Raw genomic sequence first — 62,301 nt, 5'->3', positions numbered from 1 at the left:
GGAGACTTTTGGGATGCCCAGTGAATCCCCCAGCCCCGGGGCCCCCAGTGTGATGGGGAGCTCGGGTCTCCTTCGGGAGTTCCGGTGCTATGAAGGACTCAGGGTCCTAGGCTTAAATACGGATATTTCCACTTCACAGACAAGTCCACTGAGGCTGGGGGGACCCTGGGGACTCTCCCCAAATCCTGCAGCATTAGAGCCTGGCTGTAAACTCCGATCTCTGTCAGAGCCATGCACTCCCCCATCGGCCACACCTTTCCCACCTCTCTAGATCAGATCTCTGTTTGGGACCAGCCTGCGTCACCACCTCTCCCAGGCAGCCTCTTCTGATGACGCCATGACTTTCTGAGCTCCACAGCCCCTGAGTAGATGCTTGCGTCTGGCTTCATCCTTTAGCACACGACAGAGCTCATCTCCCCACGCGGGCGCAAGTCCCAGGGAGCAGCTTTCATAATGTGCCACTTACTTCCAGGTGCAGGCGATGACAGGGCTCACATGAGCGCTCAGAAAATCTCCTGCTCCCGCCTGATGGTCAGAAACTGGCCCAGAGCTCGTCACACAGGGCCTCGAGCCCGGGGCCTGGCCGAAATCTTTTGGTATCCTCAGCCATGGCCTGGGGTAGGCCCAGGGTCAGTGCTGGTGAATGTGCCCAGGGCGAGGGGACAATGGGTGCATGGTGACCCTTGCCGGGCATGTGAATGCTGCTGGTTCAGGCAAAGAAAGGGCAGATGAGGTGACCTCCCACCCCCTTCCCTGGCCACAGCCTCCACAGGGCCCCTCAGGGACAATATCATCTTGTCGATGTCCACAGCCCTGGGAGGGGCAGCCCTGGTGCCCAGGGGACACTGGAGCTCTGGAGGTGAAGCAGCTTTCCTAGGGGCAGCCCTGGTCCCTGGGGCCCAGGGACTCCATCCTGCATACCCAACCCTTGAGCTCGTGCCTTCCCCGCTGCCCCACAGCACGGATCCGACTCACACACGGGACTGAGCAGCCAGACGGGTCAGGGAGATGAGCACTCAAGCCTGAGGTGTCTCTGTGCCGAGGCACGCCCCTCCTGGCTCATCCTCGGGAGTTTGTGGTGGGATTCCCACTGTCCCCTGGCTGCCTGCTGCGTGACAGTAAACACTGTTTGGATTCAGAGCAAATTGGCTCTAATTAGCCAGCCACCAGATTACAGCTCAGAGGAGCCAGTGGGAAGGGGGTTCTCCCGGGGGAGGGGGCAGGGCCTGATTAGTGCGGCAGCTAGGCAGCTCTCTCTGCTGGCCTCCCTGCTGGCTTCCACGCCAGCACCTCCTCCTCGCCCCCCTGCCTGAGACGGTGGGGCTGAGGAAGTTGGTGGATGCCTGTGGCAGGAGGGTGAGGGTGTGGGTCTGTGTGGGTGCTGCACACCCAGGAAGCATTCGCCCAAACCAAAGACTCCTCTGGGTACATTGTGCAGCTTGGCGTGGAGTGGACCTTCAGCAGGCAGGCTGAGACCCTAAGGGAGGACAGGAGGGGGCTCACTGCTTTGGGCTGTGTTTTGAGGATGGAAGGAAACAGTGTCACTAGCACAATAAAGATCATCAATGTCACCTTGACTGCCTTCATGCCTACAATCAACTCTGGGAGCGTCACTCTCATTGCTGTCACCACCGCTGCGATGGTTAGCTCCCCCACTGTCGCCATGGTTACCACGTCATCACCATAGTTACCACCATCCCACAACTGCTGTCACCACCATCACCATGGTTACCATCACCTCATCACTCTGGTTACCATCACCCCATCATCATGGTTACCATCTTATCACCATGGTTACCTTCACCCCACCACTGCTGTCACCACCATCACTGTGGTTACCACTACCCCTTCACCACGGTTACCTCTTACCTCTTCACCACGGCTACCAACACCACCATCACCATGGTTACCACTACCCCTTCACCATGGTCAGCTCTTCACCATGGCTACCAGCACCACCATCACCATGGTTACCATCACTTTGGTTACCTCTTCATCACCATTGTTACCATCACTCCACTACTGCTGTCACCGCCATCACCATGGTTACCACCACCCACTGCTGCTCTCACCACACCCCCCCTTGGTTCCCACCACCACAGTTACAGTAGCCATCCCCACCCCTGGGTGGGGTCATGTCCAACTGGTGCTCAAGACCTACTCTCCCCAACCCTGGGTCTTGGAAGGTGGCCTTCCCGGCATGTGTCAGTGAGCTAATTCCTTGGTGGATTCTGCCCATAGGAGGCACCTACAGGAGATGAGGGTGAAAGGAAAGTGGGGGTGGGTATTTGCCCCCAGTTCCCTCTCTGACACGCTCAGCTGTGTCCCTCTGTGGAGGCCACAGCTCCCATCAGAAAGCCCTCTCTATGCGGCCACCATCTCTAGGCTTCGGTAGGCTCTCCCAGCCCCAGCCCCTCAGCAGGTGTCTCCCAGCTGCTGCTAGCCTCAGGACACTTCAGCATCTCTTACTGAGCCTCCCTACCCAGCCCTACCGCTGTAAATAGTCTCCCATGGAAACTCTCTGCGATGACCCCGAGAACCTGGATGGGGCACCTGATGTCACCAGTGAGACATTCCCTTCACCAGGTGTCCCTGTCACCCAAGCAAGCCCATCAGAGTCTCCTGTGGGACTTTCTGCTGGAGACTTGAGGGGAGGCTGTCTCTCCCACCGGGGCTCCCAGTTGAAGGAGGTGAGTGGCCGGCAGCCACTCCACACTCCGCAGGAGGACACGTGTGTAACATAACACATGAGAGACAAGGCACGGTGACCACTGCACTCTGGATCCAGCTGTGCCCCAGCAGCCAATGGCAGGGCGAGACATGGCCTCTTGCTGTCTGCAAGTCTGCTTTTTCCTGACTGGGGCAGTCATTGCTTAAGGAAGAAGCGAGAACTGGCAGGATGGATGCCAGAAAGGGCCTGCTTTCTCTCCCATGGCTTTATAGGGGTCCTGCTGCTCGGGCAGAGAGTCTTGGAAGGTGGATGCTCAACTTGTGATTTACCAAAGAAAGCTGCCCATGAGCTATAGGAGGGTGAGCAAGGTGGCATCTTCTCGCTGGGTAAGAGGGTGAGCAAGGTGGCATCTTCTCTCGGGGTAAGAGGGTGAGCAAGGTGGCATCTTCTCACTGGGTAAGAGGGTGAGCAAGGTGGCATCTTCTTGCTGGGTAAGAGGGTGAGCAAGGTGTCGTCTTCTCGCTGGGTAAGAGGGTGAGCAACGTGGCATCTTCTCACTGGGTAAGAGGGTGAGCAAGGTGGCATCTTCTCACTGGGTAAGAGGGTGAGCAAGGTGGCGTCTTCTCTCTGGGTAAGAGGATGAGCAAGGTGGCGTCTTCTCGCTGGGTAAGAGGGTGAGCAAAGTGGCGTCTTCTCTCTGGGTAAGAGGGTGAGCAAGGTGGCGTCTTCTTGCTGGGTAAGAGGGTGAGCAAGATGGCGTCTTCTCACTGGGTAAGAGGGTGAGCAAGGTGGCGTCTTCTCTCTGGGCAAGAGGGTGAGCAAGGTGGCGTCTTCTCTGGGTAAGAGGATGAACAGGGTGGCATCTTCTCACTGGGTAAGAGGGTGAGCAAGGTGGCATCTTCTCGCTGGGGTCCCATCCATGGGGGCCAGGGAGCAGGCTGCAAGGCTCCAGCGTGGGAGTCTGGGGTGTCTCTGGGTTTGTCACCTGTTACCCGCTTCGTTAAAGTCTGATCAGGAGGCTCTGGCCCACGTTCTGCTGCACTCTCCAGATTCATGGACAAGGTCTTGTCTCCTCACCTGGGCCAGAGGGAAGAAAGTCCACATCGAGGAGGAGGCCAGAGCAAGGAGGAAGAGGAAGCAGGAGGGAGAAGGTCGCTTCAGGGAGCAGAAGACTTCCCCCCACCCCACTGTCATCAGCATCTTCTGAGTACTGAAGAAGGACCTGTGTCTCCAAGGCGAGCCCTGGGTACACCAAGGAGGAGCCGTTAGGAAGCAACATGACAGCCAAGACAAGCCAGTCAAAGCAAGGGACGGAGGCTAAAGTTTAGGAAAAAATAAACAGCATGGGAGCAAACCCCAAGAAATAAGAGAATCAGTTAAGGAAGCCCAACTTTCAAGTTCCTGAAAGAAGGTAGGAAATAGGGAGAAGGAAATTATGAAAGAAATCACATGAGAACTTCCCAGAATAGGACACAGAGAGAAAAGGCCTTCAGGGTGCCCCCAAAAGAGTGGGGAAAGACCAAGCCACAGCCCAGAGTGAACCCAGAACTAAAGACATACCTCCTCCTTTTTCTGGAAGTTGCTCCCTGGAGGAGCTGCCTGTCTTTTGCTCAGAGCTTCCCTTCTCCTCCCTTCTTCAGAGATGAATCCCCTGTTTTCTGGAGTACATGTGTTCCTCTGCTGTTGTTTACTCCCTTGTTTTGCTGAAGCACATCCTGTAGGAGCTTCCTGAGAAAGCCTGCATGGAATGCAGTGTCTGAGAGCCAGCATGACCCAAGTGTCTCCATTCAGCTCACGTGTGTTTGACAGCTTGGTTGGTCCTGTATCCAAGTGAAAGCTCCTTTCCCTCTGAATTTGTAAGACATCATTTTCTAGCATCCAGAGTTTCCATTCCTAGTCCAGGAATCCTTTTTCTTGTGATGTGTTTTTCTATCTCTTGAAGTTTCTGGGATTTCTTTACCTGTGGGTCCACTCTGGGCTGTGGTTTGATCTTTTTTTCTGCAAGTCCTTTCTATCTGGAGACCATTCCCCACTGGGAAATTCTCTAGCTCTAGGGCTGCAGGGCTGGGATCTGAACCCTGGGACAAGCGCCAGCCTGTGTCCCCTGCCCTCCCGAATAACCATCTCTGTCCATGAATCTGTCTAAGAAGAGAGCCTCCAGGAATGAAGGGTGGTAGGTCACGCTCCCACCAGTGCTCCCTAGCAGTTATGGTCTCTATCTCCTGCACAGGATAAAACAACGTTCACAAGGCCAGGAACCACATCATCTCCCTGTTGGTTAGGAATCACGTTTAAGAATGTTTCGTCTTGTATCATCTCTGTTGATCTGGGTGGCGGGGGTTCCTTCGTCTCCATCTCTGAGGCAGGTAGGGTGGGGTGGGGAGTGGAGACTGAGGAGGGCGGCTTGCTGTGACCATCAGCTCATTAGCTGATTATTACCTTGAGACTGCGAAGCTATTTCTTGGTTTGTGCCCATTTTACACTGAGGAAACTGAGGCAAGGAGATGCTCACCCTGTAAGCAACAGAGCTGGGTTCTGCTCTGAAACTTCCTTGGACCCTTACAGTGATGGGGACCTCACTGCCTCCGCCGTGTCCCTGTCTCTCTCTCCTAACCTGTCCTCTGTGTCCCCAAAGATCCAAATTGCCTCCTTTTCCAGGTGACGGGGCTCAGATCTTCCTGTCTGCCTTGGTGAGCGGGGCCCAGGCTGCCTCTGCATTTCCCACTCCACGTCCCGGAGGCGAGGTTTTCCCTCTTGAAGATTCCTTAAGGAGCCCACTTAATATGAGTCCCTGCACCCAGCAACCACAGCGCCTCGGCTTGTTTCACTCTGTCCCGCATAATGCATAAACATTTTAAATTTTCTCCTTGGCTATGCATGAGCGTGTCCTAGAGAAGCAAAGAATAAACATGATTGGGACTATGCTGCCACTGAACACTGCTCCAGAGAATTTGAAATCACTGTCACGTCCGGCAGCTGTCTCTTCTCCTGTACGACCCTGAACATGGCCCTGTGTGCATGGACTAGTCTTCAGGGGCCATCCCTGGCCTGGTTTCCAGCCCCCGAGGGAGGTGCTGAGGGGCCCAGGTGTCCTCCCATCAGGCAGTTCCCGGTTCCACCCCTCCTCCTGGTATCTTTGCTGTCTCCCTGTGAATTTGATTTCCTGCATGAAGGGCAAAAAGATCCCAGCTGGGAGTTCTCAGCAGGGTGTTAAACTTTTTCAGGGTGTGTCCAGCATGCAGATTGGCTGGGTGGCCATGGCCCGTTTTGTGTCAGATACCAGACACGTGCACCCGCACACACACCCGTCTCCCTCTGTGTGGACGGGCACGTGCCCCTTCCTGACTATTCACTCATTCAGATCCCTCCTCCTGTGTCCTAGGGGGCCCTTCCATCCTCCTTTCCAGGTTCTGCCCCAGACCCAACCCATGCAGGGCAGGCAAGCCCCCGAATTGAGGCTGAGCCCGGGAGGGTTCTTGGTCTCACCCAGGAAAGAATCTAAGAGCAAGCTGGTGGTGTTAGACAGCAAAGAATCCAAGGGCAAGCTGGTGGTGTTGGGCAGCAATGAATCCAAGAGCAAGCTGGTGGTGTTGGGCAGCACCTTTGATTGAAGTGTCATGTGCCGCCGCAGCAGAGGGACTGCTCCTTGCAGAGCAGGGCTACCACATAGGCCCTGGGCCCAGAGAAGCAGCTCAGAGGCGCTTCTGCAGTCATGGTTATACCTATGCCCAAATTAATGCAAATTAAGGGGCGGTATGCAGAAATTTCTAGAATGAGGATGGTAACTTCTAGGTTGTTGGGTCATCGCCACGGAGAGGGGTGGTAGCCTCTGGGTGTTGCCATGGCAGCGGTAAACTGACATGGCACACTGGTGGGCATGTCTTACGGGGAGGTGCCTCTGCTCCGAAGCTGTTTTAACCATTCCTTGGTTTGGTCCAGCATCCCAGCCCTGCCTCTGCAGTCCACTTCTGCCTCCTACCTCAAATCCAGTCGCAATTTCTAGGGGAAGGCTAGTCTGCGTTCCTTCTAAAAGCTCCCAGGTGGTTCTCCGGGGCAGGGGTGGGAAGCCCTCACACAAGTGAGCTTAGGAACCAAAGCTCAGTCGGTATGGGGACCTGCAGCTTCACAGCCCTGAAGCCAAGTGACCTCAGTCAGAGGCAAGCAGAGCCTCGGGGTCCAGAGCATCTGATCTCGCCCCGAGTGCCACCTCCTGTAGCTGGGCACCAAACTCAGCCCTCCAGTTCCGGATCAGAATGTTCATTTCCGAAAGCATCCAGGGTCAGACGTAAGCAGCAGCAGCAGTAGGGAGCCCTGCCAGCCATGCCCTCTCCACCCCAGGCGTCCTCCTGTGCCCCTGTGGTCTGGCAGTAGCAGCCATGCAGACTCCACCTTGGACCATTTATCCGCCACCCCTTTGCTGCACTGGGCTCCCAGGGTCAGACAGAGAGGGTAGCTGAGGACTGTCAGCCTGGGCTGCCAGCGAGGGCTGGGAAGGTCAAGGGCAGGGAGGGGACAGGACCGGGTGCTATGCAGGTGTTGGGGGACACGCAGCCAGCCTGCCTCTGAAGCCCAGCACTGCATCCCTCCCAGCTGCCACCCCTGTGGGACCTGCAGTGGGTTGAAGGGTGTCCCCCTAAAAGGCATGTGATATGATATGCCTGTGTCCTCACCCAAATCTCATCTTATAGTTCCCATAATTCCCATGTGTCGTGGGAGGGACTGGGTGGGAGGTAATTGAATCATGGGGGCAGTTACCTCCATGCTGCTGTTCTCCTGATGGAGAGTGAGTTCTCACGAGATCTGATGGTTTTCTAAGGGGCTTTCCCCCTTCGTTGGGCACTTCTGCTTCCTGCCGCCCCGTGAAGGAGGACGTGTTTGCTTCCCCTTCCACCATGATTGTAAGTTTCCTGAGGCCTCCCCAGCCATGCAGAACTGTGAGACAATTAAACCTCTTTCCTTTGTAAATTACCCAGTCTCGGGTATGTCTTTATTAGCAGCGTGAGAATGGACTCATACAGCATGTCTACCCGAACCTCAGAACGTGAAGTTATTTGGAATAAGGGCTTTTGCAGATGTTATAAGGTGAGGATCTCAACATGAGATCTTCCTGGTGACCCAGCGATGGGGGTTCTGTGAGACAGAAAAGGAGACTCAGAGCAAAGGCGGCCGTGTGAAGGCAGAGGCTGGGGTTGGGCTGGCTCAGCGGCAGCCAGGGCATCCTTCAAGCATGGCCGGAAGCACAGGAAGGAGGCCGGGAGCAGATTTTCTCCCACAGCCTCTGGGAGGTGCCAGCCCTGCAGACACCTTGATCTTGACTTCCAGCCTCCACACAGTGGGACAGTCTGGGTCAGCCGTTTGGGTCCCAGGCAGGGGTCCTTCGTGATGAGGGCCTCCTGCCCACCCGCCTTATGTTCTCCAGGGAGGTCCTGGCCCTGGTGCTGTGTCCCCCTCTGCTGCTGGAGCCCGGAGCAGTCTCCCCAGCCCTCTGAGTCCTGGGTCCTGGAGTCATAAGTGGGCCCTGAAGTTCCCTCTGGGGGCTCTGTGTGTTACCCGGCCACTTCATGAAGACTGAAACCTTGGGGACTGGGGCCATCCGGGGCTTTGGGGGATACAGACAGCAACACAGCCCGTGGCGAGCTTCGCCTTGGAGGTTGGGGATAGGTGAGGGGCTGTCCCCGGACTGGTGGAACAAAGCCTCGGGGTGAAGGCACCCACAGAGGATGGGGTCCTTGGGTTGAGCCCTTCTGAATTTTGGAAGGACACTGACTGGTGGGAGAGTGAGCAAAGTGCATTCAGGAAGCGAGTCCTGGTGATGTATCCACTCACGTGTTCAGTTATTCACACAGTCAATCAGTCCTTTCACGGTGAGCAAATCGTCGTGGCCCTGGCGAGATGCGACGAGTGCTTCCCTGCTCTTCAAGTGGGAGATGCGGAAGCGGCGCTGGGAAGAGAGCACGGCCTGGCTTCGGAGCTTAGGTTCCGGAGGAGCGGCTGGGTGGATGGAGTGCTGAGGACAGTCGGGCAAGGCCACAGGTGGAAAGCGCCAGCGGGGCGGGGCCCTCCTCAGATGGGTAGCGAGCGGGACACGGCTTTCTGCGGAGGGCACCTGGGCTGAGCGCTGAGTGACAGGAAGTGAGCCGTGCAGAGGTCTGGGGAGAAGGGCTCCAGGAAGCCAGGGCAGCACATGCCAAGGCCCTGGGGCAGGAGGCCCTTGTGTTCATTCAGGACAAGGAGGGAACAGGGCCTAGGTGTGAAAACATCTGTGACGTGGGGGCTGTGGCTGGCCAAGTCCCGGGCCTGGGACCTCGTCATTGACATACAGTCCAGGGCGGGTAGTGCTCACGGGGCCATGGGAGGGCAAGGCAGAGGTGGCCGTGTCCCGTACCGGGGTGGTGCTGGACCAAGCCCAGGATCTGCCATGGGCGCCAAAGGCCTCTCTGGCCAGGCAGCAAGGGCGTCTCAGGGAGGGGCAGGAGGGCCGGCACCCCAGGCCTGAGTGGGAGTGGGGCTCTGGTCAGCGGGCCAGCCCCAGAGGGCCCCAGGTGAAGGCTGCTGTAGGTTTGGGGAGTACAGCAGTGCTGCTGGGACAGCAAAGGGGAGAAGAGGCCACAGGAGGGCCAGGACCCAGGGGAAGCAGGTTCTGATGACCGAGAGGAGGCACTGTCCTTCAGGAGGTCGGGCCACGGGAGGCCGGCCAGCCCTGTGCAGGGGTGGGGGCTGCCCAGTAGCCTTGTCTTTCTCTCCTCTCTCTGTCTCTTTCTCTCTGTCTCTCTCTTGCAGCCTTTGCGCATGGGCTGTTGCTTCTCCCTGATGTCAGGAAGGTGCCGTCCCTTTCCTCCAGGGCTTCCAGTGCCCCTGAGGTCGCCTTGCTGAGAGCGCCCAGGGTTCATGGGTGTGTGCGTGTAATGTGTGCATGTGTGTGTGTGTGTGTGTGTGTCTGCTGCTGGAGTGTGTGTGTGTGGTGTGTGCGTGTCTGTGTCTACTGCTAGAGTGTGTGTGTGTGGTGTGTGCGTGTCTGTGTCTGCTGCTACTTTGGAAGAGTCCACAGTCTGTGCTGCCTGCACAGTTCAAGCTCTAATTATCAGATATGGTTAATTACACAGAGCTGTCATCCATTTGTTTTTAAGGATCCAGAAACCTGGAGCCTTGGCCATGCTGAGCCCTGATCTGCTATCTGCATTGAAAGCGCTTGGGGACCTGTGATTTCTGGCTCACTTTGGCCAGAAAGGGTTAATTCTGGTGAATGCACAAGCTCTTGCCTAGTCATTCTGGGGCCTCCCAGCAGAGCCCGCTACATGGGGCCTCCTCCAGCTCCTCAGAGGCCCGGCCTCGGGGTTCCTGCGCTGGCTGTTCCCTCTGTGGAACGCTCTTCCCTCAGTGTTAAGGGTGAGACCCCAGCTGCCTGGTTGTGGAGTCGGGGCTTCAGATGGAAATCGAGCCCCAGAGCTGGGAGGAGGGGGAATGCCCCATCTAGGAACAGCCACACCTGGAGGTCCCCAATTCTAATAATGATAAATAACTTCTGTGATGTCACCCACAAATGGATGATGACAGATCGGAACTAAAGGTTTATTTTCCTGCTAAAGAGAGACACTGTCACCAAAGCAAGACGTCACAGGTGGCTGAACTGACATGGGAAAGCTGCAGTCCCTTGGGGTTAGAGAATTCCAGGTCCACGGCTCAGACCGGTTCTGTGCAGAGCCAAATGGCCCGTGCACGCGGGTCCTGGTGGCCTTGGGTCTCTTAGCCTGCACCACGGCTCTGACACAGCAGGTGAGCAGAGGGGGCACCCAGGGTGAGAAAGCTTAGAATACTCGCGGCTGGAAGCCACGCCCCACGCCATCCCGCCTTCAGATATGTCCAGTCTGACCACTTCCTCCCAGGCCTCTGTCCCCCCAGGCTGAGTCCCCAGCATACCTCTCCTGGACTGTGGCAGCAGCTTCTGTCTGGGCTCCTTGGCCATCACCTGTCCCCAGCAGCCAGCGTGCTCCAGCCAAGCATCAGGCCAGGGCTCTCCTGCTCCACCCTTGCCATGAGGGCCACCTTCCCTGGCTCCCTGGCTCACAGCCCCTTCCCATGACCCCGAACTTGGCCCCCACTGTTGACCCCTGGGTCCCTCCATATGGGCCTTAACCATACGGAGTCTACTCAGCCATGGCCCCTGCATTTTCTTCCCCAGCTCACGTGGCCAGTGCCTTCTCCACCTCCAATCCTCAAATGTACCCCAGCCCTCCCCAGCCCCCCAGCCCTCCCCAGCCCCCCAGCCCTCTGGGCAGCTCCCTGGCTGTTTTTTCCACACCAGGTGTCCCCTCTGACATATGAGGTGATTTCCCCACATGCTGTGTGTCCTGCACCATCTGACCCTCTGTGGGATGTCACCTGTTTTGGTCTGAGTGTCTGGAAGAGCGCCGTGTGCTACAGAAGTCCACATGTGTGGTCCAGAACAGAGCACCGCCACCTGCAAAGGGTAGACGTTTCCCGTTTCTAGAGAGGGAGGTCTGGAGTGAGTCTCTGAGGCCCCTGCAGGGACTGTTCTAAGTAGGTAGCTGCCAAAGCCACTCCCCTGCTCAAGAACCTTCTATGGCTCCCCTGGACTCACAGAATAAGGCCAGAGCTTTCTTCCCGGCTCAAGGCCCTTCCCGAGCCTTCAAAGGAACTGCTTAGGCTTGCCAAGCCTCAGCTCTCTCATCCATAAAATGGGGACCAACACCACCCACTATTTACTGCCCTGGCCCCACCTGAGCCCCGGCTCTCCAGCTGTCCCCACCCCCACCCGGGGTGCTCCTCAGACTGTCCTGCCGGACTGGCTGTGCCCTCCAAGCTGCAGCCGCAGACATTTCTGCAAACTCCATTCACTTCTCTGGCGTCTCCTGTATCCGTCTGTCTTTTCTGAGCCTCAGCTGGAGCGCTGTCTTTCAGAGGATGCTGCCTGGTTCTCCGGCCATCTGTGGGGCAGCTCTCTCCGCAGCTCTGCACCACGCCTGGGCCCCTCAGCCATTCTGTGCTAAGCCCGACCTCGGGGCACCACACGGGAACCCAGAGGAGCCAGGGTGATGCAGGGTCTGTCCTGACTCCAGGAGCCGAGAGTCCCGTGGATTCGGTCAGGCTGACATTCCTCACGGCTGCGTGCAGCGTGTCCTGGGAGCTTCACAGACATGAACTCACCGAATCCACACCTTGAGCCTCAGGCTGCCAGGCCTGGTGGACGCTGCCAGTCCGCATTTCACAGATGACAGAGCTGAGGCCCGGGGAGACGAAGCAATTCCTTGGAGCGGTGGCTTTCGCTTCCCCAGCCGGGCAGTGCCCTGCCCCCTACTCAACCTGCCTGTCACCAAGCCTCTGCCCAGCATCAGGCACTGCCCCAGGCACTCGGGACTCATCCATGTGGGAAACAGGCAGGAAGCTCTGTCTTCATGCAGCGGACGGTTAAGCCTGCGCTTCCTATCTCTAGAGCCACCATGCCATTGATTGGCCAAATTGGGGTAGTCTGAGACTGAAAGTGTTGCTAGTAATACTTATGCAGGGAACAGATGCTGGTCAGAGCTGCTGCCCTCCTGATCTCCCAAGTAGCTGGGAAGCTCCCGGGGCCAGACTGCAGCTGGCCCTCTCGGTCCCTGTCCCAGTGCTAAAGCCAGCATCAGGCTGTCTCTGCACGTCCCTGGCTGCTTACAGGTGGCCTGGTTCCATCAAACACGGAGCTTTGCAAGGGCTGCTGCGGCCTCAAAGCCCAGTTGCCACAGTTGATCCATTCGCTGTCCCAGCTGCTCCGTGGAGAGAGAGTTACCCTCCAACATGAACTGACTTATGCGATATGTCAACACGCCACCTTGGAGAATAAAGCAACTCCTGCAACGCCACTCTAATTACTCTTCTCAGATGAGGTAATGATTGCTAATGTGGGCTGGATCTCATTAATTAACTCTCTGCCTTTAATTAACTTCTTGCCTATTTCACCTGACATAATATATTATCACAAATGTCAACTTTGCAGAATGTTTCCCTCTTGCAACAAAATAAGACGCGTCACATAAACGTTGCATCTTTGACACCGTACCGGACAGAAGTCTTTGGTAGGAGGTGGACGGGCCACTAGTGCAACACGAAAATGTCTAGATAGAATGTGGAGTTTTCCAAACATCCACTAAGAATTCATAATTGTAATCAAATTTGTTCCTAATCACACTACTGTGACTTTTTTCTATCCTTCAAACACACTGCTAGCAATAAACATAACACCTGAAAACAGCAGTGTGATTTCCTGAAAGAAGAAAAACAATGGGATTCCATCTCCACAGCATGGCCTCCGGAGAGCTGCTGGGCACAGGAGGGAAGGTGGGGGCCGGCCCGGGGGGTTTCCTCTTCTCTTTAGCTTGTTTGGACGACAGCACCCTGTGGCTAGTGGCTTCTGGAGTCTCCAGCCCCAGCTGCCGACACCAACCTCAGCACAGCCCAGGAGATCTGTCCACTCCAGGGTGGAGGGAGGCTCATCACCGTGGTGGCTGCTGGGGACACCCAGAGGTCCCAGCCACTGCCACTACCCCTGCTATGGCCAGCACATCCCTGGGCCCCGTTCTCTCTGCTCTCCTGACCCGGCTCACCCCTGGCTCCCCTGTCACTGCCGGGATTCCTCATCCCTGTCTATCCCTTTCGGCTGCTCAGCCGATGCCCCAGTTACTTGGGAGTGGGCTGAGGTTGTTTTCCCTGACAGCGAGGCCTGGGGCTTCCGCCTCTGCATATCTCAGGACCTAATGAGGCCTGGAGCACCTTTAGGCCCCGGAAAAATATGGGACTGTGGGCCAAGAGCCACGCCCTGTCGTGTCAGGCTTGTCGGCTATGTGGATGCTTCAGCCCGGTGGACTGACAGCCACAGAGCGAGCCGTGGAGGGTCCCCACAATGAATGTAACCTTTTGGGGGTTGGGGCGGCAAATTCAACAAGTCCCTGTCCCTTGCGGCTGGAGCACAGGTAATCAGTTTGGCTGAGTAGCAGCACTGGACTTAATTTCATACCTCAGTGGGCATCAGAGGAGACACAGGGCTGTCACAGAAGCCTTTGTTTAGCTGAGCCCAGCGCTGCTCCCTTACATGATCTCTGCGGGGGAGCTTCTGAGTGTTCCCACATTGACGTGTCCCCTGACTCTTCTCTCTGCACTGCCTACGTGTGTGTGCACACATCACAAACACATACATCTCACACATAAGCACACACAGTACATATGCAGACATGCAGACACACACGCACACATGCACACACAGCACATACACTCCCACACATGCATCCACACGTGCACACGCCTGGCAGGACCTTCACACCTTGGAAATGTGCGAGGACAGGGCCCTGTGAGGAGTCCTGCGGGAGGTGCAGGGCTGCCGGAGCCGGGACAGCTGACCGGCTGCATACATTTGGCCAAAAAGTCCCTTTTCTGGACCTTAGCTTCCTTGTTCTTTATTTGTTTTGCGTCCATTTCTCGAAAACTAAAAGCTTCCCATGTGCAAGAGCGTGTGGGGCCTGGTGAGACCCCCAGTCTACAGGGCTGTGGGGAGCATCAAGTCCACAGCTGGTGGGCAAGCCGCTGCTCCCTCTGTCCTCTCCATGGGCACGTCAGGGCATGACCATGGCTCCCTCTTAGCCCTGGGATGGGACTGCAGGGCTGGGCCGGGAGGATGGCTCGGCCAGAGCCCGGGAGATGAGGAAGAGGGGCCCACATTCCACTGCTGGAGACCTGGGGGGGCACTGGTGGCAGGCGCAGACCTCAGCGTGCTGCTGGCTGCAGGGACTCTTGTGGGGGATGGCAGAGTGCTCCCTGGAAGCTGTGGGGGGTGGCAGAGTGCTCCCTGGAAGCTGTAGGGTGGTGGCAGAGTGCTCCCTGGAAGCTGGGGGGGTGGCAGAGTGCTCCCTGGAAGCTGGGGGTGGGGGTGGCAGAGTGCTCCCTGGAAGCTGTGGGGCAGAGTTCAAGTCTCAGCTCCCCCCCACAAAGGAGAAGCTTTGGTTCAGAGGTGCCTTGGTTCAGAGAAAAACGTGTTCTTGGAGCCAAGTGGATGTGCATCTGGCCCTTGCCTGTGTCCTTACCACGGCTGGGTGGCGTCTGGTCTGCAGCCTGTCGCTCCCTCCCTGCGTCTGGACCGCACTTCACACTCTGCCCATGCTTCCTGCCGGAGGAGGCAGAGCGCTTTTTCCTGAGTCATTGACACTGGGCTCAGCCTGTGAGTGGCTTTGACCCACAGGCTGTCAGGCATGACGGGGTCTGTCCCTCGGCCTGGTTGTCGGGCTTGGCCTCCACACCGTCGTCATGCGCGGAGAGAAGAGCCAGCCTGGCAGCCGCGGGTCCCACGACAGAGACAATGGGGTGGACCTGAGTGCACAGGGGCCTGGAGGGAGGGCCGGGCTCACCTGCAGACCTGGGAGAAAGGAAGCTTGGTCTGTTGTCATCGCAGTTTGTAGGTTACTTGTTACAAAGCGTCGTCATAGTGGAAGCCTGCCCAGCACCCAGCCTTTTCTGACACTGAGCAGATAATTTGACCTTTCTGAGCCTGAGCTTCTGCATTCAGAAAGGGAAGATAACGCGGCCCTTCTGGGAGAATTACCTGTGATTCCACAGGAGCCCGGCCCCAGCCGCAGCTCAGTGCTCCTGGGTTCTCCTGAGAGCCAGTCACTCCCTCCAGCTGCCAGCCCAGCTTAGAGTCCACAAAGGACCCTTCCACGCACGATGCCGCTCTATCCCAGCAGGTACCCGGAGGCAGTCACTACTGCAGACGAGGACGCCGAGGCACAGAGGGCGATGGGGGTCCCCAGGGCCACACGGCTGGTGGGTGGCAGCAATGGGTCACACACACCGGTGTCCCCTGTCCTGAGCCTGTGCGTTGTTTCCTGTTCCGGGTTCCCTCCGACTTTGGGATTCCGTGTTTTTCTCTTGGCTACAATGGATGAAGATGTGTGTGGGGCCCGACAGGTGGACGCAGCCCCCGGAGCGTGTCCCCAGGTGAGATTCCCAAAGGGCTCAGGGCTCCACGTGGGGCCAGGTCCCTCTCCAGCCCCTTCCTGTTTGGGCTCCGAGGTCCGTGTAGTGAGTTCCTGGCCTGCAGCTGCGCTGTGAGTGGACAGGCTTCCGTCTGCAGATGGAGGAGCTGATGGACCCCTGAGGGCCTGAGCTGCTCTGGGTGCTGGGTCTGGGCCTAGGCGTTGGCAACCCAGCTCCTCTTTCTGAAATCCCGCTCTCCTGCTCCCTCTGCGGGTCTGGGTGGGGATTCCCAGCAGGCACCTGCCCGGCATCTGCCCCTCTCGCTGCTTCCAGCAGGCCGTGAGCTGGCTGTGACCGCATCGGAGTCCATCTGCCTGGGGCAGCGGCGTCATTGTGGGAATTAAAGTCTTATGGAACGAGAAGTGACAGGCAGGTGGAGGGAGCTTGTCCAGGTTTTGGGCAGTGGTGCGTTTGGGCTTCATGTGTCACTGGCCAAGACCCTTAGGGACGGTTTGCTTGCCGGAACAAGAGCAAATCCAGCATCTCCCTGCCCTGGTGGCTGGAACAGCTCCTGGGAGGGGTGGGCCGTGCCACTAGGCCTGGCTCCCAAGGGCTCCTCTGCTTGTCCTGTGGCTGCGAGGCCCGACTGTCTGAGCCCACCGGGCCCATCCACCCTCCTGCTCTTTTCCCAGGATGTGTCCTGCCTGCCTGCATCCCACCCAAACACCCCAGGGGCCCTCACTGCTCAGGTACAATGGCCTCGCTCGGCAGCACCGCCTCGAGCCATAGACGCCACCCAGCTTCTGTGGCCTCTGCATGTCCAGCCCTCTCTGCCTGCCTCGTGGCCCTGCTCAAATCGATTGCACGTGGGCTCCACAGCGGGGACAGCCCAGGGTCTCAGCGCACACTGTTTGCTGCGCCCGGCCCTCTCCTGGCCTGCGTCCCCCGCAGCCCTCGGCCCATACACTGGATAGTGTGGGGTGTAGGGTGCAAACGGATTGGCCCTACGGGCTGACTGATTGATTGTGGCTGGCTGCAGAGCTGTGCTGGGAATGACTCTTGAGCCTGCATCTGAGCTCAATGGGGAAGCTCCATGCTCAGCATATGCAGGGGACAGGCCCCACTTCCGGCCATGTCCTCCTCACCTTTTCAGGATTGCCCCATCTTAGTCGGCAGGTAGACTAAGTCTGTTTGCAGACGGCACCATCCCCCACAGGAAGGAGGAGCAGCCTGGGGCTCCCCTTGAGGGACTGAGGCTCTGGGCAGGTGGCTGGGTGTGCCTGGCACACGTACTCAGCACAGGTCCTGGTGTGAGGCAGACTCCTGTCCACTCATTGTGTATCTCAGACCCCTCTGTCGGGGTCTCTGGTCCAAGGGTTCAATGCATTTGGCCACACCTGGAGATCTACAGGAGGGAGAAGAGACCCCTGTCTCCCCTGTCTTAGTGTGGTCTCTTCCTCTCTCACTTTCCCTCTCCCTCTCTCCCTCTCTCTATGTCCCTGTCTCTCTCTCTCTGTGTCCCTCCATCCCTCTCTCTCTCTCTCTTCCTCTCTCTCCCTCTCTTCGTCTCCCCCTCTCTCTCTCCCTCCCTCTCTCCCTCTCCCTCTCTCTCTCTCTTTCTCTCTTTCCCTCTCAGTATCTCTCTCTCTTTCTCTCTTACCCTCAAGGTTGAAGCCTCCTTGTCCACGGGCTGCCTGTGGCCCTCAGACACAGTGTTCCATGTTGCTGCGGTGTGGCTTTCTTAAATTCAGCTTTTTGCACACTCCAGGAACAGACTCGGAGGCCCTCTGAGGTCGTCCTCCCCACTCCCATTCTCCGGGCCCCGGCTGCATCTGTCCAGTCCCCGTGGGTGTTGTTTCCACTCCCCGTGTGCAACTCTCAGGGCGCGGAGACAGGACGGTGCAGCTGACAATGGCGTGGGCTTCACTGGAGGGAACGCGGGGAGCAGAGAGCCAGGGCTCCCACTGGGGATGGGCAGAGCAGGTTCCTGGAGTTGGGGAGAGGTTGCCTGTGCTGGGCCTTAGCAGAGACTGAGGCCAGCTGGAGGAGGAGGCCCAGGAAAGCCCTTCTCACCCTGGGGCCAGCGCCTGGGGCACAGTCAGCGGCTCTCTGCTGTGGGTGGAATTGTGTCCCTCCAAAAATTGATTGGCGTCTGAACCCCCAGAACCTGTGAACAGGACCTGAGTTGGAAGAGTCTTTGCAGATGTCGTCAAACTAGGGAAGCGGTTGTACCCTAATCCAGTGGCTGTGTCTTTATAAGAAGGGGAAATCTGAACAAACGCAGGGAGTGCACCAAGTAGCCACAGATGCTGAGACTGGACAGTGTGTCCAGGAGCCAAGCTGAGGATGGCCGGAAGGCGGGGGTGGCCTGGAACAGATCCCGGCCGGAGCCTCCAGAAGGGCCCACCCTGCTGGCACCTTGCTGTCAGCGTTCTGGCCCCCAGAGCCGGGAGACAGTAAAGACCTCCTGTCAGCTACCCAGTTCGTGGCACTTTGCTGTGGCAGCCCCGTGAGACAAGCCCACCCTCCCGGCCGTGCCGAGCACTCCAGCCCTGCCAGAGCCCAGGACCGTGTGCCTCCTGGCTCCCCGCGCCTGGCCAGTCACCGTGACCCCAGGGACACCTGACTCCACAACACCTGCTCCATGGCTCCCACCGCCGTCCCTCTTCCTCTCCTGCGAGCTGACCACTCGCTCTGTGCCTGCTTCCTGCATATGCTGGGGCTCTTTCTGTCTCACTGAACCCCTGAAGCAGCTTCTGAGAGAGGAGCGGTGCCCAACTCTCTTTGCTCATCTGCCTCCAAGAGGTGCTGTGGGGAGGGTCGAAAGGGTGGCAGAGGCCACCCAGACTGCCGTCTGTCCAGTTCCCCATGTTCCCTATCTGCCCTCTCCCCTCAGGAGATCCCCTGCCCTGGGCTGAGACAGGCGTGGAAGGAGGCACCTGGGGCCGCCTATCTGTATGGGCACCAAGCGTGGCTGCATGCGGGAGGCGGCTCCGCAGAGACGTGGCAGACCATCTGTCATGCTGGTCGCCACCTTTGTTCATGGAGCAGATACATACCCAGATCTGACAGCACAATATCATTGCGCCGGATGGCTCCCTCAGATGCCCAGATAAGCTGTCGATTGGACCGGGCCCCCAGTCTCTCTCTATCTGGCTTTATTTGGCCATAATAGTGGGGAAGATGCCGTTGGTAACGACCCGTGACAGCTGCTATATTGATATTCCCAGTCTTGGGGAGAGAGGGAGGAAAAGAAAAACAAACACTTCATAAAAGTATGATTGAAGATTAATAGTTGTCTGGTGACGATTCACAACGAAATAGGCCATAAAGAGATTACTTGTCTGCAGAGCTGACTCGCTCCCGGCGCCAGGCTGCGGAGACACTCCTGCTCCCGAGTTGCAGAGCTGGGCACCCGGGAGGGCCTGGGTTCCTCTGTGGAGGGCTGAGTGGCACCCAGACAAGCGCAACCATTTCGGGTGCTGTGGGCCAGGGTGCTTGAAAGATTCCCAGCTGGAGGAGGGTAGATGGAAATCGCTTTGGAACTATTTATTTATTTATACTCTGCCGTGTTCCAGGAAGGATTTAAAAAGGCTTAGAAATTGCTTTGTGTCAGAAGCCCCTGTAATCTTCCCGGCTCTTCCCCAGGTGGACACAGGGGATCTTACAGCGTCAGTGTCGGGCCGGGGAGGCCGAGGGAGGGAGGGTCGGGTCCAGGTGGTTGTGCTGACGTTAAGGAACCTGGGTCCCTCTGAGTTTAAGTGACATGCCCCGTGGGTCAGGGGATAATTGAGTGGGAAATTGGGGACTGAAAATCATTCATTCATTTGCTCATAATCTTGCACCTTATGTGAACTTTGTTCATCAGAAGAAAGTGAGGAGACCACTTACGAACTTGGAGAAGATATTTTCTGCAAGCGTAGTGAAGAAGGATCCACGCCCCAGTGCACAGGCAGCGTCACGCAAAGGGCCCCATGGAAGGAAGGGCAGGAAGAGGCTGAGCTGCTCCGCAGGGGAGACGCAGCCGGGAGGGCTGAGACACACTCCCACCACCGGCGGCCAGGGAGGGTGCGTCAAAGTCACGGGAGATGCAATTACATCCCTTTAATTGGCAAAAACGACAAATTGGAAGGCAGATGACCTTGGGTAGGGGAGCAGGAGAGCAGAATACAGGAGCTGGTTCAGTGCGGGCTGCCGGTAGCACACAGCCCCACAGCGCTGGCGGGTTTATGCGAGCTTATTACTTATAAACAACATGCTAAGGATGCGTGTTAGTTCCCTGTGGCTGCCCTAACAAATTATGACAAAATGGGTGGCTTAAAACAACAGAAATGTATTCTGTTATGATTCTGGGGATGAGAAGTCTGAAACCAAGGGGTGGGCCAGGCCTTGCTCCCTCTGAAGCTCCCACGAGGCTCCCTCGTGGCCTCCTCCAGCCTCAGGGGACCCCAGGGGTTTCTGGGCTCTGGCTGTCCCCTCCCCCATCTCTGCCTCTGTCCTTGACCCGGGCGTCTTCCGTCTGTGTGTTTGTGTCGTCTCTGTCTCATCATGACGCCCGTCATTGGATTCAAGGCCATCCTGAATTCAGGATAATCTCCAGATCCTTCTCTTAACTACATCTGAAAAGACCCTTTTTCTCAAGAAGGTCACATTGACAGGTTCCAGGGCTTAGGACATGGCCTTGTCCTTTCGGGGACACCACGCCAGCCACTGCAGTAAGGAGGGAGTGGGTGAATAGAAGTGGGCCTGGTGTGAAGGTCATGAGCATCTGTGCCTACCGAGGCCTGGCATGAGCCTGGGGTCCTCTAGATAAGAACACAGTGGAATGCCGATGGCGCCTAAAGCTGGCCTCCGTGGATGGGCTCCGTGGGCTCACAGGGCCGAGTGAGGAGATGGCCTCCTTCTCCTAAGGGGCTTACGACTGGAACACTGTGCCCAAGACCACCCAACCAGCAAGAGACCCCCAGGCCAGGTGGGCAGGACTCCTAACCATGAGGGTTTCCCAGTCACAGCTGGTGCCTCTGTGCGTTAATAAAACCCAGGCCCCAATGGGGAGGCCCCTTCGTCGGTGGGGTGTGTGGGGGCTGAGCATGCATGTGTATGTCTGTGTGCGTGGGTGTGTGTGCATGGACAACACATTAGAATTCTAAGAAACCAAAGAAGTCCCAGCCTGAGAAACAGAGTCCCCTGGCAGTGAGCTCAGAGAGGCCGAGGGTGGCTCTGAGTCCCCATGGGCATCACGGCTCCCAGGGTGGCTGGGGCCCTGGCCTCTGGGCAGCACCTGCTAGCTGCCTGCCCTTTCCTTGCTGCTCTCATCTTCATCCTCCCACCCCTTCTCATCCATGTTTCTTTGTTCTCCTTTATGTATCTTCATAAGCTGCCTTAAATCCTTTTTGAACAAGGCAGGGAGTAAATAGATAAATAAATAAAAATCCCCTTGCTGCAGATCGTAAACCATCTTTCCGAGGCCCTCCGCTTACTCCAGAAGACACTGCTCATCACTCCTCTGACAGCTCCCATCCAGGCCCCGGCGCTGGACACAGAAAAATCAGCAGGCTGAGGGAGCCGGTGTCATCGTCCACCAACATTTACAGAGTGCCGGCCGGGTCCTCTGTCAACGCAGCTGCAAGGGAGGCAGCACGACCCCGGTCCCTCTCCAGCAGCTGGGGACCGGGGACCCTGGGAGCCCCTGGGGGTGAGGCCGGCGGGGTTATGGGGGCTAACCAGCATCCCTGGACCATGCGCTCTGCACGAACTGATGTGTGGGGAGGCCTTGGAGGCAGTGGCCCCTTGCCCACTTTCCTGTGCAAGAGATTCCAGGTGCCCCCCACCGCCAGCACAACCCACTGATTGAGTCCCTGTGATGTGCATGACGCAAAGCCCGTGTCTTGGAAAACGTTTGTTTTAATTGTGTGCTGTTTTCATGCTCTCACCTGGCCTCACCTTCCCCCAAGCTGGGGTCCTGAAGAGCAGGGACTCCGTGTTGCACGCTGGGGCCCATCGGGTTCCCAGTGCAGAGAAGACATCCATCGGTGCTCACTATTGATTGATTGATTGATGAGAAGCCACAAAAAGGCACACTGCTGAGTAGAGGCTGGACTCAAAGATGGGCAAGTTTGCTTCACCATCAAATGGACCAGGATCGTGGTGTGTGTGTGTGTGTGAGAGAGAGAGAGAGTATGTGTGTGTGAGTGTGTGTGTGCGCACATGGGCTGTGGGTCTGGGTACTTCACCAACAAATGGACCAGGATTGTCGTGTGTGTGTGTGTGCGCACATGTGTGTGTGCACACATGGGGTGTGTGTCTGGGTACTTCACCATCAAATGGACAAGGATTGAGGTGTGTGTGTGCATGGGGGTGTGAGTGTGTGTGTGTGTGTGAATGTGTGTGTGTGTGTGCACATCGGGTGTGGGTCTGGGTACTTCACCAACAAATGGACCAGGATTGTCGTGTGTGTGTGTGTGTGAGAGAGTGTGTGAGTGTGTGTGTGCGTGCACGTGCACATGGGCTGTGGGTCTGCATACTTCATCAGATGGACCAGGATTGTGGCGTGTGAGTGTGTGTGTGTGAGTGTGTGTGCACGCATACATGGGCTGTGGGTCTGGGTACTTCACCATCAGATGGACCAGGATTATAGTGAGTGTGAGTGGGTGTGTGTGCACGTGTGTGTGCACATGGGCTGTGGGTCTGGGGCAGGCAAGGTGGAATCATGTCTTAACATCTGCATTGCATCATTTTTGTTCTTACACAAAGTTTTGCTCTTGTCAGTGACTCAGACACAAATCAATAGCCAGCTCTGAGTGCAAGTGTGCAAGTGTATGTGTGTGCACGCACGTGCGTGTGTGTGTACTGGGGGCGGGTGATACGAAATTATCCAAGTGCTGCCATGACCATAGGGAACTCCGTCTGCCCCGCTCTCTGCCCATCCCGCCGAGGCAGGTCATATTTTAGAGGTAGGAGGAATCTGAAAATAAATCGTGTTGCCCATGGTCCTTTACTGTGATGAATGGCGCCTCTTCTGTACAAGCTCTCACCCCCCTCTGCCTTCCCATCCTGCGTTTTCACAGTTTCGTGTCAGAATTAGGATATTCTTGCTTCAAGTGAGCGATAGAGAGAGGATATCGGGGCACAGGAGTAGCCGGAGCTCGGCTGCCGTATTTCCCATGAAACGACACGATTTATTTCAGGAAACGCCGGTATATTTTATGCGCTGGGGTCACGGCTGTCAGCCACATCATGGCTGGACACATACACACGGGTTGTGCTTGGCTGAAGGTGCCAGGACTGAAGAGATTAGATTCCTGAACATGCGCGGCGTGGCCAGAGCCCAGGTCAGTGGAGGCCCGTGGAAGAAGTCATCGGGAAGATGTATGTGTGGGCGGCCGTGGGTCTGGATTTGGGGCCGGTCCTGCTGCCCGTGGGATTGGCTTTGGTGAGGAAACCCACGGTGCTGTAGGAAGGACAGCGGGTGTGGGGTGGACACTGGCCTCTGCCCCAACCCTGTTGGGACCCTGCTGTTTCCTAGGACAATTTCATCCGTGCCCCTGTCCCTCGGTTTTCTCACCTGTGAAAATGGGATGTCAATGCTGACTCCAGTCTTGTCCACGGAGTGGTGCCGCTGTAGGGACTCAAGGCTCACGTGTTGTAAAGCACAAAACGCTGTGGGAATTCAAGTGATTAACACGAGGTCATTTCCTCCAAAGATATTTTTAATCATTTTTATGCAGAATGAGGAATAATTGATGACAATTTAAAAACCCACACGCATTCATCATATCAGCGCGTGAGATAAATTAATGACGGGAGCGGGAGCCGGGATTCTGAGAACTGGGGTTCCGCTGCTTGCCCTGCTGGTCCTCAAGTGGGCGGCTCTTAAAACACCCGTGAGCCGCAGCTTCCTCGTTTGTGAAACGTGAGTTAAGCCTGCAGTTCGGGCCCATTGGCTTCACGTGGATCGGGGCTTCAGCGTTCGCCTCGGGGGATGGTCTGCAATTCTTCTACTCAAATGGAAAACCCTGGGAGTCAGGCCCCTGACGCTCTTCAGCCTCTGCTCCAATGACTCCCCATTCTCACCTCCCCCACGGGGTCTTCGAGGCTGGTCTCCACCGCTGTGTCCAGACCGGCCCCATTCCTCCCACCTGGAGACAGACAGGACAGTTCCGAGGAGACCCACACGCAGGGAGGATGCCCCGCACAGTGCCTGGCAGGTGAGGGAGGTTTGCTGCTGCAGATGGGGCTCCTGCTTACCTCATCCATCTTGGAAGGACGCCATCCCCTCACTCAGCCCTGTGAGCCCACCCACGGAGGTCAGCTTTAGGCACCATCGGCATTCCACTATGTTCTTATCTAAAGGACCCCAGACTCATGCCAGACTCATCATCAGCCAGGACAGAACGCCAAGCCGTGGAGGACGGTCCAGACGGTGGGTACCCCCAATAAACCAGAAGGAGCACAAGTAAGGTGGGCAGTGGGCAAGGCCAGGATGGGGTCCAGGTGGGGCCGCTGCTGAGTGGCACAGCTCCTGGGAAATCTCCTGGGCTCTGAGCCTTTGTTTCTAAAATCTCTAAAATGCAGGTTGAGGGTTGAACTGTGTTTCCCCAGGAGACGTCCAAGTCCTGGCCCCCGGTTCCTGTGAATGTGACCTATCTTTGTAGATGTAACTAGGTTAAGATGGGGGTCATACTGCATTAGGGTGGCCCCTAGTCCAATGCTGGTGTCTTCACGAAAAGAGGGAGGTGTGGGCACAGGGGCACACAGGGAGAAGGCCTGTGAAGATGGAGGCAGAGATCGGAGCAAGGCGTCTGTCTACAGGCCCAGGGGTGCCAAAGGCGGCCAGCAAGCACCGAAGCCAGGAGAGAGGCCTGGGAGCTCTCAGACCCTCCAGAGGGCCCAGCCCTGCGAACACCGCCATGTGGGACTTCCAGCCTCCAGAGCTGCAAGAGGTTTTAAGCCATCAAATCTGTGGTACTTTGATATGCAGCCCTAGAGGGCTAATACACAGGCTGTGAACCCCAAGCTCACGGGGCTCCCCTGAAGGCTGAATGAGACTGCACAGGTGAAGCACTCACCCAGGGCCCAGCCCACTGTGTTGCTCAATCCGGGTCGCTTTCGGCTGTGAGTAGAGCCAGCAAGACCATCATAGGAAGCTCAGCCTCCCTGAGGGTGGTGATGGAGCATCTCTGGGACCGCAAGCCTGTGGAGACACTGGAGGAAGGGGCTGCTCTGAAGTCCCTCCCCAGTGGGGCTGTCTTCAAAAGGCTGGTAGCGGAGCCCTGTGCTCTAGAAGACTGGACACCAGACCGGGGCCTCCACCTTCCTCTTTCATGTGTCTTATTGGCATTCATCCACAATTACTCATCACTCAAAAATTTACTCTGGGTCAGACATAATACCAGGAACAAGGAGAGAAAAGTGCTACCGGGTGCACGTGCAGTCTAGCGGGGTCACAGAGATGGAAGCAGGCGACCTTTTCATTACATGCCAAGCGCAGTCAATGAAATATACATGAGACTTCACGCAAGCCGGAGCGGCAGGGGAAGTACCTGGAGGAGAGCAGGGACGAGCGGCAGCAAGGCCAGCCTCCTGCGAGCCAGGCCTGATGCAGCAGCTCTGGGCTGAGTGCTGGGTGCAGGTTAGAGGCAGCTCACAAGGGGCTTCCTCACTGCAGCAGGGAGCCAGGCTGCACCCTATCCATCGGTAGGGCTCCAGCTGGCTGCTCACCACAGTCAGTGGGAGTGTGCAGCCTGCAGATCTCCAGCCCCTGCCCTGCAGCCTCCCAACCCATGGCATCTGGCCATCAGCGGGGCGGGAGGGCCACCAGTGGAAGATGGCGGAAGGATGTCAGACTTTGAAGCATTCTACAGGGTGGCGTCGGGGGCTTGGGATGCGGCCCTGTTTGCATTTTAGAAAGAAACATTTGGGGAGTTACGGAGGGTGGAGGAGACAGGAATGGATGCAGCCGCTCTGTTAGGAGGAGTCTCTGGAGTTCCGGAAGCAGCAGGGAGTGAGCATAGCCTGAACGCAGAGTGGCCAGGTGTGGAGGTGACTGGAACAAGAAGGAGAACTGGGAGGAACAGTCATGCCTTAATTCGCTCGCACAGCAGTGCCAGGGAGAGACAGAGAGGTGCTCATCGTCTCCTTCTCCCCAGAATGGCACCAGGAGAGGGTGAGATGACATGCAGTGTCGGTGGGGTTGAGGGGCCATCTCACAGCCAAGGAGCCCACATAGAAGGCTCCTGCCCCTCCATGCCCGGGGATGGGAGGAGAGGGGAGGGCTGGGCCTGGGAAGCACTGTGCCAGCGTCGCAGACAGGGCCCAGCCAAGGCCCTGATGAGGGGGCCTCGGAACGGAGGTGCCTGACCGGGAGTGCAGACACGTGTGAGAGTGTGGCTGGCCTGGGGTCCTTGCTGCAGCTCCCTGCAGAGCCGGCCAGGCACCGGCCTGTGTGAGAAGAGAGGCAGCCCCCATGGTAAGGCCTACTGGGTAGAGCCTGCACAAGTTCCTAGAGGTGGGCCTGGAAAATCACACAGGATTCTGGCCTGGAGCTGAACTCTGCAACTCCTCGGTCAATAGCGATGGTTATTTGGGCCTGTAAATGGCAGCATTGGTGATCGACAGGTGTGGATGAATGGAGATCAGTCACGGAGGAACTGGACAACTCATGTTTCCAGGCTGGGGGGCAGGGGAACCTGGACCACCTCATGTCAGATTCTCTCACCTGGGCTATGGACATGTTCTGAGTGATTGTGCCGGCTGAGCAGGCAGTGGTCAAGGAGACAGGTGAGGGCCGCGCCCATGTGGCGGGCGCGAAGGAGGAGGGCAGGCCGTGAAAGCAGCGTGGCATGAGGGGCCCAGGGACATCAGGGTGGCCATCTGGCATGTGGCCACCTGCTCCGTGAATCGGAGGTTGGACAGGAGATCAATGCTGAGCAGTAGGAACACAGGGACGATGTCTCTCCACCTACGGGTAGATGGAGCCACCCAGGGCCGTCTCACGGGTGGGGATGACCTTTGCTGTGTGTGTCACCCTGTTCCTTTCTGTGGCCGCTGTAATGAATGACCACAAACTCACAGCCACGCGGATGTGCTATTCTGTCTCCCGGCTCTAGAGGTCAGAAGCCCGCACACCGGTGGGGGGTGCAGGGGGGACTCTGCCTGGGCCCCTTCCAGCTTCTGGAGCCTGGCCACTCTCTCTGGCTGTGACCCCTTCCTGCGTCACCCCGACCTCTGTCTTCTACCAACACAGCCCCTACTCCTCTCTCTGCCTGCCCTGCCGCCCTCTTGTAAGGACCCTGGTGATGACACCGGTATAAGTTCTCCATCTCTGGGTCATTCTTTCCTGGGGGCCATCCTGCACATTGTAGAATTTTCAGCAGCAGCCCTGGCTTCTACCCACGGGATTCTCATAGCCCCTCCCTCCAGTCATGACAATCAACATTGTCTCCAGACCTTGCCAACTGTCCCCTGGGGCCAAAATGGACCCTAGGCTGAGAACAACTGACTTAGATCAGTAATTTCAGTGATAGTGGCACTGACGTTGAAGCCACTCTCCTGTGTGAACCGCTCTTTTGTGCTTTAAAGACCCGATGATGAGTGTCCACAGATGCGAGTGCTGCTGCGCTCTGGAGCAGAGGGCCCAGCCCGTCCCATCTCCGCCTACAGGCCTGGGTCCCAACTGCCGTGAGCTGCGGAGTAGCTGTGGCCTCAAGATGTCTCTGTGGGATCTGGAAGGCCCTGAAGGAGACACCTCCTGCCTTCCTCAGCTCCCCTGTGGGGCCTCCCATGTCTTCTGTTAAAGTGTTTCTTCTGTCTGTTTTCTTTATTGCTTTCGAGTTTTAGTTCTGTTACCACGTCTAGTGTCTTCCATCGCTGGACTTTCCTGTCTGTCTGATCTTGGACACATGTCTGGTGGAAACTGGAAAAATGCATAAACTAAGAATAACTAGCATGTGTTTGAGGGCCACCACTCCCATTCTGAGGCTTGGACTTTGTCACCTCCTCCTGGTCCCCAAGTGCGTTTGGCTGGGAGAGGCAGACAAAGGGGTGGCCCCTGGAGAAGGAACTCATAAACAAAATATCCTGATCATCAGTAGTTAAGTCCAAATACTTGACAATAATTCCCTGATACAAAATGTCCATGCCTCCTGAGGGTCCTTTGAAATTCTGGGTGGAACAAAGACATACATAGCTTTCCCTCTTTTCAGGAAGAGGAGCTGGGGGGGACAGTTGGAAGGTTTCTTCCTGTAAGACAGATGCCAGTTCTCCAGTGCTGGGGTGACATTAACAGACTTGGGAATACTGCCATAAGGGAATTCTCTTTTTCTATTCCCTAAGCAGAAGGTAACATTTGCTCATTCTGCTCAGGTTAAATTGCCATATTAATTATTCAAAAGACTTAATGCTATCAAACCAGAATCCGTGTACCGGATCCAAGGGGGAACCAGAAACAAAATCAATGGGTCCAAAGGCCTTGACAGCTCATGAATAATTAACTCTCCACCCCCTTGAAGCTAAACAGAAAAAGAACAAACAGTTTACATGATACAGAGAAAAGATAGATGATAGAGAGAAGGGCAGACAGACACATAGATAGATAGACAGGTAGGTAAATCGATAGATAGGTAAATGGACGGATGGATAGATGGATGGATAGATGGATAGATAGATAGATGGATAGATGGATGGTTAGATAGCTAATTGGATGGATGGATGGATGAATAGATGGATGGATGGATGGATGGATAGAGGAATGGATGGATGGTTAGATAGATGGACAGATGGATGGATAGATAGCTAATTGGATGGATGGATAAATGAATAGATAGATGGACAAATGGTTAGATAGATAGATAGCTGGATGGTTAGATAGATAGATGAATGGATGGATAGATGAATGGATGGATGGTTAGATAGATGGATAGATAGATAGGTGGATAGATAGCTAATTGAATGGATGGATAGATGGATGGATGGATGGATGGATGGATGGACGGATAGATGAATGGATGGATGGTTATATAGATGGATAGATAGATGGATGGATACATAGCTAATTGGATGGATGGATAGATGAATAGATAGATGGATGGTTATATAGATGGATAGATAGATGGATGGATACATAGCTAATTGGATGGATGGATAGATGAATAGATGGATGGATGGGTGGATGGATGGATAGATGGATGGATAGATGAATGGATGGATGGTTAGATAGATGGATAGATAGATGGATGGGTAGATAGCTAATTGGATGGATGGATAGATGAATAAATGGACAGATGGATGGATGAATAGATAAATGAATAAGGGATGGATGGATGGATAGATAGATCTATAGATAGATGGAAGGATAGAAGGATGAATGGATGAATGAATGGATGGATGGATGGGTAGATGAGTGGATAGATGAATATATGGATGGATAGATATAGATAGATCTATAGATAATGGAAGGACAGATGGATGGATAGATGGATAGATATAGATAAATAATAGATAGATAGATAGATAGATAGATAGATAGATAGATAGATAGAGAGATAGATGATAGATAGGCAGACAGGCAGATAGACAGAGAGGACCCTGGCTTGAGTCCAGCTGCATCTCTCTTTGTCCTGAGACCCCCTTAGCTGTGGCCATCTGTGTCAGGAGTCATAGCACTACTTGGGTTAAAAGTGAACATAATTTCATGCGTCTTTCAGCGTGACCCTGAGGGGAGGGACTGGGCCCTGCAGTGTACTGGGATGGGTTTCGTGCCATCTATTTATATCCAAATCAATTCTAAGTTGGTTGCAGAACTGCCTAATCGAATCTGTTGTCCTTCATACATGCAGATGAGACACCTGACCCCTGTCCTCGTCCAGGCCTCCTGGGAGAGCCCAGACCCTTCTTCTTGTGGCCAGAGAGCTGCAGGGAAGGCAGCATGGTGCTCCGGCTTGCTCAGTCTGTGGCGGGCCTGTCGTGGTGCCTCTGTCCCCTTCTGACTGCCCCTGGAGGTCGAGGGGAGCAAGGCAGGGCTGGCCTTGCTGGGAAGGCTTCATCTTGTCTGCTCAGAGACCAGGCGGAAAACCTACTGGGCTCACAGCAACTGACCCTGGGGCCCTCTCAGGGGACTCTCCTCTCTAGGACCCAGGAGCCCCAGGAGGCTCTGTCTCCGGTTCACCCAAACCTCAGGGTGCCCTAGTCCCCTGGGGCTCACCCTGCCCTCTTTCTGCCCTGAAGCTGCCACACCCACCTGGGAAGCAACAGGGTGGGAGGGATGGGGGCACTCAGGGGACAAAACTGTGTCCAGCACAGCCTGTGCAAGGCAGACGTCTCCCTGGCTCAAAGCTGGAGCTGAGAACAGTCCCAGGCACCAGCCCTGCCCAGCTCCCTCCCTCTGTCCTCCTCCTCCTCCCAAGCTGCAGGTGGCGCAGTCAGAGCTGGGTGGTGTTGGGGCTGGAGGCGGGAGGGGCAGCTCCCCATGTGGCCTCAGGCACCTGCCCAGGTTCTCTCTGCTTGGGCTTCCGGTCTTCAAGCTCTGCTTTCGCCCAGTGAGCCTGGGCTTTGGATGTCTGTCTGCTCGTGCTCATTTCCTCTCCTTCCTCTCCCTCTGTCCCTCCCTTCTTCCTTCTTCTCTCAAAGCTGTCTGAGTGTGTGTCAAGCACCAGGCTGGGATGGTCAGTGGGAGGAGATGATGGAATGTCTAGGGCATGGTGGGGACAGGCCCCTAGACCAGTGGCGTGGCCAGGGCAGATGGAGTGCATGCAGGCTGCAGCTCCAGGAAGGCCGAGCTCCCCGCCTCCTCTCTGCCGCTCTCCCTCCATGGCTCCCCCAGCTCTTCCTTCCTCCCTCTCTTCTCATTCCTCCCTGCAGCCCTCCCTGGGGCACTGCCTTGGAGCTGGGAGGACAGACCAGATAGCTATAGCCTGTGGAATTCTTGAGCACGGCTGGAGGATCAGCAAGCAGGGATTTGAATCCTGTGTCTGGCAAGACTGCCCGGGAGACCTCCTGGCTCACCTCCTGTTGCCCCCAGTTTCTGCAGCTGTGAAATGGGAATAATGACTGTGCTCATCTCAGGGAGCTGCTGGGGCCCCAGCAATGACAGCGATAGTAACAACAGCATGATAACAAAGCCCTGCAGCCCTCAGCCCCCGGCCCGGCCAGGAGAACATCCCTGGGAGAGCTGACATTGTCCGGTCCTTATTTTCACAGATAATGCATCATTGACAGCCGTGGATCTGCAGCTTGTCCCCGTGACAGCCCCTGCAGCATCAGCAGACGAGGGACCTTGAGGTGGACAAGGAAACACAGTCCTGAAGAAGCTGGTGGGCCCAGGCCTGAAAAGCAGAGGTGGCTTCTCCTCTTTAGCCTGGTGGCAGCAGGTGTGCCCTGGTAGTCACCGTGAGCCTGGGTTTTCGGCCGCTCCCATCCCCTAGTGAGGTCCTTGTGTGCGGAGGGGAAAGCTTTAGGGAGGGTTTGGCCTCCCCAGGTGATGGGGTGTAGGTGGTGGGGCTGGGAGTTGTCAGACCCCAGACCCTCTTGTTAGCAATAGGCCGTGCTCTTGAATCAGGCCTGATGTGAAGGACCTGGTCACGGTGGGCTGGCAGGATGGCCAAGGCATTTTCTGTTGTTTTCTGTTGGGCTCCCACAGACCAGGGGTCAGACCATGAGCCACACACCCCGAAGATGCTCGGAGATGGTGAAGGTGGCATCGCAGAAGGCCAGGGCTGCCCTGGGGCTGAAGGATGGCAGAGCCTCCCGCTACCCTGTTGGGAGCTGGGAATCGGCCATTCCTTCCCCAATTCTGACCACGGAAAGTAGCCCTCAGCCCGAACTGAGCTGCAGAATTCCCACATCACCCACGGGAAGGTTATGATTTCCATTTTAATTAGAAACACTTGATTACACTCCTCGCCCATCCCTTCTCCTCTCCCCAGCTCAGGGCTTTAGATAGTGTGTTCACTGAACGGGCGCCCTCGGGACCTTGCCGAGTGGGACAGTCCCCTCTCTCCCTCACCCAATGTCTGGGGCTGCCCAACAGTGGTGAAAGGTGCTGGGAAGGCACGGCAGCCCTGGGAAGGAGCAGGAAGCAGGACAGTGGGAGAGTGCACTGTGTGGCCCTGCGAGGGTGGACTGCAGCTCCCACCCCCTCACAGCCCGCAAGTCCTGCGGGGACTGCATGGAAACCCCCCTTATTCTGGGGAGCACGTGCTCTGACTCCCCTGCTTTAGGGTAGGCCCAGTCTGCGCACCTTGGAAGGAAACCTGCTGATCCCATTTTTTCTCTTTTTCCCCAGCACCAGCTGTGAAAAGCCAGTCAAGGACACCCCGTGTGGCAGAGGCTGCTGCACACTCACCGAAACCATTTCCGCTCTCCTGGGCTCACAGCGCAGCCACATCTGCCCATCCTTTGCGGTGGGTGTGGCTGCGCTCAGGGCAGCGGGTGGGAGCGGGAGAGGAGAGGGGCACACACTGAGGTCTGAGAATAGAGAGGCACAGGAACAGGGACCTGGCACACAGGGACAGAAGAGGGGGTGAGAGCGTGGTGGCAGGACGGAGCATGGCAGGCTCACGGGCCCAAAAGGAGGTAGCGTGGCAGGAGGGGCCTCCTCCCCACCATCAGTGCGCTTGTGGAACGAGCCCTCCTCCAGGTCCTCGAGCTCCATGGTCTGAGCTCTGACCTCCCGATGAGGGTCAGGACGGTGGAGTGTGGGGAGAAAGAGCCAGCTCTGGGTGCAGACCTGGACAGCTCCGAGTGGCCCAGGCAGGCACCAGCCCTCCCTGCGGCGAAGTGGCCATTCACCCGCAGGCACGGTGAGCAAGCTCTGAAGTCAGCTGTGCCGTGTGCTGGGCTGCAGAAGCTCTACGTCCTCTAGAGCTGCCCTAGCTTCCCAGCCACCCTGAGGCCTTTCCACCTGCCTGAGGGGGTTTCGTGGGGTCCCCTGGGTGGCATCTGGGAAGCACTCAGCTGGCTGCACTCCTCCGGGCCCTGCCCTTCTCCAGAGAGGTCCTGGGCTTCCAGGGCCCGCGCTCCTGCAGGAGGACAAGCAATGACCCCAATAATTGCTCTCCAGCCCCAGGCAGTGATGAATGGACCCAGAAGCCGTGCAGTGCTGGGAATCGATACTGTAATATCTTTATACCAGCGGCAGAGGATGAGGTGAGGAAATGCCACAGCCTTTGAACCTCCCTGGCAGTCTGTGGAGCCACCACGCTTGGGCCTGGGACTGCCAGGAACTCGTGAACGTAGCCTGGGAGGGAGGGTGCGTGGAGAAATGAAGCCTCCTAGAGCGCAGAGGCTGCCTGGAGGGCAGCACAGCCCCTTCACCCGTCCCTGTGTGTCTCTGAGCCTTGGTCCTCTTCATGGAAGATGTAACAGGCTCTACAGTAGGGCGGGCCACAGGTGCATATTACAGGGTGACCAGGGAGCTGAAAGTTGGGGGGTCCAAAAGTGCTGCAGCATCAGGGGCCTCAGACAGAACGGTGAGACTCAGGCCTCTGACCGGGCCTTGTTCTGCGAGGGGTGGCATCGTTGATTCGCAGGAGACTCTTGTACGCTCAAGGTCACACCTCAGGTTGGCGTGGGAGCCATTTCTCTGAGCTGTGCTTCGCTACCGAGAGGGTGAAGGTGCAGGCAGCCATGCCCGTCTCTTGGGTGCCGTGGCGGTTGAGGAGGTTCTGACCTTGCCTCCCAGGGCACGCTGTGCAGGGGGACTGAGAGGGCCCTGGGTGGGCACCTGGACAGTGGGACTCTGCTCCAGGGGCCCGTGCGTGCCTTTGAGAGGAAAGCCAGAACACTCGCCTGCAGCGGCAAAGCATCCCTCCCGATGCTCTTTCATCTTTTAGAGCACCTCTGGTGAGAAATTGACTTCTTTACCATTGCTCTGAGACGAAAATAAATGACGTTATTTCCTGGCTCATCTTGTGAGCAATGTTTCCTTCTCTCAAAAAGAAGCATCACTGTCTCCTCCTGTTTCCTCAGCTGCGGGGTCACTCATTGGTTCAGATAAGTCATCCGTGATCAGACGCTGGTGAGCTCTCCAGGCCCAAAGAGCTGGCAGGGGCCTGCTCCCCATCTGTCTGCGGGCCGGTGCCGCAGTCGCCAGCACCCTCTGTGGGCAGAGTCTGGGCTCTGAGCGGAAGTGTGGGGGTGCTCTCTTTGGAGAAGGCAGTGCCTAGCTTGAGGGCAATGACACAGCTCCTGACCTCATGACCTCATCCAGGCTGATAGGAAAGACAGCCCCTGATCTGCTGGTCAGAGGGAGGAGACATTGTGTCAGATCTGCTGGTCAGATGGAGGAGACGTAGTGACAGATCTGCTGGTCAGAAGGAGGAGACACAGCACCAGATCTGCTGGTCAGAGGGAGGAGACATAGTGCCGGGTCTGCTGGTCAGAGGGAGAAGGCATAGCACTGGGCCCGCTGGTCAGAAGGAGGAGATGTAGTGCCGGGTCTGCTGGTCAGAGGGAGGAGACATAGTGCCCTGTCTGCTGGTCAGAGGGAGGAGACATAGTGCCAGGTCTGCTGATCAGAGGGAGGAGACATAGTGCCAGGTCTGCTGATCAGATGGAGGAGACATAGTGCCAGGTCTGCTGGTCAGAGGGAGGAGACATAGTGCCCTGTCTGCTGGTCAGAGAGAAAAGACATAATGCCCCATCTGCTGGTCAGAGGGAGAAGACATAGCACTGGGCCTGCTGGTCAGAAGGAGGAGATGTAGTGCTGGGTCTGCTGGTCAGAGGGAGGAGACATAGCGCCAGGTCTGCAGGTCAGAGAGAGGAGACATAGCACTGTGTCTTTCGGTCAGAGGGAGGAGACATAGTGCCGGGTCTGCTTGTCAGATGGAGGAGACATAGCACCAGGTCTGCAGGTCAGAGAGAGGAGACATAGCACTGTGTCTTTTGGTCAGAGGGAGGAGACATAGTGCCAGGTCTGCTTGTCAGATGGAGGAGACATAATGCTGGGTCTGCTTGTCAGAGGGAGGAGACATAGCACCAGATCTGCTGGTCAGATGGAGGAGACATAGTGCTGGATCTGTTAGTCAGAGGGAGGAGACAGTGCTGGGTCTGCTGGTCAGTGGGAGGAGACATAGTGCTGGGTCTGCTGGTCACAGGGAGGAGACATAGTGCTGGATCTGCTGGTCAGATGGAGGAGACATCACACTGGATCTGCTGGTCAGATGGAGGAGATATAGCACCAGATCTGTTGGTAAGAGAGAGGATACATCTGCTGGTCAGATGAGGGTCACGCAGACCCACTCAACCTGCTGATCAGCTGGGGGAGATGGCATTCAGTTCTGTGTGGGTCCTGAGTTGGATAAGGAAGGCAAGAATCTTTTCTCCGGGAGTCCCCGGTTTCCCAGGGAAACCACAGGCTTCATGGAGGGTGGTGCTTAGCCCCACCAGGGATTGGAGACTCATGGCCCCCACCCTCCTGGTATCCTGCGGTCAGATGGGAAGGTCAGTCCCTGTCCATGGAAAGGAGCGGGGATGGCACCAAACACAGGAAATCAATCGCTGCTTCAAAGACAACTACCACATGCCAGGGTGCAGAGGAGGCAGCTGGCTTGTGTGTTGGCTCTGGGAGAGCTGGGAGGCTCTTGGCCAGCTGGCGGGAGGGGGAATGACGAATCTGGCCCCAGGTGTCTACTCTGTCACTCGTGCTGAGCAACTGCGCATCAAATGCCTGGGTGGTGACTTGGCATCCAGGCTCTTTGCCCTGGTTCTGGCCCAGCTGCCTGGGGACCAGGAGGAGCCCCGGAGGAGAGGAACGTGAGAAGTTGGGATTGGGAAAGGAGTGGAGTTTGGGGGAGACCTAGGTTACATCTTCAACAAGCATTCAGTTCCAACCTACCAAGGGCATCCAAGAACTAGACAGCCCTAACCAGCCAGCCCCTCTAGAGACCCCAGAAGACCCCATCCTCAGGAGCACAGGCCAAGGCTCAGGGCACCGATATCCCTCCAGGATGCGGGTATGAGCCAGGGCCTCTTCTGCCCCGAGGCCTGGAACTCTACCAGAACCCCTGCGGTTCTTGGACCTCCAAGGGCAGGGGAGAGGGAAATGGCACCAGGTGTTCTGAGAGGCCCAGAAGCCAGAACAAAGGTTGCTTCTGCTGCAAAAAGCTGCTCACAGTGCTTCCTGGGTGCAGAGCCATCGTTCCTGGCACTGAGTGTCTGTGTGGCAACCCTCTCTGGCCTAGGGCCGCTGTGGCCCCAGTCACAGTGAGCAGCTGGTCTGCCTGTGCTTGTGGGGTACTGGGCTTGCAGGGTGCGACAAGAAGGACCTTCCCCCCTCCGCAGAGCCCGTCACTAGGGTGCACGTACCTGTGCACTAGAGTGCAAGGTCGCTGGGTTCAGGACCCTGGCCTGTTTTCTCTGTGCCCTGCACAGATGCCTTACCCACATGCCTAGCAAACATTTCTGGATGAGTAGGGAGAGATTACGTAGATCCCAGCAGGGTCAGCCTCGGGCCCAGTTCACTGGCCAGCCCAGGGGGAGAGGATTGAGGGGGAACAGGGCAGAATAACCAGCACAAAATACAAGGGGACTCATGGTGTTTCCCATGATTTAGATCTACTTACCATTTGTTCCATTCTTCGAAGAGAATAACCCTAACCCCCCAGTCTTTACCTTTGTGATGGTTGGAGCCGTTGCCCCTCCTAAGTGTGGACTGAGGTCCTCCAGGGGCAGTTGGGACCTTCCTGGGACCTTCCTCCCAAGGTCAATGCAAGCAGTCCATAGTAGGTATCGAGAAACCTCAACTCCCCACATGAGTGAGGATCAGGTTGCAAGAGCCAGCCTCGAGTATCCAAATGCTCTCTCTGCTTTTTGGCCCATGCTCACGGTCAATAAACCTCCTAGACGCCTTCCCGGGAACGTGAGCCAGCATTGATCCCTCTCCTCCTGAGTGCTCGTGGCATCTCGATTTCTGCTGCATATGTACGGGCAGGTGTTTTTCCTATTTATTTTGCTCTCTAATTTCCTGAGTAACCATCTTCCTGCAGGATCAATGTCGGATTCATCTGACTGTGACACCTGGCACAAGGCCTGACCTTTTAGGAAGTTACTGAATGAACGAGCAACTCCTGTAGCTTCGGCTCCCAATAATACTGAGAACGGCGGGCTGGGAGGGCATCGCTCTAAGCCCACAGGAGCTGGGAACTCTTCGGTGTGTGCTCTTGACAATGGTGCACGACTGGTTACTATTCTCAGTTGGTGTGTTTAAGGCATGTATGTGAAGCTGTGGGGCCTTGCTGAGATCACACAGCCCCGGCAGTTTGGCCGCAGAGTCTGCGCTTACTGAAAAGAAAAAAATTGAATCCAACCCAAGTGAGCTGGTTTTGTACGCTTAGGTGTCTGTAGCAGAAAGAAAAAAGTCAGGTTCATTCTCCTTAGAATAACAGAATCTCATGGAAATACGAGGCATTAGAGGCCAGCTGGTCCAAGGGATGAATTTCATAAGGAGACAACAGAAGTCTTCAGCAGATGAGGGGAGGGGACCCTGTTCAGCCATAAGCAGGAGTCCTGGACTCCTCCTGCCTGACCCCGGCCAGCAGCAGGGCCCGTGCTACACAGGTTGCCGACAAGATGAGAACCTGAAGGTGCACGGAGCCTCAAGTCAAGCCAAGCTGGGGACATTGCCCTGCCTGCATTTCTACAATGAGTTGGTCCTACTGAGTGTTGGAGCAGGTTTGCAAATGTGGCTGGATTTCTACAACTCAGGAGAAAGAATGCAGTCAGCAGGTGCACTTGCTAGGCTCTGGTTCCTTGTATGTGATGGATAACCCAAATACATTGGGGTCACACTTCCAGGTAAGCCAGGGGGAATGGCAGGTCTGGAACAGAGGCTCTGGAACCTACTGCTGGGCAAGACCCTCAGGCATGGCTTGTCCAGCGTGTCTGCCCTCCAGCTGCATGCAGGGAGAAGGGGAAGGGCAGGCACCCTCTCTTTCAAGGGCATGACCCAGAAGTTATCTGGTCACCTTGGTTCCATCCTGAGGATCAGAGCCTGGTCACTCCTAGCCCCAAAGAGGAGGCAAATCAGGCTTTTGTTCAGGTGGCCCTGTGTCTCCCCAAAATTGAAAAGAAGCAGAGAATGGATACCGGGGTGCCAGTCTCCCCAAAGCATCTACCAGAGAAAGGATGCCAGGGCGCCAATCTCCCTGCAGCGTCTACCAGCAGGTGAACGCGATGGAGGCTGATGTCCCCGAGGGCTTTTCCAGAAGGGTTTTCACTCTTTTCTTCAACCTCATCTTCCTCACCTACCACCTTCTGCGCCGTTTGCTTCTCCGTATTGTTTTAATCAATTCTCACAGTGGTGCAGCCAGCTCGACAGGACCCAGGGCTTCACTCAGTTTGAAGTGGAAGAAGCAGTCCAGGGGCCATGGCCAGGCCAAGGTCAAGGCCCTGCAGGCTGGGAGAACCAGACATTCCCTTTGGAAGGCTGTGTCCTCCTGTGGGCTGGAGAAGGTAGCCTTGCCTCACCTCCAGGTCCCTGAAACCTCATGCCACCTGGAGCGTGTGCTGGAGCGTTGCTGAGCTGTTGACTCCGGGCAGAGCCTGCTGCTCCAGCCTTAGCCTTGCATAGTCCAGGCTGCAGAGAGCAGGCCTGGGTGCCGAAAGTCACCAGCTGCCTCTCTCCAGGCCCTGCTGTCCTGTCACCTGCCGTCTCTCCATCCTGCCAGGCTCTGGTCCAGGGCTTCTCACTGCCTCCTTGGCAGCACCGGTCCCGGCCTCTGCCAGCAAGGGGACGGCAAGCTGAAGAGGGACAAAGGAGGCCTGACCGCCACTCCACCCTCTCGGCATGGGCCCTGCAGATGACTGACCTTTGGTGATGGAAGGTTGTGGGTGACCTCAGCTTCTTGTCCTCGGCAGGGAAACTGTGGTTGGCCTCTGAGGTCCAGATCTCATCACCCCAGAATGTTCTCTGGTCCCACGTGTGGGGTTAATAGCACCCCCACCCTGCTCTGCCATGCCTGTGTCCCTCTGTCTGCCTGTGTCCCTCTGTTCACCTGTGTCCCTCTGTTTCTGCATGGCCACACCTGTGTCTCTTTGTCCCTGCATCACCATATCTGTGTCCCTCTGTCCTGCACCACTATGCCTGTGTTCCTGCACCACCACGCCTCTGTCCCTTTGTCTGCCTGTGTCCCTCTGTTCTGTGCCACCACACCTATGTCCCTCTGTCCCTGCACTGCCACGCCTGTGTCTCTCTGTCCACAGGAAGAGCCCGGCCAGAGGAAGACTTTCAGGTTAGACTTGTGAAAGGGGTGAGTGCGCAGATCACCAAGGGATTAACGAGGGCCCTGACCTGGAGGGAGTGGGGGGATTCGACTTAACAGGCACAGAAGAGGCTTCCCATGCCCCCATGGAGTTTCTCCTCTCTGCTCTGAGAAGTTCTCCCCAAAGGGCCAACCCTTGAGTCCCCGGGCTCAGCTCCTGTTCTGCCTCTGGCTAGTGGTGGCCTCCATCCATTCATGTCCCCTTCTCAGAGACACCGTGTCCTCATCAGAGAAAGGAGGATTCCACAAAATTGTTTCTTAGGCCATTTCCAGATGTGAAGACCCTTCCCAGATGGAATGGCCACCTTGTCCCCCCAGATAGGGCAGGTGAGCTAGAGCCTTTTGAGGGACCAGGGGCCATCTCCCACAGCTGCCTTGGAGGGCCCCCCGTCCACTGTCAATGTGAGAGCCCTGGTGGTGGGTGGTGAGTGATTGGGTGGTGACCCGCAGGCCTGGTGTTCATGCGGTAGCCACCTGCCCCGTCAGTTGCTGGCGTGTGGCTCTGTATTGGAAGCAGGGCCAGGCTGGGAGAGGAATGCAGATTTCAGAGTTCGAGCCCTTCCAGGTGCTCGGGCTCCGTGAAGGCCCGACGGCAGTGAGGCGGGGAGGCCGGCCTGTGTCCAGGGAAGCAGGGGCTGAGGAGCAGGGGTAGGGGAGCCCCCCGAGATCCTAAGTGCAAGTCACAGGGACGCCATGGCTTCTATGCGGCTTCTGTTTCTCAAGATCTGTTAGCTGTGATTGATCCTAAATGCTGACATTTCTCTGCCTGCAGCCCGGGGGAGACAAGGGCAGCTTGGTCCCCGACAGGCCTTGTAGTTCTAGGCTGCACCTGGACTCAATGCCTCTTCCTAGGGGGACGGAGCTGACTCTGCAATGTTTAGCCACATACCTGGCCTTGGCGTATTGAGCTGCTGAACTCCGCAGAGCATGGACCCAGCTCGGGCTGTGGGACTCGGGATCAACAGTGCTCCCCTGGCGAGGAATCCCCAGGACAGCCCAGGGCAAATGCTCAAAAGTCCTGTCACCTGCTACTTCAGCTGCATCTTCTCACACCATTCTGTTCTGTTCAGCACGACAAGGAAATCACATTTTCAAGAGAGCTTCCGTGTTATCAGAGAACAGCAAACCACCATAAACTGTGGCTCTGTTTCCATCGTGTCACATGGCCAGCTGTCAGGATGGAGTAGGTGTCCCTCAGCCATGGCCCTTCCACGCTGCGTGCCCCGGGGGCTATGAGCTGGCACTCCCCTGGCTTCCCTGGGCAGCAGTATGGCTGAGGGTGACAGTCGCCTTGCTCCCCTAGCACTTGTCCATCCTCCACACCCCACTGCCTGTGCTGCCCGGGGCTTCCCCGGGACTGAGCTCACCCAGCTTTACTGAGGCCAGGACGTGGGCTCCAGGCCTGGGGTTTGGGGAGTCTCCCCAGGGGCCCCGTCCCTGCTTAGGCTTGATGGGTGCTTTTGATCCCAGAGTTCCACACTCATTACTGAGCTGACTGGATGCCCACACTGCAGCAGGTCTGTGCTGTGGCAGGAGGCAGGCTGGCTCATGGCTGTGTCCTAGGGCAGACTAGCAAGGAGGGGCCCGAGAGACAGCTGAACAAGGCAGGGAGGGCAGTGCTGGCGGTGGTGCGGGGAGGCACCGGTGCTTCTCAGAGAGGCCAGCAGGGGCCTCGGAAGGCTGGGAGGTGTTTGAGAAAATCTGGGGATGACAAGTGCTTGTGTCTGGAGGGCACCTGATGGGGGACGTGAATTGTGCACCTGTCCAGTGTGTAGGCCTTGTGCTCAGGAGAGACATGCTCCCAGATGGACCAAGCTCTGAGCCTGGCCCTGCCATTGGCTGACCCTAGAGACCCGGGACAGGCAGGTGGCTGAACCAAGGGTGGCACCTGCCTCAGGAGGATGCCACGTGAATCCTGCAGGAGATACAGGGTCTGGCAGAGCTCAGTAAATTGAAGGACTATTTTGGCAGTTTATTTGGCATATTTGGCAATTGAAGTAAATTACCACTGCCTTGGAGCTGTATTTTATACACTGGGTTTTCTTTTCTTTTCCATTTTTGAGGCTGGTGTGGAGTGGGTTCTTGGCTCACCGCAACCTCTGCTTCCTGGGTTCAAGCGATTCTCCTGTCTCAGCCTCCCCAGTAGCTGGGATTACAGAATTTTCATATTTTTAGTAGAGACGGGATTTCGCCATGTTGGCCAGACTGGTCTCAAATTCTGGGCTTTAAGTGATCTTCCTGCCTCTGCCTTCCAAAGTGCTGGGATTACAGGCAGGAGCCACTACGCCCGGTCTACTGGGTTTTCTTAAAATGGGGCTCAGACTCAGCTGGGTGGGGGGGCGGTCCTAGGTTGCTGGTCCAACATGAACCTGCTGGAAGAACAAGCTGTTTGCTGGCTGATGGCAGTGGCCAGGACCAGGCAGGCACGGCCCATGGGTTGGCGCCATGTGGTGACCACGTTAAGGTGATCACAGCAGCACACCAGCTTCCAGGATTCAGAGAGGTGCTCCATCTGCCCCGGCCTGCTGGGTCACTGAGTTTACCCCTCCATCCATCGTGAATCCTTCAGATGTGGAAATCAGAGGTACACATTAGTGGCGTGGCAATGGCCAGAGCGTGCAGGCACAGGTGGACCTAGGCTGAGCACACGTGCACAGCTGTGCCAGCTTCACCCCGTGTTGGGTGTGGTGGAAGAGTCAGGGGCGTGGATTGGAGTCCCGCTCGCTCCATGCTTGCCCTTTGCCGCCTCCACCCAGTGCTGTCTCCCCACGTGTTTTGCTCCTGTTTCCTGGGCTCAGGTCCTTCTCTTCCTGGTCTACATATCAAACTCATTCTTTGAGACCCATCTCAAAGTCTTCCTCCTCCAGGAAGCCCTCCTTGACTCCAGGAAGAAGCAGCCTCTTCCTGCTTTCCATTGACCCCCCTGGGTCAAGACCCCGAGGGCCAAGTCCTGTCTCCAGCTCATCACAGTTCCAAATTCAGCTCAGGAGGCATCCCCCAAGGCTGGCCAGGAGAAGCTGGTTGCCTGGACAAGTGGAGACAGCAGCTGTGGGTGACACGAGGGCCTCACATGGCCCCATCTGTCCGGAAGGAGGAATGTCTGATGGCTGGGATTTTCAAAGTGTATCTTTTTTTTTTCCGAAGTCTCACTCTGTCGCCCAGGCTGGAGTGCAGTGGTGTGATCTCGGCTCACTGGAAGCTCCCCCTCCCAGGTTCATGCCATTCTCCCACCTCAGCCTCCCAAGTAGCTGGGACTACAGGCGCCCGCCACCATGCCCAGCTAATTTTGTTTTTGTATTTTCAGTAGAGACGGGGTTTCACCATGTTAGCCAGGATGGTCTCGATCTCCTGACCTTGTGATCTGCCCACCTTGGCCTCCCAAAGTGCTGGGATTATAGGAGTGAGCCACCGTGCCTGGCCTTCTCAAGGTCCATCTTTAAGGAGGTGGGGCAGTGGGTTGGGCATGGGGTGGTGCATCCAGGTTGGCAGGGAAGGGTGCATAACGGCTATCACAGTCGGCCAACACCTTGCTGTTTACAGAGCACATGCCCGTGCACCCATGCACCTGTGCACCCCCGGACCTGTGCACCCACACACCTGTGCACTGACACACCTGTGCACCATGCACCTGTGCACCCCCAGACCTGTGCAACCACACACCTGTGCACCCCCAGGCCTGTGCACCCACACACCTGTGTACCATGCACCTGTGCACCCCCACAGCTGTGCAACCCAAGACCTGTGCACCCACACACCTGTGCACCCCCAGACCTGTGCATCCACACATCTGTGCACTGACACACCTGTGCACCATGCACCTGTGCACCCCTGCACCTGTGTACCCCCAGACCTGTGCACCATGCATCTGTGCACCCATGCACCTGTGCACCAACACACCTGTGCACCCACGCACCTGTGCACTGACACACCTGTGCACTACACACCTTTGCATCACACACCTGTGTACCCACGCACCTGTGCACCCATGTACCTGTGCACCACGCACCTGTGCAACCCCGGACCTGTGCACCCACACACCTGTGCACCACGCACCTGTGTACCACGCCTGGCACAGCAGGACCAGGACTCGGCCTCCAGGCCTTCAAGAGGGAGTTGACACTCAAGGTCGGGCAGCTAAGGAGAGGCCAGGCTGGGATTCAAACCTGGGCCTGACTGTGTCCCACATGGAATGGAATCAGCCCCAGGCTGCCAGATCTGGCACTAGACTCTCAGGAACTTTCGAGAACCTGACCCCAGGCTGCTGGGAATTCTGGCAAATGCTCTGGGGCTTGATCACCCGCAAACTGCTTTTGTTCCAGCTGTTCCGGACACTTTTACTCCAGGGAGGGGCCTGTGCCTCTGGAGTTTCCCCCCCAACCCTGGGAAAGGGCTCTGCCCAGTGGGTCATGAAGGAGGCCCGCCCGGCTAGAGGCTGGGATGGGAGTCCTGACAGTTCCGGGTTTGTTCTGGGAGCAAGGGATTTGCTCGTTTTGTCTTCGAGGCCTCATTATTTTGATAGGAGCCCTGCCAGACCACAGACATGCTGCCATTTAATTATGGACAGGAGGCGCTGCCTTCCGAGCCAGGGGAGATGTTTACTGGAAAGGGCGCTGATGTGGGTTCCAATCCCAGCTCTGTGCTGGAGGCAACCAGGTGGACTAGCAGGCGCCGCCACCCCGTCAAGCCTCGCCAGGCAGCCACGAATATTAATGGCGTTAATATTCGTGCTTGGCATGGCATCCGGGGGCCTGGAGCAGCCTGGCTCCAAGTGTGCACCCAGCATATGTGTGCAATTTTGCCCTCTGCGCGGGCTTCCCGGGAGAATGCTGCCTGCCACGTGTGCAGTTAGGCGGGGAGTGCCCGTCCAGTTAGAGGGACAATTGAAAATGAGTTCAGAATTGGTGTGAGATGTTCCTATAGCCAGTGAGGACTGAGTTCTCATGGAAACAGGGAGGCCCGTGGCTGTTGGCATCTGTTTCTTGTGCACATCTCTGGCCCCACCTGCGTGCCCAGGAGGCCTCCCTGTCTGCCCCAAAAGCACCTGTCCCAGAGGCTCCGCCTAGGACTGCTGGCTCTGGTGTGGGACAGTGCTCCACATTCTGCACAGCGGCCTCTGCCCCGAGGACACCCTCTGGGATCCGGGCTGCACCGTCTCCATTTCCCAAGTGAGAAATCACACATCGGTGCTTGGCCGACAAACCGCAGTCACATCGCTGGACCTCCGCCTCTGGGTTATCCCTGTAGCCCCTGAGCCCTGCTGCTTCCTAGCAGAACCAGGTGACTTAACGTCCTAGGCTCCAGAGCTGGAAGGGACCTCAACATTTTCCAGGAATTTCCAGCCCACTTCAGGAGGCCAAGTTCCAGAAAACTGCCAGCGGCTGTGAGTGCACCTCCCCGAGGGCTGCTGGGCTCTGAGGAAGTGTTTGCTCTGGGAGGTGGCACTGCCTCCCTGGGATCCCTGCCATCCCGTCCCCCTTGACCTGGGCAGTATGGGCCCTGCATAGACAGGGATGTGGGTGTGGGGACAGCTCTGGAGGCCCTGGGCCACTCTTCTCCCCTGGAGAACCTGGAAGGGGCTCTGGAGCACACTGTCCCTGGGCTGCTCTGGGCGGGACACGAAGTACTGGGCCCAAAAACAAACCTGGGCTCCAAATGGCCCCTGTGGACCTGACCCCTAACCTCCAGGGCCCTCTCCACTCCCAGCACTGACGTACGGCAGTCCTGCTACGTGCCAAGCACTTTACACTTACATCTCACTTTGTTTTCCCGACAGTCTAGAGGCACCCACGATGATTTCTCCTTCACAGGGAGTGTGAAGCCACCTCCTCTCAGCCATGATGGCAGGGGCTTGGAGGGGCTCCAGGACCGAGCTCTTTTCTCTCCCCTGCCCTCGAAATCATCACGCAGGTGACACTTTGGAGCCTCCTCATGGGTTCCAGGCCAAAGACATGGCATTTCATTTGCTCCTGCAACAGCCTTTGAAAGGGGGTCCTGCTGTCCACGCTACTTTGCTGGGGAGGAGCTGGGACTCCAGCAGTAAGGTGACCGGCCCGAGGTCCTGCAGCTGCAAATGCCACACCCAGGACTGGAGCCCAGGTCAGTCCTAAAGCCTTGCCACCCGCCGCCAGGGCCCTGCTGTTCTGGAGTCTCCACAGCCAAGGTAGGAATCACTCCAGACCCCATGGGCCTGAGATGCTGAGATGCATTTACCTATTAGCTGTCTTTTGGCATTTGGCATTTTCTTAGCTTTTAGAAAAGAAAGAAGCCGCCTGTTCCATAACACTTCAGATCTAGAACTCATGAACATTTCTGCAGCAAAACCTGCACCAGCAAACTCTACAGAGTGATGGTAAAGTCCATCGGCAGCCTTGGGTCAGTTCAAGTAGATTTTTGTCCCCAGATGAGCTGGTCTTTGGAGACGTTTGCCTTTCAGAGAGGCAGGTGGGTCTCAGTCCACCTGACAGTGAATGAAGGGTGAGGGTGACGCCCAGGCCCCAGAGGCCGCTGAGGAGCTGCCTGTGGCCGGAGGACGGGAGCCTTGCTTTCCAGTGTGCACTTGTGCATCTTTTTAATTTTGTACCACGTGCATTTTAACTATTGAATACCAATTAAAATAGTTTAAAATATTTGATTCACTGGGCAAAGCAGGCAGATTCTGGCAGAGATGAACCCGAGGGCTGGCTGGGGCCGCGTGCATCTCCTGGCCGTCTATGCCTCCCAGCGGGGGAAGGAGGCAGCCACCTCTGTGTGCGGCCTGGAGGCGGCCTTGGTGTGCTGAGCACCTCCTGGCACTGCCCCTCCACCTGGTCACTGTGGGCAAAGTTACCACATCTTGCTACGCCTCAGTTTCCTCATCTGAAACATGGGAATAACCTTATAGGGCAGGCATGAGGATTCAACGCACCATGGTGGAAATGCCCAGCAGGAGCTGGTCGTCTGTGCCCCCACCCGAGCGGGCAGGAGGGACTTGGATGGAGACCTGATCCCAGGGGACCAAGAAGCCTGGGGCTGGGACCTCGATTCTGTGTCTCTCTCAGGACCATTTCTGCAGGATGTGGTGCTGAGGCCTCAGACAGGTGGGTGTCAGGGTTCATTCCATCCTGGACACCCCCCAGCTTCATGGGGTCTGTCCACACACAGCCTGCTTGTCCCCTGGCTGGGGCCCCAGGATGGTCAGAGGTTCTGGTGGCTGTATAGGGGCCCATCAAGTCAGGTGTCTTCAAGGTCTAGTGTGGATGAGGTTGGACAGTTATTTCTATTTCATTAAGTGCCACTTAATTATTAAAATAAATTAACGAGCCTTTACAACTGTGTAAGATACGTCTGATTACATAGACACTTGAAGTCAATAAATATCTTTAGAGAACCAATTACCGCTTAATTAAGGAACAGTATTGATGACAGTCAGCTGTGCTCCTGCGGCTCAGATGCCCAGGGATGGTGGGAGTCTCGGGTAGGAGTGTGGGCAGCGGGCAGGGCCGCGGTGGTGAACTCCCGCCTCCCAGTCCCCAGGGCTGCTGGCCACCCCTTTCCTCCTGAGGCCTGTGGCAAATCGACGGAATAATGAAGACCCCTCCCACTGGTGCTGCGACTTGGAAATCACCCTCTCCTCTTTGTACAGTCAACGGCCAACTTTATTGATGTGTAATTGACATGCCATAAAATGCCCCGTTTGAAGTGGCAGTTTGATGTGTTTTGACAAATCTGTAACATAACCACCAGCACAATCCAGACAGCGCATTCCCATCACCTCCCAAAGCTCACCTGGACTGGGGGTCAGCCTCCCCCACCCCACTCGCCTCCTCACCCCACTCGCCCACCCAGCCCATAGCAGCCGATCTGCTGTGTCCGCAGCCCTGGCATTTATGTAAAGGGCGCCCGCTGTGCAGTCTGCAGGCTTCTGCAGCTCAGCACGAGGTGTTGCGTTCATCCTCGCTGCCACTCGTGCTGGCTGCTGGCCTCTGTAGTGTCCCATCTGTGACCTGCTTATCCACATCCATCTGTCTTTCTGCTGATGGGTGTTGGGCAGTTTCTGTTTTTGACCCTGATTCTGTGGGGCTGGAGGCTGGGATGTAGACCAGAGGCTGAGAGGCAGGGTCTGGTCAGAGTCAGGGGGAAGGGGGCAGTGCCAGAGTCCAGCTGAGCCTGTGGCTTCAGGGCTCTGCTCTTCCCCAATCAGCCCGGCTTCCAGTGGAGTCTCAGCTTAGCACCGAGGACACACCCGTGAGCTCCCATTCCCATGCAAGATTTCAGGGGAGGAGAACTCAGGCCGGATGGCTCAGAGACACAGACAGGTGGATTCCAGGTGGGAGAAGGCACTTGACGGGTTTCTAACCCATGTGATAGTCCACATGCGGATGCACGTGCATCCCCACACGTGTAGCCCACACGTGTACATGCAAATCCCCACGCCGAGGCCCCCAGACATCCTGCCAGGCACTGGTCACTTCAGTTATGATCTTGGGGTAAAACTAAAGCATTAATTACATTATACAGAAAATGAAAATAAAATTACATTTTCCTTTGTAAATATCCAGGAATTGCAGCTCACCAGTTGCAGCTGAGCACCATGCCTGTCCATTGCAGGATGTCCCAGGGCCCTGCTGGGAGGGTTTTTATTAGGATCTTTGGCATGACTGGGGCTGCGACTGGTGTGCTGGCTGTGGCGAGAGAAGGATGGGGTGAGGCTAAAAAGCTGGATGGTGATAGGTAGGCAGGCTGTGGTCTGGAGGTGCCACTGATCAAGGTGGGCACACCCGTGGCCTGTGCCTGGCATCTGCACTCTTGGGTGCATGGCCCCAGGGAATTCTCCCTTGTGGAGGGGAAGTGCCAGGTGTGTATTTGTGGTGTGGGAGTTTGAGGATGCCTGGGTGCCTGTTGTGGGGAAATGGGGGAATGGGGGTCCCCCGTGGCACACTTGTCAGCAGGCGGAAGGAAAACATTCGATGACCCTAGGGCAGTGCGGAGGGAAAAGGGCAAGAGCCTGATGGGGTCATTTATGGAAACTGGAAATATGTATGGATTCCATGTGCACATTTGGCCAAAACATAATAGAACAAAAAATCCACCCACGCCCATTAGATTGGTGGATTTTTGGGTTGAGTTGGGTCAAGGAGACAAAAAGGGACAAACAACTAAAGCAAAGAGAGGGAGGCCTGCCTGGACCCCGCCTTGCCCATCAGGGTTGGTGGGATCTGGCTGGACCCCACCTCGCCCATAAGGGTTGGAGGGCCCTGCCTGGACCCTGCCTCGCCCATCAGGTTTGGTGGGATCTTCCTGAATCCCACCTTGCCCATCAGGGTTGGTGAGATCTTCCTGAATCCCGCCTTGCCCATCAGGGTTGGAGGGCCTTGCCTGGACCCCATCTCGCCCATCAGGGTTGGTGGGATCTTCCTGAGCCCCACCTTGCCCATCAGGGTTGCTGGGATCTGCCTGGTCAGGCACGGAGTGACCGGGGAAGGTGAAGTGGCAGCAGCAGCCCCAGCTTCTTGTGGGAGTCACTAGCTGCCTGCAAAGTGAATGGCTGGGCATTGTGTGCTTGCATTGTCTTCTCAAAGGTAAGAAGTCATGTGATTTGTGCTAGTCGTTCCCGGCTAGTCGTTCATTCTTCCACTAATTCTGTAAACACTAACCTGTGCTGCCCCTGAGCCAGGCCTGAGCTGTGTGCTGCGGCCCTGGAGAGGCAGGAGGTCGCCTGTCCCCCAGGGAAGTTCAGAGGCTCCTGAGCAGGCTGGGGGCACCTGCAGAGGCTGCCTGGAGAGGGCGGTGCTTAGCAGAGCAGTGAGGAGGAGCCAGGCCAGGTGGGGTGCAGGGCTAGGGACTGAAGGCATCCTCTCTCCGTCCTCCCTGACTCCTTCCTAACTCTTCTGGGGACTCATGAAACTTGCCCTCCCCTCTTCCCCACTGCCCCAGGAGGATTCAAGGAGAAAATCGCAGACAGCGCTTCACCCAGTGCCTGGCGTGTGGCGGCCACTGATAGTGGCGGTGATTTTCCCTGGTGTGCTTCCGTGGGTGGAGGGTGGTAACAGAGGCCCCTCCCACCGGCTCCCCCACCCTCTCCGCAGCAGCAGCTCCTGCTTCCCTCTCATCTGTAGTGCACCCCAATCTGCCTCCATACCCTGCCCTCCTGCAGCCCCGTCTGGATGCCCCCTAGACACCCCAAGGGGAAACTCACGATGCCTCCTGCAGCCATCCCCTGCTCAGGCTGGGTCTCTGGGGATGGGATGGTCCACTTGAACTGCAATCTGGAGACTTGTGCTTTCTCCTTCCTTTCTGTCGGCCTCACATCCGCAGGCTGCCAGATCCAGATGGATCAGCCCCTCTGGCCCGCACCGCATCGAGGGGTCCGTCAGCCTGGACTGGACCATCCCAGCAGCCTCCCCCATGGGCGCCCTGCTTCAGGCTCACTGGCTCCTACCGGTTCCCATCCGTCCCTCCCCAGTAAGGTTCCTCAGTGGCTCTAAGCCCACAGAGTGAAGGTTGAGCTCCTTCCTGTGTCATTTGAGGGCTTCCCAGGCTGGGCCTGTTGTTTTCCAGCTAGGCACCTTCCTCTCCCCTCCTCTGTGCCTCATCCTCTAGCAGGAGCAAACTGCATCTGGTTTTTGTGCAATGTCCAGAACACAGGGGTGTCACTCCCTTGAGCCTTTGCACTGCTGTCCCATTTTCTTGAATACTTTTATGCTCAGCTGGCAAACTCCTATTCATCCTTCAAAACTCTTGCTAATGCATTACCACCTGTGTGAAGCGGTCCCTGATGCCTTCAGACAGGATTACGCTCTTACCCTGATGCTCAATGGCTTCTTTCATCCCCATCATTTATCTGATATCCTGATTATTTGTTTGCTTGCTGCTTCCTCTAAGAGATCAGGAGCTTCTAGAAGGCAAAGCCTGCCCCTCACACTCCTCCATTCCCTCAGCTGAGATTAGCCCCTGACCCCTGCTCAGCACACACATGCCCTGAATAGACAGTGGTGGAGGGGATGATGCCCTCAGGGTTCTGCACAGGGTTTGTCCTCTGTCCCACATGCAGGCAAGGCGAGCCGCGGCATCCGTGCAGGGATCATGCCAACACCATTCTAGAGAGCATGACAGTGGATGGACACTGTGGCCAGGCCGGGCAGGATGGCTGCTCAGAACAAATCAGGACCCCGGCTGGCCTCTCTCACTCTAGGGAGGAAGCAGTATGATCGGGAAAGGGTTAAGCTCGAGTGTGATTATTTATCCATTTGGCTAATTAGACTTTAATAAACCGGTTCGCTGCAGTTTGCAGCAGTGCTGCAAGAGAAATTTAAGTGGCTTCACTGGGAAGCCTCACTGGCCTTGCAAACTGACCAGTATGGAGGTGTGGGAGCGGAGGAGCAGGGCAAGGGCTGCGGGGCCTCGCCAGGCCCACCTGCCCCCAGTCCTCTACCCTGGCACCACTGGGCCAGCCTTCATTCTCCTTTGCATCCTTTGCTTCCTTCACTAGGTGGTCACCATGGGCTGGTGCCAAGGACAGTAGGGAGGGGCCGCTCAGACCCTGACCTCCGGGGCTCCCGCTCCAGGGGTGGAGGAGGCACTAATGGTGAGCTCATGGCCCCCACATGCTGGGGCTCACCTGTACCCAGCTTTCAGAGCACTTGCACACATCAACCCAAGTTGATGATCTATCGCCCCCATTCCATGCATCAGAGACAAAGGCACAGAGAGGCTAAGCTACTGTCCCAAGGTCACACAGCTGCAGGTGGAGGGGCCGCCTGCCCAGAGGCTGTGCCTACCTCCTCGGTGTGTTACCCCTCTCCTTTTCCAGCATGCAGGGAACCACCGAACCTTCTGAGAGAAGCCAGCAATGGGGACAGGGCTCAGGGGGATATTTGGGCCAAGAGTCAAAGGTGATTAAGAGTTGGTGGAAGGAACAAAGGTGCAAAGACCCGAGGCAGGCAGGTCGTTGGCGAGACGGAGAAGTTGAGTAAAAGGAACCCAGGCTGAGGAGGTGGAGGGCGTCAGACCACAGAGGGCCTGCGGGCAGGGCATAAGTATCTGGGAAGCCATGAGCTACTGCACGCTGACAGTGACAGTCCCCAATACCATCTCCTTGCCTTGCTCAGAAGGGCAGGATGAGGTCTGGCTCAGCTTCCCACTCCAGGAAGCCCTCCCAGGTTTCTCTCTTTTCAAGAAAAAGCAGATGGCTTGCCAAGGTGGCCTTTGTGGCCTTCCTCTCCCTGTCTACCCCGTTCCCTCTCTGGCCACCTCCCTGCTGCCGTTGGGCTTTGGAGCAGTATCCTGGATGAGAGCAGGTCAGATGTCCCGGGTGCGGATCCACACCGGCCCCTTTCAGCTACGGTCATGAGCAGGGATGCAACCTCTCTGTGCCTCAGGCTCCTGTCTGTGGAGGGGGATATTAAGAGTCGCCCGGGTTCACCCAGCAAGGCGTATGGTGCCTGGGATGGGGCAGAGGCCTGATAGACAAGACTTCTGCCCCTGCCCCGCTTGCTTCCCCGCACAGACCCTCCAGGACCTGCTCCCTCGTCCTTTGCAGTCAGAACCAGGAATAACCGAGTGACGGTGGCCACCCAGGCCTGGGCAGGGGCGGGCTCTGGGAGGGGTCTCTAGGCCACTGCACAGGGATTGCACCAGGTGGTCCAGAGCTCACACCCCTGGGCCCTGCACACTCATGTGGAGGGCGATGACCCCCTCAGATCCAGCTGCCCCCACAGCCCCAGGCTTTCCCTTCTCTCTGGTCCAAGTGAAGACAAAACCCTTTTGTGCACTTGACCTCAGCACAGCTGCAAAGCCTTGGCATTGTCAAAAGAACCTTTCAATTAGAGCTAAAAGCCAAGGGAGAACAAAAACACGAGTAAGCAAATTCAGGAGCAAACACCCGTCACGACTTCAAAGTCTACGTTTCACACCCCAGTAACCTGCGGCGACCTGTGAAGAGCAAGGCCTTGATCCTCACACCAGAGGGCGGGGTGAGGAGGAGGAGCTTCTACCAGGAGCTAGGCCTTCTAAGAGGCACTGTTCACCTGCTTTATTTCATTACATCCTCAAAATGGTCCCTGAGTAATATATATTCCAGAACAGAGCCAGGCACAGAGAGGCTAAGGCACTTGCCCGAGGTCACACAGCATCAGAGCTTTGTTCATGGATAATCACGGTTTTGCCCCAAATAGAGTCTGACTTCTCAAGCCCCTTGCCTAGTGATGTTCCTAAGACAGAAGCTCCACACCCCTGGTTCACACCAGACACCCCCCAGGGTCCTACCTGGGGGTCATGGCCAGGCTGAGAGAATGGGCACAGACCCACAGACCACCTTGGCCTTCAAGGCTCAGGTTCCTGCAGCCTCCCTGCTGGGACGGAGCCCCCTTGAGGAGCCCCCGAGAAAGACAGGAGCTTCCTCATCCACTTAGCCAGCGAGCCCAGGGCAGGCCCTGCTCCAACGTGGGTTGGGGGTTCAGAGGCCCCTTGGGGTACACACAAGGAACCAGTTGCTAAGGCCGGTGATGGACAGTCCCCTTGGGTCCTGCCCTGCTGGGGGTGGGGAGGGGAGGGAACACCTCCCTGGGGCTCTGAAGTGGGACCCAGACCTGCCTGCCTGTGCTGATCGGGGCCCTGTGGCTTCCAGGCCCAGGAGGCTAGAGGGCAGTGGGGACGCGGCTTGTGTGTGCTGGGGCAGTCAGGGCTATGATTAGGCTGGGGACCTGGGGGCCATGCAAGGCCTGGCAGGACATCCTGGGGAACATGGGCTTCCCTCAAGAGCAGCAGGGTCCTAAGGCTCCTCCCTACATGTCAGGCTCATGGCTCAGCACTGAGAGAGCAGGGGCCTCCCTCATCAGGTTGCCGGCAGGGGGTTTCCATGCCTGTCTTGGGTCACAGACAGAGCCTAGCCTGGGCTAGGAGGATGGGGGCATAAATAAAGCCCTGATTTGTAGCATTTGCTAATTCCTGGGGCATGGAGATGCCCACCTGGCCTCCCTGGGCACTCATGGGCCCGTGCGGGCTGTCTCCCATTCACCCTTGGGTAGGCTGGGAAGGCTGCGTTTCAGATGTGGAGCCTGGAGCAGCAGAGCCGCAGGACAGCAGGCAGCACACACTGGCCGCCAGGTACTGGCTAGAGCCTCCTCAGTGCTGCCTTGGGGAAGAGGAGTGCAGGGGGCGGGGTATCCCTCAGGGGCTTCAGCCCAGGCTCACCATGAATCCCAAGCCCACTTCAGGGTCCCAATCACAGCCAGAACCACCCGGACCCGCAGGAGGACCTCTCCCCTCTCTGTTCCCTCCCCTGCTAGGCATCACCTGCCTCTCCAACAGGCGGGGCCACCTCAGTGCCTGGCCCTCGCCGCCTGTTTCAGCTCCTGGCTTAAAATCCTACTGTCCTTTTGGAGAACAGTGATAAGAAAAATGCCTCACAGAGCACAGCCTTTCCTGGAGCACAGAACACTTTATTTCGTGTGACTGTCATAGACAGGACTTAGCCATTCCCACAGTTACAATGACAGAAAACCACGGTCCTGGCAGGTAAGCCTGGCACCTCCTGACAGCTGAGAACCACCCACGAGAATTTAGACCCGGAATGCCATCTCCCGTCTCCATCCCAGAGAGCAGTGCCAGGCTGGCTTTGGCAGGGCCTTCAACACCACGAGTCGATCAAGGACGAGGTTTCAGGTTCCTGAAGTCCTTGGAAGTCACCTTGGTAAGGGCGGGCATCTTCTTGCAGAGAGAAGGGCGTTCTCATGCCTGCTTATTCTCATAAACAATGGATACGGCCCTGAGTGCATTACTTAGGCATGGCTAATTGGGAGGCTGAAATCAAACAGCAATGGAAAGGAAGCCTCCCATGTCCCCGCCTGGGGATTGTGAGCTGTCCATGGCTTTGAAGTCCCCTCCTGGCCTGGGTGGCCTCATGTGTCCTCACTGAGCTGCTCGCTCTTCTCAGAGGAATTCTCCAGGCCAAGGAACAGGCCTGTCAGCCCCAGAAGGCAGCTGGGGACCTCAGGACTCTTTCTCCTCCAGCATCCTGCAGTCCTGGCCCAGCAGCCGCCCTGGAACCGGGCACCCAAGACCCACCCAGCCCTGCACCTGGCTCACTGCGCAGCGTTGGGAAAGTCGCTGGCCTCTCTGGGTCTCAGCGCCTGGTCTATACGGTGATAAAAAGTACCCAAAGCTCACGCTTGCTTGGTGCTTTGTATGTGCCTGTTAGCATTGCCCGTGCACATGCTAACTCCAGTCCCCACAGCAGCCCACTGAGGAAGGGGTGGTGAATGGCTAGATTTTCCTGATAAGGAAACTGAGACACAGCGAGGCTAAGTCACTCACCCAAGTTCACACGACTGGCAGATGCAGGACTTGGACTCAGTTTGGGGCCGTCCAGTTTCCAGATCTGTGCTTTGCAAATGGAGGGGCGGATCAGACACTCTAAGGGTTCTCTTCACTGTGGAAATCTGTGAAGCTCATTCACTCACCCATTCACTCATTCACCAAGTCACGAGCATGGCCCAGTGCCCCGGAGCTATGCTTCTGGGCAATGACTCTGTGATCATGGCCCCAGTGCAGTGGCTGCTGCGCCCATGCTAGCCCCCTTGAGCCGTTTCCCCCTCCTTCCATTACCCAGCCCGGACCCTCACCCTCAGTTATGTCTCTGCAGACAACAGCAGTTCACTTAGTGCTGTGACCCAGTCCTTCCTACCGAGGGCTCTGGCACCCTGCCACCATGCCATGTCCAGCGGGGCCTGCCGTAGCTGCCCATTTAGTGACAGCTGGCCAGGGCCACCATGAGGTGTCCACGCAGATCACCTGAATTCCCCACATGCCCCCTGTGCAGCCGCGGCCCCGCCTCCACCCTCTGGCTGGGGTCTGTTGTACCTGCCAGGACGGTGGTGCTCTCTCCTGCCTGGTGATCCCCCCACAAGGAACCCGACGCACCAGAGGGCAGCCGTGGTTTGTGCGTCACTGGACATGCTCTGTGCCCGCTGATATACCCCCTCCCTCCATCCCCGGGGACCAGGACCTCTAACTCTGCAGTGCCCAGAGCCGCAGGGAAAAAAGCACAAATCCCTTCCTGGGTCACTGGGAGTGATGATGCCGGGGGCTGCTCCTGCCTCACTCCTTGGTTCCTGGGCGTCCTCCTACCAGCGATGCAGGTGCACACAGAGATCCCGAGCTCAGCGCCAATCCTGCGTCCTGGGACAGGGTCCCACCCCGCAGAGACTTGCCCGGTACGAGCAGCTGCGGCTCTCTGTTGACTCCAGTTTCCGAGTGGGTGTCGTGTGATCTGGCCCGAGGCCTGTGCTTGTGGGCCTGCCCCACCTCCTCTGCTGTGATGGTCAGAGGGGGCCCGAGTCAGGGGATGAAACACAGGGGAGATCGCAGACCGTGTTGCTGGTGGAGGTTGGGTAGGCGGGTGGGAAAGGCAAACCCAGGCTTGGAATATCTTCCCCTCCAAGTGAGCTGCTGGCCTTTCCAGGATGGAAGGAGCTCAGTGTGGCCTATTTGCCACCAAGCGGTCAGCTGGCCTCCTCCAGGAACGAGCCACATTGGAAGCTGAGCTTTGGCCTTTGTGGCAGATAGGTGGGAGCAGGTCGCTGGGCAGTGGCCTTGGTCAGCGGGAGCTTATGCTGCTGCAGTCTCCACTGCTGGCTCCCTGGTCACGTCAGTCATATGACTGATAGGTCGGCTGGGCGGCTGGGGACAGTCTGGCTGGCCACAGTGGCCCCAATCATTCTGTCAGCTTAGTGGCTTAGAGCATCTGCCGTAGTGGACACTCCCCCGGGCATGAGCATGATACAGATACCCTCGGACTTTACGCCCACCCCAGGCTGCCACCCCCCTGCTGCCACCCCGGACTGCTTGTCCTTGATTTTCCAATCGTTTCCATTGTGGGTTCCTGGCCAACCAGATAGGCCGTTTTTCCCAGCCAGTGAGTGTGTACTCCACCCTCAGGCTGCTTCTCCTTCCATGCAAGTGGTGGGACAGGCCCTCTGCCCCAGCGCTGCCCACTGGGTGACCTTCCCTCCTACTGTCTTTCAAGGTCACTCAAGGGAGGTGGCAGTGCAGCTGGTGCCCACGTCCAAGCCAGCCCTCCCACACATCAGACGTTTCCTCCTCCTTCAGCGAGAATGGCGGTGTTCCCCTCGTGGCTGCAGTGAGTGAATGGTGGGGGCAGTGAAGGGGGAGGCCGTGAGCTCCGGGCTGCCTGTGTGCAGACTGTGGGCCCTTCAGCTCCTGGGGCTCGGCCCCAGGTACACCCACTTCCATCTCAGGCCGGACTATTGCTGGGCCCACCTCACCTTATGGCTTGTGGGCCTGCGTCTCCCACTGGGGCCACAAATTTCACAAGGCATCTTTCTTGCAAAGTTTATGACAAATGATTACATTTTATTATCAAAATCAACCCATGTATGCCTGAGATTGCAATTTCATGTGTGAAAAATCAGACCTTGGCAATGACCTTGAGCAATAGGATAGAAATAGCTCCCACATGCTTAGTGTTCCAATAATGGAACACTAGGCATTAATGTGACACCATTTCCTTATAAGGACCTGATAACAGTGTGTTTCCGGGTACCCCCCCCCTCCACCTTTTGTGTTATTGGTGTCTGCCAGAGTGTGCACCTCATATGTTGGCTCCTCGCACCGCAGCCGGACGCACGGGGGTCTTTTCCTGCTCTGCATCCCCTCAAAGCTCAGGGCCTAAATAATGTTTCTCCCACTTGCCGCAAGCTCCCCTGTACTATAGCATAGACATGCTGTTTCTGATTTCCAACTTAATTTCATTATGCTCTGAGAACACCCTCTGTATTATTTCTATAATTTTAAATGTGTCAAAGTGTGTTTTATGGCCCAGCATGGGGTCTGTCTCGTTGACTTTTCCGTGTGCGCCTGAGAAGAATGTGATTCTGCTGTTGCTGATACAGTGTTCCATCCATGTCAATTAGGTCTAGACAGTTGAGAGTGTTGTTTGGTCTTAAATATCCTTACTGATTTTCTGTCTACTTGTTCTGTCAGTTACATGGAGAGGAGTGTTGGCATCTCCAACTTGAACTGTGGGTTTCTCCTTTCCGTCCTCTGTTTTAGCCTCATGCGTTTTGAAGTTCTGTCATCCACAGACACATGGGAAAGGCCCTTTTGTTAGCCTGTGATGTTCCCCTTTATCTCTGATAATATTCCTTGCTCTCAACTCTACTCTGTCAGATGTTAATTTAACTCGTTCGGCTTTCTTCTGATGAGTGTTGGCATGGCATCTTTCTTCATTCTTTTAGCATATCTGTATCGTTATATTTAAAGTTGGTTTCTTGTAGGCAGAATATAGTGCGTTCTTGCTTTTTCTAAGATCAATCTAACAATCTATGTTTTAACTAAAATCATGCACCGCATGATGGCATTTGGTCAATGATGGGCTGCACAGAAGATGGCTGTCCCATAAGGCTGTAAGCCCACATGTTTTTTTGTTGTTGTTGCTGGAGACAGAGTTTTGCTGTTGTTGCCCAGGCTGGAGTGCAATGGCACTATCTCGGCTCACTGCAACCTCTGCCTCCTGGGTTCAAGCGATTCTCCTGCCTCAGCCTCCCAAGTAGCTAGGATTATAGGCATGTGCCACCATGCTTGGCTAATTCTTGTATTATTAGTAGAGACAGGGTTTTACCATGTTGGCCAGGCTGGTCTTGAACTCCTGACCTCAGGTGATCCACCCCCCTTGGCCTCCCAAAGTGCTGGGATTACAGGTGTGACCCACCACGCGCAGCCCTAATCCCACGTTTTTACTGTACCTTTTCTATATTTAGATAAGTTTAGATGCACGAATCCCCACCGTGGTGTCACAGTTGCCCACAGTATTCAGTACCGTCGCATGCTGTGTGGGTTCGTTGCCCAGGAGCAGGAGGCTCTACCATACAGCCCAGGTGTGTAGTAGGCTATACCACCTAGGTTTGTGTACATGCAGTCTTCGCAGAAGGACGAAATCACCTTACAACTCGCTTCCTGGGATGGATCTCCATTGTTAAGTGACACATGGCTGCATTAGACTATTCACAAAGTGACTATAGAAGACTGTTGCATTACAATTTGTCATCTTGTTGGCTGTTTTCTATTTGTTCCACTTGTGTTTTGTTTCTTTTTTCCTCTTTTCCTGTCTCTTCTGGGTTTAATTGAACATGTTTTATAATCCCCTTTTATCCACTCTATTGACTTACTATTTATATCTCTTTTATAAAATACTAGTAGTTGTGCCGGGTGCGGTGGCTCACGCCTATAATCCCAGCACTTTGGGAGGCCAAGGCGGATGGATCATGAGGTCAGGAGATCAAGACCATCCTGGCTAACACAGTGAAACCCCATCTCTACTAAAAATGCAAAAAATATTAGCCAGGCATGATGGTGGGCACCTGTAGTCCCAGCTACTCAGGAGGCTGAGGCAGGAGAATGGCATGAACCCAGGAGGCGGAGCTTGCAGTGAGCCAAGATCGGGCCTCTGCTACCCTCCAGCCTGGGCGACATAGCAAGAGTCTGTCTCAAAAAAAAAAAAAAATACTAGCAGTTGTCCTAGAATGTGTAATATACATTTTAAAGTAACCTGAGTATACCTTCAAATAATATGACACCATTTCCATATAAGGACCTAAGAGTATATTCCCAGGCAGCCCCCTGCCTCCTGTCAGCTTTTGTGCTATTGATGTATACTTTACTTTTACATGTGCTATAAACATAAGACAGTGCTACTGTTTTTTCTTGGGCAGCTATCTTAGAGCAGAGGTCAGCAAACTATGGCCCCCAGCCTGTTTTGTCAATAAAGCTTCATTAGCACGCAGCCACACCTATTTGTTTAAGGACTGTCTATGGCTGCTTTTGTGCTATGATGGCAAAGTTGAGTGTGGAGTTGGGTAGCTATGACAGAGATCACCTGGCCCACAAAACCTGAAACACTTACTACCTGTCACTCTAGCAAAAAGCTTGCTGACCCTTATTTTGACCAATTAAAACTAAAGAAAGAACATTTATTGTACCTTCATCAATTTTATTTCGAACTCTTTGTTTCTTCCTACAGTGACATGTTTCTGACTGATGTACTCCTTCTGCCCGGAGAATGTTTCTTAACATTTCTTGGAGAGCAGATCTATTAGCAATAACTCCCTTAGGTTTTGTTTGTCTGAGAAAGTCTTGATCTCTCCATTTTTTACTAACTCTTACATTTTATTATCAAAATTTTTCAACCCTTTTAAAATTAGATGGTGCTGTGTAATGAGCTCCATCTAACCCTAACCATCACTCCCCAGCGCTAGCAACAATTGGTACCAGGCCCATTTCCCTCCCTCCCTTCCCTCCCTCCCTCCCTCCTTTCTTTTTTCTTTTCTCTTCTTTTCTTTTCTTCTTTCTTTCTTTCCTCCTTTCTTTCTTTCCTTCTTTCTTTCCTTCCTTCCTTCCTTTCCTTCCCTCCCTCCCTCCCTCTTTCTTTCTTTCTTTTTCTTTCTTTCCTTCCTTCCCTCCTTCCTTCCTTTCCTTCCTTCCCTCCCTCCCTCCCTTCCTTCCTTTCTTTCTTTCTTTCTTTCTTTCTTTCTTTCTTTCTTTCTTTCTTTCTTTCTCTTTCTTTCTTTCTTTCTTTCTTTTCTTCCTTCCTTCCTTCCTTCCTTCCTTCCTTCCTTTCTTTCCTTCCTTCTTTCCCTCTTTCTCTCTCTCTCTCCTTCCCTCCCTTCCCTCCCTCTCTCTTCTCTTTTCTCTTCTCTTCTTTACTCTTCTCTTTCTTCTCTTTTCTTTCTTTTTTTTGACAGAGTTCTCACGCTTGTTGCCCAGGCTGGAGTGCAGGGGCATGATCTTAGCTCACTGCAGCCTCCACCTCCTGGGTTCAATTGATTCTCCTGCCTCAGCCTCCCAAGTAGCTGGAATTACAGGCACCCACCACCATGTCCAGCTAATTTTTGTATTTTTAGTAGAGACAGGGTTTCACCATGTTAGTCAGGCTGGTCTCGGACTCCTGATCTCAGGTGATCCACCCACCTCAGCCTCCCAAAGTGCTGAGATTACAGGCATGAGCCACTGTCCCCAGCCTCTATCTCCTTTCATTCACACCCTCCCGCTGCATCCCACAAATCAGATCATCTCACACATAAAATCTTAATGTGTATCTGTAAAAGATCATGACTACTTTTTCTGAAAAACAAATTTAATTTCTCTCTAATTTTTTTTTGGAGTGCAATGGTGCAATCTTGCCTCACCGCAAACTCTGCCTCCTGGGTTCAAGTGATTCTCCTGCCTCAGCCTCCCGAGTAGCTGGGATTACAGGCATGTACTGCCATGCCTGGCTAATTTTATATTTTTAGTAGAGACAGGGTTTCTCCATGTTGGTCAGGCTGCTTTCAAGCTCACACCTCAGGTGATCCACCCCCCTCGGCCTCCCAAAGTGCTGGGATTACAGGCAAGAGCCACCGCGCCTGGCCAAGATCGTGACTACTTTAAAATCATAAAATAGTTAACAGTATCACACATCAACAATGAACAATATGTTTGATATTATCAAATATTCAGGCAGGGTTCACATTTCTCTATTATTACATAAAGGTTTACTCCAATTTTGAAGAATTTTAAGAAGAATATGGGGTTGACAGGTTTTTAAAAAAATGTCGTTAAAGATGCCACTCCATTGTCTGCTTGCATGCATGATTTCCAGTGAAAATCAGCTGTAATTCTTAACTTTGCTCCTCTGCAGGTAATCTGTTTTTCTCCACTTTGTCTGCCTTAAAGATTTCAATTTTTGGTGTTCTGACTATAATCAATGAGGCATATGAAGAAGCAAGGCATGAATATTGAATATTGGTGAAGTTTGAATATTTTGGTGGTGAGGCAGGAGGGTAGTTGATCCTGCTTGGTGTTACCTGAGTTTCTTGGATCTGCGGTTTGGTGTCCTTCATGAATTGAAAACAGATACTGGTCATCATTTCCTCACATATTTCTTCTGTCCCATTCTCTCTTTCTTCCCCTCATGGGAGTCCAGTTATCCATATTTTAGACCACTGCATGGGGTTGCACGGCTCTTGGATGCTCTGTTCTGTCTCTCCCCACCCTGCTCCCCACTCCCCTTCTAAATTCTCTTTGTGTTCCAGTTTGGATAATTTCTCTAGATATACTTTATTCCACACTGACCCTGGGAGAGCCCACATCCCACCTCTCTCCTGCTTCATTCCACGCTGGACCCTGGAAGAGCCCGCATCCCGCCTCTCTCCTGCTTCATTCCACGCTAGACCCTGGGGGGGAGCCCGCGTCCCACCTCTCTCCTGCTTCATTCCACGCTGGACCCCGGGAGAGCCCGCATCCCGCCTCTCTTCTGCCGTATTCCACGCTGGACCCCGGGAGAGCCTGCATCCTGCCTCTCTCCTGCTGTATTCCATGCTGGACCCCGGGAGAGCCCGCATCCCACCTCTCTCTTGTTGTATTCCACACTGACCCTGGGAGAGCCCACATCCTGCCTCTCTCCTGCTTCATTCCACGCTGGACTCCGGGAGAGCCTGCGTCCCGCCTCTCTCCTGCTTTATCCCACTCTTATTTTACTGGATGCTTGTTTACCTGTGGGTAGAGGCGAGGAGGGGCTTCTCTGAGTTTCTGATTGAGCCTCTGCCTCCACAGAACCTGTGTCCTGGAATGTGTGTCTGGGATGTGTGTGTGTCTGGGGTGTGTGTCTGGGGTGTGTGTGTGTCTGAGATGTGTGTGTCTGTGGTGTGTGTCTGGGATGTGTGTCTGGGATGTGTGTGTGCCTGGGATGTGTGTCTGGGATGTGTGTGTGTCTGGGATGTGTGTCTGGGGTGTGTGTGTGTCTGAGATGTGTGTGTGTCTGGGGTGTGTGTCTGGGGGGTGTGTGTGTGTCCGGGATGTGTGTGTGTCTGGGGTGTGTGTCTACAGTGTGTATCTGGGATGTGTCTGTGTCTGGGGTGTGTGTCTGGGATGTGTGTGTGTCTGGGGTGTGTGTCTGGGATGTGTGTGTGTCTGGGGTGTGTATCTGGGGTGTGTGTCTGGGATGTGTGTCTGGGGTGTGTGTCTGGGATGTGTGTGTGTCTGGGGCGTGTGTCTGGGGCGTGTGTCTGGGATGTGTGTCTGGGGTGTGTGTCTGGGATGTGTGTGTGTCTGGAGTGTGTGTCTGGGATGTGTGTCTGGGATGTGTGTCTGGGGTGTGTGTCTGGGATGTGTGTCTGGGGTGTGTATCTGGGGTGTGTGTCTGGGATGTGTGTCTGGGGTGTGTATCTGGGGTGTGTGTCTGGGATGTGTGTCTGGGGTGTGTGGGATGTGTGTGTGTGGGGGGTGTATGTCTGGGGTGTGTGTCTGGGATGTGTGTGTGTGGGGGGTGTATGTCTGGGGTGTGTGTCTGAGATGTGTGTGTGTCTGGGGTGTGTGTGTGTCCGGGATGTGTGTGTGTCTGGGGTGTGTGTCTACAGTGTGTATCTGGGATGTGTCTGTGTCTGGGGT

General features: G+C 55.9%; 5 annotated features.

The window, feature by feature from the left end:
• Window positions 11,346-11,907: an enhancer, noted in NCBI's record as "H3K4me1 hESC enhancer chr8:143214353-143214914 (GRCh37/hg19 assembly coordinates)". NCBI's record gives its function as "activates a minimal SCP1, AML or CMV promoter by ChIP-STARR-seq in primed H9 embryonic stem cells {active_cell/tissue: H9 hESC(primed)}" and the evidence as "EXISTENCE:reporter gene assay evidence [ECO:0000049][PMID:30033119]".
• Window positions 13,278-13,794: an enhancer, noted in NCBI's record as "H3K27ac-H3K4me1 hESC enhancer chr8:143212466-143212982 (GRCh37/hg19 assembly coordinates)". NCBI's record gives its function as "activates a minimal SCP1, AML or CMV promoter by ChIP-STARR-seq in primed H9 embryonic stem cells {active_cell/tissue: H9 hESC(primed)}" and the evidence as "EXISTENCE:reporter gene assay evidence [ECO:0000049][PMID:30033119]".
• Window positions 13,795-14,311: an enhancer, noted in NCBI's record as "H3K27ac hESC enhancer chr8:143211949-143212465 (GRCh37/hg19 assembly coordinates)". NCBI's record gives its function as "activates a minimal SCP1, AML or CMV promoter by ChIP-STARR-seq in primed H9 embryonic stem cells {active_cell/tissue: H9 hESC(primed)}" and the evidence as "EXISTENCE:reporter gene assay evidence [ECO:0000049][PMID:30033119]".
• Window positions 14,312-14,829: an enhancer, noted in NCBI's record as "H3K27ac-H3K4me1 hESC enhancer chr8:143211431-143211948 (GRCh37/hg19 assembly coordinates)". NCBI's record gives its function as "activates a minimal SCP1, AML or CMV promoter by ChIP-STARR-seq in primed H9 embryonic stem cells {active_cell/tissue: H9 hESC(primed)}" and the evidence as "EXISTENCE:reporter gene assay evidence [ECO:0000049][PMID:30033119]".
• Window positions 48,041-48,639: an enhancer, noted in NCBI's record as "H3K4me1 hESC enhancer chr8:143177621-143178219 (GRCh37/hg19 assembly coordinates)". NCBI's record gives its function as "activates a minimal SCP1, AML or CMV promoter by ChIP-STARR-seq in naive H9 embryonic stem cells {active_cell/tissue: H9 hESC(naive)}" and the evidence as "EXISTENCE:reporter gene assay evidence [ECO:0000049][PMID:30033119]".

The sequence above is a fragment of the Homo sapiens genome, chromosome 8, assembly GCF_000001405.40.
Source record: "Homo sapiens chromosome 8, GRCh38.p14 Primary Assembly".
Lineage (NCBI taxonomy): Eukaryota > Metazoa > Chordata > Mammalia > Primates > Hominidae > Homo > Homo sapiens.
The sequence above is the reverse complement of the archived record's forward strand: the minus strand, read 5'-3'. Positions and strand labels throughout refer to the sequence as shown.